Here is a 61591-nt window from a genome sequence, read left to right as displayed (position 1 = left end):
CATTTAAGTAGCTGAAAAATGTCACAAAGTAGACAATACTCACATTTAAGAATCTGAAAAATGTCACAAAGAAGAAAATATTCACATTTAAGAAGCTGAAAAATGTCACAAAGTAGAAAATATTCACATTTAAGAAGCTGAAAAATGTCATAAAGTAGAAAATATTCACATTTAAGAAGCTGAAAAATTAAACTAAACTTTATTCAAGTTTACTACAGAGATGAGACCACTAGGTGGTGCAGGCAGCGTCCCTAGATGAGGTCGATGGGTCAGTGTTCTTAAAAATTAAGTATCATGGTGCAGAACAGCAAAAATTTAATGTCCTCATATGAGTTCGCAGGGTCTCAGGAGGATAAAGTAGAAAATATTCACATTTAAGAAGCTGAAAATGACAGAAACTAGAAAATGTTCACATTTAAGAAGTTGAAAAATGACACAAAGTAGAAAATATTCACATTTAAGAAGCTGAAAAATGTCATAAAGTAGAAAATATTCACATTTAAGAAGCTGAAAAATGACAGAAAGTAGAAAATATTCACAGTTAAGTAGCTGAAAATGACAGAAAGTAGAAAATATTCACATTTAAGAAGCTGAAAAATGACACAAAGTAGAAAATATTCAGATTTAATAAGCTGTAAAATGACAGAAACTAGAAAATATTCACGTTTAAGAAGCTGGAAAATGTCAGAAAGTAGAAAATATTCACATTTAAGAAGCTGAAAAATGACACAAAGTAGAAAATATTCACATTTAAGAAGCTGAAAAGTGTCATAAAGTAGAAAATATTCACATATAGGAAGCTGAAAAATGTCATAAAGTAGAAAATATTCACATATAAGAAGCTGGAAAATGCCAGAAAGTAGAAAATATTCACATTTAAGAAGCTGGAAAATGCCAGAAAGTAGAAAATGTTCACATTTAAGAAGTTGAAAAATGACAGAAAGTAGAAAATATTCACATTTAAGAAGCTGAAAAATGTCATAAAGTAGAAAATATTCACATTTAAGAAGCTGAAAAATTTAACTAAACTTTATTCAAGTTTACTACAGAGATGAATTAAAAATGAACGAGGTTCTGTTTGTACACAGAGGTTCTGTTTGGTCCAGGTGACTTAGGTTACAGGAACAGCAGAGGCTTTATATGGACTCAATGATTTATTTATTAGGAACCGTGTCTCTCAGCTTACAAGGTTCAGAACGGTACAGAAGGACAGAATCACAGCAGGACTGTTTGAGACTGTAGCTTCCTGCAACTTGAGTTTTCTGATGTTTTCTTGGAGTTTGTGAAGCTTTTAGTTTCAACTCAATTCAACTACAACTGAAAGCTCTGCAAACCTAAAGCTTTTAGTTTAAATCAGTGCTGTGTCAGCATTCATTTGGCCAATAAAACCATAATAACCAACAGGGACACGAGAAAACAAACAGATTTTAACCACTTCGTAAAAGACTCACCGACTAAAGAACATGTTCACGTCTTTTATCTCACTGTGAGACAGACTTTTCCAACAGGAAACTGAAGCACAGTTGTTGATCCACTGCTGCCTCCATCACTAAATTCAAATGTCTTCTTTTGTAAAATTCTGCTTTTAAAATATTTAATTTAGACTTACTTCAGTGACACAAAGTGACCACACAAGGCAGCAGAGGACTACAACAACTACACCACCAACTAGACGTTTATTCACCTGCACTTTGATAAAACCACGACCATATACATTAGAAATGTGTGCGACTGTTGTGTAGCAGCAGTTGTGTGTTGGTTTTCACTGGTTTAATCAGTAACTGGTGCAGGTTTGAACAGATTAAAAGGTGTGAACCAGGACGTGTCACTAACTAATGAGTCAACGACATGCCGCAGCACGCAGTCACTGAGACAGAGTCTTCATGTCCTCTCATGCTCCACCATTAGTATTATTACTATTACTACTATTAGAATCATAATCCATAAATTTCATGTTTGTTTTCTCTGAATAATCTGATTGTGCCCACTGAAATAATCTGATTTGTACTAAAATAACTGAATTAGATGAACTCAAATAATCTGATTAAAACTAGGGATTAATATCGGTATCGGCCGATGTTCGTCCTTTTTTAACATATCGGTATCAATCCGATGAGTAAAACTGTGCTGATTTTACAACCGATGTTTATCCCCGTCTAGTTGCTGTTTGTGTGTTTGTGTCGGGAGGAGGCCATGCTGCATTTGTTTGGGCATGTGACAGTGTCAGTGACGCAAGCGCAGCACAGGACTGTGATGTGTTCAACTGAAGAGGAGAGAAAATGTCAGCGGTGTGGGCGTTTTTTCATCGTGTCGATAGTAGATAGCGGGAACGTCCCGATACAACTTTTTCACTTCTGCAGCCTTGAGTATTGGCCGATACCGATATCGATCCAATACGATATCAGCACAAATCATACATACATTAATGACTTATTTTGTAGTGTGGAATGTTAGAATAGGCTTGATCAAGTGATATTACTTAAACAGAGAACAATAGTATGAGAAAAACTGACCCATTTATTATTAACCAATGGTTACATCAATTTTAACCTTCAACATAAGAATATTGGATTTTTTGCCATGTTAATTTCATACAGTCTATGGTTCATTTCATCAGGAGGAAAGTACCAAGTGCTAATGGGGGTGTTTTCAGAGCAGCCGTGTTTCACAGGTAACAGCGTGTCTTCAGAGAACACTCCCCTTGTTTTCACTATTTTGGATTATCCCAACCCACACAGGGTAAACCCGGAACCCGAGGACCGGCCTGGCAGACGTACTTAGCTCCATGTGTGGAGCTTTGGCTGAGGCTGTTGAAAGTCGACAGGTGGCGCTGGTTTATGAAATAATGTTATAGCAGCTCGTCTCAGGATGAGCTAGCATGGTGCTAACAGCTAGCTCACTGTGCGGCTTCGTAGCCTCTGATTTCAGACGTTAAAGAAAAATGTTTAACCTCTGAAATAGCAGTAGCACACGCACACTGTTGTTCTGATCATGTGATCTACATGCATCAAACACACAGAGCCCACGTGATCACAACGGGCGCTGCTGGATAGAAGTGCTGGAGCGGAATGGACTGCTTCGAAGCACTTAAATCGGAGATTTTAGAGGCAGTGCGATATAATCCGATATGCTTTTTTGGCTGATATTGGACCTATATCAGATATCAATATCGGATTGAGACATCCCTAGAAAATACGCAAAAAGCAGGAGGCAACAAGGTCATGCGAGGGGGGATGCCACGTCAAGTCATTCAACACCACAAATTTGATTACCCAAAAGTACACAAACAATGGCAGGAAGCTAACGCTGCTAACGTTAGCCAGCACAAAAAAAAAGAAAGCAGCCTCAGTTGGGAGCCAAATACAGCAAGTACTCGACCAGACGGAGACATTTGCCAAGGACAGCGCTGATTGCACCCACTGAAATAATCTGATGAACTCTGATCACTAAACTGTTTTCACCTAGCAAGGTAATCTGAATATATTTCCCAGAATAATCTCATTGTGCCCACTGAAATGATCGGATTATGTCTACTAAAATAACTCAATTAGACATGCTCAAATAATCTGATTAAAGGGGACATATTATACCCTATTTCCCCCATTAAAATAGTTCCCTGGTGTCCTAATGAACAGGTCAGTGACATGCTTTGGTCAAAATACCATAAGGATGAAGAATCATAGTAGTTCAATAACCCTGCTAAACCCGCCCCTTTCAGAACGCTTGGTTTTCGTGCATGGTCCCTTTATATGCAAATGAGACACAGGCAAACACACACCCACTTCTTCCAGGGGGTTTCTGATTTGTCCTATTTACAGCGCTTTACAGCTCTATTCGTCTCCACTAGCTCTCTGACAATATCAACATGTCAGCGTGCGCAGAAAACAGCGAGAGTGCCGTCACAGGAAGAGACGTCCTACATAAGGATCGAGCCGAACACTGCCGAACTGTAAATCAGTTAAAAACACTTAGGAACAGAACTGCTGATCGCCAGCGGCGCGCGGCGAGCTGAATAAACATGTTGCTGTATCAGACCGGAGACTGTGCTCCGGAGACCTCCCCACCGCTGACCAGCTCCGGTGCTCCGGCGATCAGCAGTGCTGTCCCTATGCCCCTAACTGATTTTTACAGAGAGTGCAGCACCACTGATCGCCACCACTGACCAGCTCCGGTGCTCCGGGCAGTTTAGGCAGCTCGCCGCTGGCGATCAGCGGTGACACAGAGAGTGCAGCACCGCCGCACAGAGAGTGCAGCACCACTGATCAGCGGTGACACAGAGACTGCATAAACAGCTGCTTTATGTGATTGTATCAGACTGAGTCTGTGCTCTGGTCATGGAGGACGTACTGAACAAATATGTTTAATTAGGACGTGTCAGAATGGTCAGTTATGAGCTCTGTGTGATCTTTTCTTAACAATTTGTGTGTTTGTACGTCGGTGAAATACGTCCCCTGACTAAATACGGCGACCGCTGGCCGCAGTCTGATGTGAAGTGGTGCGAACACACAAACACACGTTTGCTGACTTTATCCGGCACATTAGCTTCATATATAAAATCCTCTGTAAAACACTGTGCTCCACTGTGCAGCCACCAACAGCACACTTGTCCCTCCGCGTTGACATAATACCGCTGTTCCTCCCTCGCCTGCACTCTCGCAGGGACAAGGTGGAGCTAAGGTGGAGCTCGCGAAGTAAACTTACTGGTGGGCGGTAACATTCGCGGTGAAATGCGCATGCTGCCGTCATAAGCGCAGGGAATTCAACATTGAGCGTTTTATCGCCTATACTTACACTAAGGGTGACCACGAAAACATGACTGACAAATATAAGTATTGAAATGGTTAAAAAGTTGATTTTGCATAATATGTCCCCTTTAAAACCACTTCATGGTAATCTGAATACATACAAAGTAATCAGATTACACCCAGTGAAGTGAATGATTGTATCGTTTATGTAAAGAAATAAATCAGATATTTTAAAATCACGTAATACAGATCATAAACAGTAGACGATATTTTATTTTACAATGTATTTACAGTATTTTAAAGTGTATTTATTAGGGCTGTAAACTCCCGGTTGACTGGTCCATTTATGAGTCCATACGTTCTGGTTCGACTCAGATTCTAATAAATCGACTTTCTTCCGTGTTAATTTCATACAGTCCATGTGCTCATGGGGGTGTTTTCAGAGCACCCCTGTTCCACAGGTAAAATCATGTCTTCAGCTGACCATGAATGTCTTTGGTTGATTACAGCCCTAGTATTTATAGTATATTTTATAGTATATTGTCACTCTCAAACTTTTGTAACTAGATCAAACCATTAATTTAGAAAATTATTAAGAAAATTATAGGCTGACAGCTAAACTACATGAGGAGCATTTAATCTGTTTACCTGCAAACACCTCAACAAGCTGCTCTTCTTTCTCTGTGTGCTAATCTGCTCCCATTTATACACAGAGACAGGCTGGATTATCATGTGCTGGGTGTTGGATGACACAGGAAGTTAACAGCACACATCCTGAGGGCAGAAGGTGGAGGAGGGACTGACCAAAACGAGCCCCGCCCCCTCATCAGCTCTGGCACAACAAGTTTCTCAAAAGAGGAAGAAGACGAGTTAAAAACAGCTGATCAGTTTCTTCATCCTCCTCTGACGCAAACCCACTTCACTCAGAATTCACCCTTTTACATGTTTTAAATTAGGGGCTGAAACGATGCATTAATCTGTGGGATTATTTACTTGATTCAGCGAGGAGTTGAAAATGTTGACTGTCTTCTTTTTCTTGTATGAGGAACTGACACTTTGTAATGAGCGCCCCCGTCTGTCGAGACACAGCTTGACACACGGAGACACAATCTCTGAAAATCTGAAAACAAGGCTGAACTTGTGTTGTAAAATCCCCGTCAGTTTAAGTCTACGATATATACGTCACATGTTCACGTCTTCATCTCACTGTTAGACTTTTCCAACAGGAAACTGAAATTTGTAAACCACTGATAGACTTTGGTGTGGGAGAGTGAGTGGTTTACAAACTTTAATTCCTGTAGTTAAAGTCTGTCTCACAGTGAGATAAAGACGTGGACGTGTTCTTAAGACATCGTAGACTTAAACTAAGGTGGAGTTTATTCCACAAATCTTTTGTTAAAAGTGGCTAAAATCTGTTTCTGGTTCCCTCATACACTGTGGCAGTACCTCATGTGACCACACTCGTGTGAAAAGCAACAACATAAACATGGCTGTTGTTCTTCGCACTGAGGGCTTGGCATTCCTTTCCTTCCCTTTCCTTTCCTTTCCTTTCCTTTCCTTACCTTACTAAGATGCATGGTGCTGGGTGTAAAGGGATAATCCGTTTAAACTCAGCAGCAGGAGCAGACGACACGTGAGGGTTTCGCTCAAACAGAGAAGTCAAGACGAAGCAAAAGAGGATTTAGTGCCGAGTAAATCCCAACAACTACAGAGACGAGACAGGACGAGAGCAGCACTTCCTCTTTCCTGTGGTGGACAGTTTCAACAGCAGCTACAGCTGACCACAGCTCACCTGTGTGTGTGTGTGTGTGTGTACCTCAAAACCTGTTACAGTTAAACATATACAGCCTAGAAGCACATCAGACCAAGAAAAGATCTAAATAATCTGTGTATATATCTGTGGATATAAAGGTCATTTCTCTGGACTCTGGAGTTTGAGAGTGACAATACACTGTAAATACACTCTAGAATACACTGTGGATACACTCTAGAATACACTGTGCATACACTGCAAATACGCTCTAGAATACACTGTAAATATGCTCTAGAATATGCTGTGCATACACTCTAGAATACACTGTGGATACACTCTAGAATACACTGTGGATACACTCTAGAATACACTGTGCATACACTGCAAATACGCTCTAGAATACACTGTAAATACGCTCTAGAATATGCTGTGCATACACTCTAGAATACACTGTAAATACACTCTGTACACTGTGCATACACTTAAACACAACTACACTGTGCATACACTCTAAAATACACATCTCTAGAATACACTGTGCATACACTCTAAAATACACTGTAATACTCTAGAATACACTGTAAATACACTCTAGACTACACCTCATACACTGTGCATACACTCTAGAATACACTATAAATACACTCTACACAAATACACTCTAGAATACACTGCATACACTGTAAAATAGACACTAAATACACTCTAGAATACACTATAAATACACTCTAGACTACACTGTGCATACACTGTAAATACACTCTAGAATACACTGTGTATACACTGTAAATACACTCTAGAATACACTGTAAATACGCTCTAGAATACACTCTAGAATACGCTGTGCATACGCTCTAGTATACACCGTAAATACACTGTGTATACACTGTAAATACACACTAGAATACACTGTAAATACGCTCTAGAATACACTGTAAATACACTCTAGAATACACTGTGAATACACTCTAGAATACACTGTACATAAACTGTAAAATTACCTTCCATTTCAGATAAAACCTGCATTGTTTCTTAAAAGTGTTACAAACAATCACATCGACTATAAATATGGTCAAATTCTGCTAGAACTGCAGACAACTGTAAAACATGATGAGGTAGCACAGATTTAGTAGTAAATTTAAGTCGCATGTTGTGTCAGAACACCGGCTCTCGTCCCAATCTTTGAAAAGAGGCGGATTTCCCGTTACTGCCGCGAACTCAACACGGATCAATGAAGTTTCCCTTGATGGTGCGTTCAAGTGCTGGCAACACGGACTGGTGGTGACACGGACTGGGCGGCGTTAGCCAACTAGCACCGAAGTTAGCTCAGACACACACACACGTCGTCAGTCGATACTAACACGGCTCTGCTGTTGCTGTCGCTACACAAAGTGAACATTCGCGTGCCTGTTCTCACCGTTACTGATGTAAAAACTACAGCTTTAGCTGTGACGGGACTTTTCGCAGCGCCAACTTGAAACGGGTTCACGACTGTTAGCACGAATTAGGGAAAAAGTAGCAGCAACTCACGGAGCGAGTCCACACACACACACGGAAAGAGAGGGGGAGTTTTAAATCGTATAAATAACACACTACATACCGGACAGGGAGTTTCACGGTGACTTGGAGCTGAGTTGTAATCCGGACTGAGTTGTTTAAACGGCGGGTCCCGCTCGGAAAGTGTCCGCAGACAGCAGCTGGAAGTTCGCTGCTGCTCCCGGAATAAACAACATGGCAGCGGAGCTCCGTGCCCCGTTCAAGGCGACGCGGCACAGTGGGAAAACACAACTCCGTCCACAACAGTGTGTTTATACTGTATTGTGTATTTTCTTGCCTATAATTGTTTTATTGCATTTTAATGCATGCAAAATGTATTCTGATCACCAGTGGATTTTTGTTTTTGTGACTCATTAAAACAACAATGATTCTTTGAGCTTGAGTCAATTTCACGAAAATATTACACTTCATAACTCATAACAAGGCAATCAGAGATGGCAGGCTACAACAAGCCTCTGTCAGCCTCTGTTGGCCTCTGTTGTTCAAGTGTGGAAAAACAAACAGACCGCTAAAAGCAATATTCTCAGACCATTTAGTGAAGTGATAAATGGTCTGTATTTATATAGCGCTTTCCTTTGGATGACCACTCAAAGCTGTTTTACATCACAGTTTTGCCATTCACACCCACTTTCATACAGCGCATATGTGCAACGTATTTTTGGGGGGTTAAGAGTCTTGCCCAAGGACATGTAGACTAGCAGAGCCAACCTTCGAGTTGAAAGAGGTTGAAAGATGTCACTTTACCACTGACCTACCCTCGCCCCTATGTTGTGTTTTCACCCCAATAAAAAAAACATAAAGTTAGTGTCACTCATGGGAACGACTCACTCCACCACAGTCCATAGAGAAAATCAGTGATTTTAGCTGGCGGGGACACAGGAGCTGCTGGTCCTCTGCTGCCTCATGTGGTCACTTTGTATCACTGCACTCAAGCTGAATGAAGGATTTCAAACACTGAAGTGACAAAATAAGACATTTGAACTTAGTGATGGAAGCAGCAGTGGATCAACAACTCCTGTGTGTGTGTGATGTTAAAATCACTGATTTTCTCTCTGGGCTTTGGTGTGGGAGAGTGAGTGTGTGTGAGTGTGTGTGTGGGAGAGAGTGGTTTACAAAAGTCTGTCTCACAGTGACATAAAGACGTGATCATGTGACATATACATCAGAGACATAGATTTTATTACACAAGTTTTTTTGTTCAGTGGTTAAAATCTGTTGGTTACTGATCAGAAGTCACAGCACAGACTAACTGACCTTTGACCTCTATGTTTGTGCCAGGTGATCATCAGCAACGTCATGTTGAACAGAAGTGAGTCTCCACTCTGCACCGTGTGTCCTCATGGTGTTCTTGGTGGTGCTGCTGATCGTCGCCATCTTGTTGGGAAACTGTGACTCTGGCCGTGGTCGTGGTGAACAAACACTTCCACAGGCCGCAGGGTCTCCTGAAGGCGTCGCTGGCCGTGGGGACATTGGTGGTACCGCTGTCCATCTACGCCGAGGTCCACCAACTCCGCACCAGACCAGACCTTGTACAACAACTGGCAGCTGCTGAGTTTCCACCCATGTGACGTCATCGTCTTCCGTCTTCACGGATTCACCCTGGTCTCCATCACCACCATCTTCCTGCTGACGATGGAGCATCGCGTCGCGTCGCTGTGTTGAAGCCGCTGCACAAAGACTCTGTGATCGCTCGCAGGAGAACCACCGTCCTCATCGTCCTCTCCTGGGTGGGGACCTTTGTCTTGGCCATGGTGCCGAGTACAACTCCTGCAGCCGCATGTGTAACTGCGCCCTGGGCCAGTTCTCAGGTCAGATGTGGAACATCATGCTCCTGTTCCCAGCCTTCGACTTCACGCTGCTCAGCATCACCGTGGTCATAAACCTCATCTCTCTGTCCAGCATCAGGCAGCACTCGAGGCGCAAAGACGGCGTTTGCTGCGTCGTTCTCTTCCGTCACCGTCTTTGTGGTGGGGATCGTTTTGGGGAATAAATGGTGTAACTTCTTCTTCTTTGCCTTCTGGATTCTGGCCACCAACAGCTGCTGGAACGTCTTCATCTACAGCGCTGCGATCACAAGTTCAGACTTTACGCTCACAAGCTCCTCCGCCCTACCTGCGGGAAGAACGCGACCCAGACAGGAAGCTGAGACAGGAAGTGTGAGCAGGACAACTTCCTGTTAGATCCAGTGTTTCACTGTGATGATCAATGAGAACATTCTGTGATGGATGAGTGGGTGAACGTCAGGAGGCTTTCTGCTGTCAGGATGTCGATGGGGACAGTCTTGAGTTCTGTGAACGCCTCTGCGATCCTCTCAGTGAGGGGGCAGCAAGCCAGTTTGCCGATGCAGAGCGGAGTGGGCGGGCTGGGGTGTAGGTTTTGATCATGTCCTGGATGTAGGCTGGACCGGATCCTGTGCCGCCTTCTGGGTTAGAAGAGGCCATATCCTTCGGATGTTGTGCAACATGTATCTGCAAGATCGAGCTGTTGCAGCAATGTTGGCAGTGAGGGAGAGATGGTCATCAAGTGTCACACCCAGGTTCCTTGCGGTGTGAGAAGGAGTTACCGCAGAGTTGTCGAGGGTGATGGTTAGGTCTGTGCACGGTCAGGCCAGATGTTACGCTGGCTCGCTCCAGGACACGGCCTGACGTTTTCATCTGCCTCAGCTCCTTTGTGTACCATGGGGCAGACCGGGAGAAGGAGACTGTCCGTTTTTTCAATGGTGCATGAGAGTCCAGGATGGGGGATAGACTGTTGTTGTAGAAATCCACGAGGTTGGAAACTGAAGAAGCTGGAGATGATGTGATATGTTTTGGTTTTGTGTAGGTGGTTTTGTGTAGATGGTAGTTTCATGTTGACTGCCATCAGGCACTCCCCCTATGAAACTCCCCCTACCTCCAACTCCATGTATATGAAACTGGTGTGTCTGACCATCAGGTCAAATAAGAGCTAAGAGCTATTGTTACATTAAGAGGGTTACATTAAGAGCTATTGTTACATTAAGAGGGTGTGTCACGATCCCACTCTCCCCACCACTATTATCCTTATTGTTTGTTATCTTCCTCTGTGCTGCTCTCTCCCCTCTCTGCAGGAGGCGTGGCTGACCTACTTCCACTGACGACGCTGGTGATCAGCAACACCTGCGGCAGCTCATCCTCACCTGCTCCTGATGAGCAATCAGGAGCCTTCTTAAGCCTTTGCCGTCTCAGTCACCAGCGTCAGATTGTTTTGCTCTTCCAGTGGTAACGTCCATGACTTCTGCTGTAACTTTTGAAACTCTAACTCCTGGAATACTCACAACCGCTGTTGTTCTGCTTTAGGTCACCACGTCTCCTGCTTCCCCGAGAGCTCCGGGGACGACACATCTCGGCCGTGGAAACTTCCCCTGTCTCGATCCTCCCTCGTGAGTCTGCTCCTGCCAGTATCCCCCCACTCACTGTTTCTCACCCTGGACTCTCGCCATTTCCCGGCACAGCTGCATCGGCAATAAAAACCCTGTTAAAACTGTAATCTGTCTCCAATGCATTTTCGGATCCTCTACATAGTCAAACCGCTCTCATTCGAGAGCTTAACAGGGTGTTTGCATTTGAGTAGATTTTAGAGATTTTAATTTCTTTACAGAGTCTTTGTTCAATGTCTAGCCACAGACTGTCCAGTGGTTTGGGTTGAAACCATTTTTGGACATAGTGAAGCTTATTTGCAAGAACGTAGTTGTGGAAGTTTGGAAGTTCCAGACCACCATAGGCGTTTGCTTTTTGGAGTGTTTTTAAACTGATGCGTGCTGGTTTGGTTTTCCAGAGGAATTTTGTGGTGGCAGAGTCTAATGATTTAAACCAGATTGGTGAGGGTTTAGTTGGGATCATTGAGAAGAGGTAATTGATTTTTGGTAAGATCATCATTTTTATGGTGGTAACTCTTCCCATAAGTGATATAGGTAAGGTAGATCTGACAGCCTGGAGGAAAAATGTACACCCAAATATCTAATGTTTCCAGGTTTTAGAGGACAGGATGGTGATGATTTGAAGTCATGGTTGATTGGTAGGCTGATCGATTTTGCCCACTTGATCGAGTAATCTGATGTGGCTGAAAATGTATTAAGAAGTGCAACAGTCTCGGAAAGAGAGCTTTGTGAGTGTTGGAGGAAAAGTAATACATCATCAGCATAGAGGCTTATTTTGTGATGGAGTTTTGTTGTTTGAATACCTTTGATATTTGTGTTTGCGCGAATAGCCGCTGCGAGTGGTTCAATAAAGATGGCAAATAGTGATGGAGAGAGTGGACTGCCTCTCTGGAGGGTGAAGCTTGGAGAAGTTTGATCATTTGTTCTGACAGAGGCACTGGGTGAATTGTGTAAAGTTTTGATCCAGGAGATGACGTTTTTTCCAAATCCAAATTTTTTTCCAGAATTTTTTTGATAGAATGTTGGTGCCAGTATAGACCAGAATATTTTGTAGATCCGTCTGGTCCTGGGGCTTTCCTGTTTGACATATGGTGTAGGGCCTCATTTAGTTCAGCTATTGTGATATCGGACTCCATAGACTTAACCTGTTCATTATTAAGTTTTGGTAGATCTATGGAGTTTTTTGTTTATGTCTGTACTCGAGTTATTGTTTGATGAGTATAAGTTTTTATAGAAATCTCTAAAAATGTTATTTATCTCTTCCAGTGCATGGGTTAGTTTACCGTCTGAGTCTTTTATGGAGTGGAAAGTTGTTTTTTCTTTGTTTAATTTAAGTTGGTTAGGTAGGTATTTACTGGATTTATTGTTATGTTCAAAGTTTTCCAAGCGTAATCTCTCCCCTGGTTGGAACAGATTATTAGCTCTTCTTAGTAATTTGTGCTGGAATTAGAGACTTAAATTTGTTGTATTGTCAGAGATGTTTTACTTTGCCTTTCAGTCATGAACAGGAAACAAACAAAATCACAACAAAGAAAAACAACATGGCAGGACATGAAAGAGGAATTACATGTGTATTCAACACTGTTGTGCTCTGGACAGTTACTGTCTGTATGTTTAACATATGAGGCTCCATAGGTAGACATTTAAAATGGTCCTGTATGTGCATCAAACAGGTATTATTTTGTTGAATGCTGAACTTCTTTCTTAATAACAATTGCATAAAACATGCACATGATAATATGAAAGAGGTCGAAGGAGGAGAGGAGGAAGTTGGGTTCCAAAACAGAGAGAAAAGAGGAAAGGCAAGAGTCTGGGACTGAGAGTAGGGACTTTGAATATTGGGACAATGACGGGAAAAGCTAGAGAGTTGGTTGACATGATGCAGAGAAGGAAGGTGGATATACTGTGTGTCCAGGAGACCAGGTGGAAAGGTAGCAAGGTGAGAAGCTTAGGTGCAGGTTTGAAGTTGTACTACTATGGTATTGATAGGAAGAGAAATGGAGTAGGGGTTAGATAGAGAGTGTCAGATAGACTGATGAGTCTGAAGCTTGAAATTGAAGGTGTTACGTTAAATGTTATTAGTGGCTATGCCCCACAGGTGGGATGTGAATTAGAGGAGAAGGAAACATTCTGGAGTGAGTTAGATGAAGTGATGCAGAATATCCCCAGAGGTGAGAGAGTGGTAATTGGTGCAGACGTCAATGGACATGTTGGTGCAGGAAATAGAGGTGATGAAGAAGTGATGGGCAGGTTTGGTATCCAAGACAGGAACACAGAGGGACAGATGGTGGTAGACTTTGCCACAAGGATGGAAATGGCTGGAGTGAATCCTTTTTTCCAGAAGAGGCACGAGCATAGGGTGACTTATAAGAGTGGAGGTAGGAGCACACAGGTAGACTACATCTTGTATAGACCATGTAATCTGAAGGAGATCAGTGACTGCAAAGTAGTGGTGGGTGAGAGTGTAGCAAGTCAGCATAGGATGGTGGTTTGTAGGATGAATCAAAGACAAAGACGTCCAGCAGGTTCGGGTGATTAAGGATAGAGAGGGACATGTGTTGACAGGTGCCACAGAAGTAATGGGAAGATGGAAAGAGCTAATGAATGAGGAAAATGAAAGAGAGCAAAGGGTAGAAGAGGTGACTACTGTGAACCATGAAGTAGCAGAGATTAGTAAAGATGAAGTGAGGGGGGCATTGAAGAGGATGAAGAATGGAAAGGCAGTTGGTCCTGATGATATACCTGTGGAGGTATGGAAGTGTCTAGGAGAGGAGGCAGTAGAGTTTCTGGTTAGACTATTCAACAGGATCTTAGAGAGTGAGGGGATGCCTGAGGAATGGAGAAGACGTGTGATGGTGCCCATTTTTAAGAATAAGGGAGATGTTCAGAATTGCAGTAACTATAGAGGAATAAAGTTGATGAGCCATACAATGAAGTTATGAGAAAGAGTAGTGGAAACTAGACTGAGAGCAGAAGTCAGCATTTGTGAGCAACAGTATGGTTTCATGCCTAGAAAGAGTACTACAGATGCAGTATTTGCTTTAAGAATGCTGCTAGACAAATACAGAGAAGGTCAGAGGGAGCTGCATTGTGTCTTTGTAGATCTGGAAAAAGAGAGAGGAACTATGGTACTGTATGAGGAAGTCATAGTGGCAGAGAAGTATGTGAGACTGGTGCAGGACATGTATGACAACTGTGAGACAGCAGTGAGGTCTGCTGTAGGTGTGACAGAGAAGTTCAAGGTGGAGATGGGACTACATCAGGGTTCGTCTCTGAGTCCCTTCTTGTTTGCGGTGGTGATGGACAGACTGACAGATGAGGTTAGACAGGAATCTCCATGGACTATGGAGGACTAACACCATGGACTGATGTTTGCAGATGACATTGTGATCTGTGGTGAGAGCAGAGACCAGGTGGAGGAAAAGCTCGAGAGGTGGAGATATGCTCTAGAAAGGAGAGGAATGAAGGTTAGTCGCAGCAAGACAGAATATATGTGTGTGAATGAGAGGAACCCAAGTGGAACCATGAGGCTACAGGGAGTGGAGATAAAGAAGATGGAGGACTTGAAGTATTTAGGGTCAACAGTCCAGAGCAGTGGAGATTGTGGAAAAGAGGTGAAGAAACGTGTTCAAGCTGGTTGGAATGGGTGGAGAAAAGTGTCAGGGGTAATGTGTGATAAAAGAGTATCAGCCAGAATGAAAGGAAAGATATACAAGACAGTGGTGAGACTAGCAATGCTGTATGGTCTAGAGACAGTGGCACTGAGGAAAAGACAGGAAGCAGAGCTGGAGGTAGCAGAGATGAAGATGTTGAGGTTCTCTTTGGGAGTGACGAAGATGGATAGGACCAGGAATTAGTCAATCAGAGGAACAGCACATGTTAGATGTTTTGGAGATAAGGTCAGAGAGGCCAGAATGAGATGGTTTGGTCATGTACAGAGGAGGGATAGTGAGTATATTGGTAGAAGGATGCTGGGGTTGGAACTGCCAGGCAGGAGGTCTAGAGGAAGACCAAAGAGAAGGTTTATGGATCGAGTGAAAGAGGACATGAAGTTAGTTGGTGTGAGAGAGGGGGATACAGAGAACAGGGTGAGATGGAGGAGGTTGATTCACTGTGGCGACCCCTGAAGGGAGCAGCCCAAAGGAAAAGAAGAAGAATAAGCTGCACATGATAATATGAAAATGAAAAGGGATGTTCACCTATGAGAGCAGACTTTTCTGACATGAAAATGATTCAGCTTAAGTCTTCTGGACTAAAACAACATGTAAAACTCAGTGTGCTGACAAATATTACAGAAAAATCATTAACAATAATAAAATAACAAAAGCAAAGCAAAAAAATGTAAAGTTTTAAGTGTAATAAAGCAGTGTCATCAGATTATGCATCTGATTTTATCTCCTCTCCTTGTGGAACAATTTTTTCTTAGTTGTAAAACATGAATGAACAAACAAAGTTAAACAGTTTGTTTCAGACAAATGTCAGTAGAAGAGGAACATGTGTAAGATCCCTTACATTCACTACACAATATCCATTGTAAAGCAGTCGCTAGACAGGACATTGTCAAACTCTTGACAAAACTCAAGGTATGAGCTGTAGGTGCATGGTAACTCAAGAACTGCTCCACATGAATGTGCTACAGGCCTTTAACCACTCAATCTATTAAAAGTGACTTGGATTGTGTCTGTGCACAGCACAGTGGACGCTGTGCAGAAGCGTAAGAAGATCTCCAGTTTTCTTCGGTTGATGCTTCTCACATACCGTAGCAGGTGCTTAAGAGCTGTCTGCTCTTGTGGATATAGACTTTCAATTGATGGCTTTATCATCTGGGCCACTTTGTTGTTAGTTAGCCGCTTAGATTCGTAAAGCTCCATAATGCTTTCTTTGGTTATGAGTGTTGGCACAGCCTTGTGAATGCTGGAGTGGAAACTGAACTTTGGCTCTTGAAGAAGAGCTTTGTGTTGTTAAAATTGCAGCCTGTACGTTGTCTTTAGAGGGCAGGCAGTGTGAGGAAGTCCTCTTCAACAGTTTCATCAATGTTGTGCTTTTTCAAGTGAAAGAAATCTGGCAAATGACATCATCAAGATTCTTCATCCACTGAACCAAGTCCTTGACAACAGGCAAGAACAAAAGCTGGTGCAACAATTCTATTAGTGCCTACTAAAATCAGTAGATCATTATATAACAACAATCCTATTATCCATAACATGATTTGTATCTGGAAACAAATCAAATCCAGTTATAATCTTAAAGCCATATCCTCTCTATTACCCATAGATAGAAACCCCACTTTTGTCCCATCTGGTTTGGGTGGAGCCTTCTCTAGGTGGAATCAGAAAGGTATTACATGTGTTAGAGATCTGTATATACAAGGTGTATTTGCCTCGTTTTCTCAATTACAGCAGACATTTGGACTGGAAAGTAATCAATTCTTTTATTATCTGCAAATCAGGGATTATATACGTAGACATTTGGAGGATTTTCAGACCGAAACAAAAACACTAATAGATGACTGTCTGAAATTGCCGATATATGAACCTAAGTTGATAACACGTATCTATAATAATCTCCTGTCATTTAGTCCCCCCCCCTGCCTATATACATAGATGCAAATGGGAGAAACAATTTGGCGAACCGATCACAGATGATCTATGGGACAAAGCCCTTGAGAAGATCAACACTTGCTCACATTGTGCAAGACACTGTCTTATTCAATTTAAAATTATACACATGCTCCATTTCTCAAAGGAAAAATGACATAATATATATCCAGAAGTATCACCTGTGTGTGATAAATGCAAATCTTCCATTGCAACCCATCTTCATAGTTATGCACTATGCCCCAAAATGTACTCTTTCTGGTCTGGTGTTTTTGATATAATGTCCGAGGTTATGAGGTTTGTGATAAAGCCAGAACCCTTATTTATTATTCTCAGGGTGTCTGAAACCTTTAAGAATTTAAACAAAGCACAACAATATTTTATTTCATATGGTCTTATAATAGCGAAAAAAATATTCTTACGTTATGGAAGAGTGTAAACGCACCAACATCTAAGATGTGGCTGGGTGAATTGACTAATCCACTCCGTCTGGAAAGAATAAGATATGTTCTGAAAGACAGTCTCCAACATTTTGACCCGACTTGGCAACCTTTGATACAGTACCTTGCTGATACAAACCCAACTTAATATTCGGTCTCTTATTCATAGCAGGGTTCTTATGTTATTTTCCGTATGGGTCTTCTCCAGGGGGTGAGGGGTGGGTTTTGTTTTAATTTTGTCAACCTGTTATGTTCTGTTTCTGTTGTCTGTTTACTTGTTCTGTAATTATGTTTGTTTGTTTGTCTGTATTATAAATGCCCAATAAAAATACATGAAAAAAAAAAGAACAAAAGCTGGTGACAGTCTGATTGGTATGATTCTGTGGTCCAGGTATGATTTTGTGGTCCAGGTATGATTTTGTGGTCCAGGTATGATTCTGTCCAGGTAGGTATGATTTGTGGTCCAGGTATGATTTTGTGGTCCAGGTATGATTCTGTGGTCCAGGTATGATTCTGTGGTCCAGGTATGATTCTGTGGTCCAGGTATTATTCTGTGGTCCAGGTATGATTCTGTGGTCCAGGTGATTTTGTGGTCCAGGTTTCCTTTCAACCACACTCTTCCAAGAGCTTGCCATGCTGTCATAGTCAGGTACTCGTATATCGTCCCCCTCACACTGTAAGTATACCTCTCTTGACACACACACCATCACTGTCCACAGCTTTCTAATTTGTAAATTCCATTTTTAATGCAATTCAATTCAATTCAATTCAATTCAATTCAATTCAATTCAATTTTATTTGTATATTATATATAATCATAACATACATGATCTCAGGTCTGTACATAGACAACATCAAGGAGAGCAGAGAAACACAACAGTTCACACAATGAGCAAACACTAGGCATCAGTGGAGAGAAAAAACTCCCTCTTAACAGAAGAAGAAATCTCTGACAGAACCAGACTCAGAGATGTGCGGTCATCTGCCTCGACCTGTTGGGGTGAAAGGAAAAATGGGGGACAGTGGAGAGGTGGGGGACAGAAAGGGGGGAGAGGAAGGACAAGAGGGAGATGAGGTAGAGACAGAAGAGAGAGAGAGACCAAGAGCAGATACACAACAACTGTATCAGGTTACAAGTTTATACAGTCAATGATATCGACTTTTAATTATAGCACAATAATAGTGGTGATGATATGTATGATATGGATAGCCTCGAAAACTGGATGTGGATCCTGCAACCTGCAAGATGAGAATACAGAGAGGGAGAGAGGGATGGAAGGAAAGACACAAACTAGGGAGAGAAAGAGACAAGGTTAATGACATATAAAAAGTCATAATCAAATCCTGAGTGTGAGAGAGTGAATGTGCGTGCACCACAGGAAAATCCCCCAGCAGTTTAGTTCTATAGCAGCATAACTAAGAGATGGTCCAGGTTTCCCTGAACCAGCTCTAACTATAAGCTTTATCAAAAAGGAAAGCTTTAACTGTAGTTAAAGTTAGACTTAAGCGACAGACTTAACATTAACTTTAGTGACCTCCGAGTGGCGTAATCGGGTGTCATTACTGCCGACGTGAATAATAACTTTACTGAATTTACGATTATCTGTAGCCAGCAGTTTCAGATAAGACTCTATGTCGCCACTCTGGCCCAGAGAAAACACCTGACTGTGGTCGCTGGCGTCGCTATTTTCACGTTCCTCAGGATGGAGTCACCAATTACCAGAGTTGGTTTCTCAGTCTGTGTGTGTGTGTGTGTGGTGCTGAGAGGGGAAAACTTGTTTGAGGTGTGAACAGGTTGGTGGTGGACAGGACTCAGGCTTAACACTACAGTCACCCAGCTGCCCTGTTTGTCTCCCGGTTGCATGGGAGATGCTGAGGAGGCTAACTGATTTAGCTTCATAGTCATCATTAGTCATAGTCATCATCAGTCATAGATTAGATAGATTAGATTAATGGATAAAGTATTTCCATTTAATTAAAGAGATGTGCTTCATAAAACTTAATTCCAATGATCTGTGTTCCAGGTAACAGTAAAGGACAGGTTCTTCACTGGCAGCTTGAAGTCATTTTAAGATCATTTTAAATGAGTGGGCGGGTTCAGACAATAATATTTATCCTTTTATATTTTACAGAATTATTTTCATAATTCCAATTTACGATCAAGATCTACTAAACAAATAAAAAACACACACATCTATAGAGGCTTAACACACACACACACACATACACACCACAAACATGTGTGTCTGTGGTAATAATAATAATGTCAGTAATTTACAGTGAAGTGACGTGAGAGTGCTTACACATGTCATTACAGCGCAGTGACATGAGAGTGCTTACAAATGTCATTACAGCGCAGTGACTTACACATGTCATTACAGTGCATTGACATGTGCTTACACATGTCAGAGTGCGCAGTGAAGTGCTTACAACAGTGGCGTGAAGTGCTTACACATTACAGTGCATTGACATGAGAGTGCTTACATGTCATTACAGCGCAGTGGCGGAGAGTGCACAGTTCAGTGACATGAGTGCTTACATGTCATTACAGTGCAGCAGGTGCTTACAAATGTCATTATAGTGCCGTGGCGTGAGTGCTTACAGTGTGCTTACATGTCATTACAGCGTGACAGTGCTTACATGTATAGTGCAGTGAGAGTGCTTACATGTCATTACAGCGCAGTGACACGAGTGCTTACACATGTCATTATAGCGCAGTGACGTGAGAGTGCTTACATGTCATTACATGTCATTACAGTGCGTGAGTGCTTACATGTCATTACAGTGCAGTGAGAGTGCTTACACATGTCATTATAGTGCGTGAGTGCTTACACATGTCATTATAGTGCAGTGCGTGAGTGCTTACACATGTCATTAGTGACAGTGTGCAGTGAGAGTGCTTACACATGTCATTACAGTGCAGTGACTTGAGTGCTTACACATGTCATTATAGTGCAGTGGCGTGAGAGTGCTTACATGTCATTATAGTGCAGTGGCGTGAGAGTGCTTACACATGTCATTATAGTGCAGTGACGGAGTGCTTACACATGTCATTACAGTGCAGTGCAGTGACATGAGAGTGCTTACACATGTCATTACAGTGCAGTCACAAATGTCATTACACGCGGTGACACGAGAGTGCTTACATGTCATTACAGTAATGACAGTGTCATGCAGAGTGCTTACACATGTCATTATAGTGCAGTGGCGAGTGCTTACATGTCATTATAGTGCCGTGGCGTGAGAGTGCTTACATGTCATGACAGCGCGGTGACGAGTGCTTACATGTCATTACAGCGCGGTGACGAGAGTGCTTACATGTCATTATAGTGCAGTGACGTGAGAGTGCTTACACATGTCATTACAGCGCAGGACACGAGTGCTTACAGAGAGTGCTTACACATGTCATTACAGCGCAGTGACACGAGAGTGCTTACACATGTCACAGTGCAGTGACCTACATGTCATTATGACGCGAGAGTGCTTACACATGTCATTACAGTGACACCACGGAGTGCTTACATGTCATTACAGTGCAGTGACTTGAGAGTGCTTACATGTCATTATAGTGCAGTGGCGTGAGAGTGCTTACACATGTCATTACACAGTGACAGTGACTGCAGTGAGAGTGCTTACACATGTCACAGTGTCATTACAGTGCAGTGATGTGAGAGTGCTTACACATGTCATTACAGTGCAGTGACTTGAGAGTGCTTACACATGTCATTACAGTGCAGTGACTTGAGAGTGCTTACACATGTCATTACAGTGCAGTGACGTGAGAGTGCTTACACATGTCATTATAGTGCAGTGACGTGAGAGTGCTTACACATGTCACTGCACTGTAATGACATTTGTCTTCACATCTGGTCACTCTCCTTTAAGCAGCAGCTCTATATAAGCTTTCACGGTCGGATACAGTTATGTTTTCAAGCCAGCGGAGGCTGCAGAACTTCAGCACTGCAGTACTGCGTCCAGCTGCAGAGGTGAAATGTTCCAGGTGAGCAGGGCAGTCATGAAACAGGTACAGGCTTCATCTCCCAGCCTCTCTGAATGCGTTATGCACAATGTGTAAACCATGAAGCCACATTTAGAAGCACCAAAGTCTGCATTAACACGCCCGTGTTGAGCGTCGTTCAGTAACCAAAGTTTAAACATTTTCTTAAAAAGCCACTCGTTGTTCAAACTACACTTTCCTGCCATTTTCTTAAAATCCCCGTGTGGACTGGAGGGTCGCTAAGCGTGGCGCCAGTGATCCACTTGTTTCCGCTTGAACTTCTTGAACACTTCCGTGTCCATTTAAATTTTAATCGCACATTACATCTTTTTATTTATGTTCATCCTAAATATTATCCACGCAATATTTCCATGACTTTACAGGAAATGTTATTTTTCATTAACTTTTCAAGGACCTAGAAAATGCATTTTCAATTTCCAAAACTTTTCCCGTTTTTTCATGACCGTACGAACCCTGTGTGTGTGTGTGTGTGTGTGTTATAGTCTTAAGCGCATCTCTTATACTATCTTTAAGGTGTTTATCATTGCTGCTAATCTCAATGTCATGATGGTGCACTCATAAAGTCACTGAGTGCCGCTGTACTAGATCACTTTCCTAAATCTAAACAAACACAACTATCAAAACTAAAGATCAGTTGCCTTTACAGAAGGTTTCCAGTTAAACCAGTATGTTTATTGTCACAAACGGTCTCCACTCAATGGTTCCAGAAACCATGAAATCCCCCAAAGTAGCACAAAATATTAGCCGGACAAATCCATGACCAACATGGAACCTGCTGGACAACACAAGCTCAGGGAGAACTCGTCAGTAAAGTCATGTTACACCACACTACCTGACAAGTGGAGTCGGCGGCAGAAGATGTGGAGGCTTTCAGCTGTCCGGATGTCGATGGGGAGATCGTTCCACCATTTGGGAGCGAGGACAGTGAACAGTCTCGAGTTCTGCGAGTGCCTCTGCGATCCTCTCAGTGAGGGGGCTTTAAAGCAAAACCTCAGTAAACCTCAGTCACACGACCAAGGCCCTGAAACGCTCGCCCCCACCAGAGAAACACATCTCCACCCAGGACTGCCTCCAAAATAAAAAAGGCAAAATAAGAAATAGTTCACCGATGGCAGGACAGACTGCTCTGCTGACACACTCCCTCACTGACCAGGGAACCTGGTTCACTTCTGGTTCACTTCATTTATTAGTTTATTTTTATTAAAATATACAGTACCATGTGGAAAATAGATATATTACAGCATTGTAGAGTAGTGTGTGTGTATGTACATATTATATTAAAAACAGGCAGCGTTACCTCGGCCTGTCCTGATGAAATGATGACGTACGAGCTTGGTGTGATCCATAGATTTGTTGTTGACGTGTTATTTTGTTTTTAATGGAAACAGTTTGAAAGTTTGTATATTATTAATGTTTTATTTATTTTAACTATGTATTTTAACTGTATATTTTAATAAAAATAAACTAATAAATGAAGTTAAATATTAATGAATATATTAAATATTAATTAAAATAATAACTACATATATTAATTTATATAATTTAATTTATCATCACTGTAGGTGGCGGTAATGAGGCTTAAGCACTTGGTGCCACCCGTCATTCAAACAGCAGAACAATACATACATACTTGCTTACTTGAGTATTGAGAAACTGTGTGTGTGCGGTTATGAGTACTACAGTACTTTTTTTATCATCCTATACTCAGCAGCATGTAATCGTCACGTTAAACATAACCAACAGCAATATAACAGGTATAGCAACAACCAGTGTGTCATTTGTAAATCATAAGGTGCTGGAACATAAAGTTAACATGTGACAGCCCAGGGATGACGAGCACAGGTCACAGGTCAGAGGTCACAGGTCAGAGGTCCCGGAACGCACACAGAAAACGGTGCTGAACAACACGCACATACACACTTACAAATGTGAACAAGTGAGAAAATGTGTTTATTGATGAACAGAAATTGAATCTGCTCTTGAAATTAAAGATAAAAGCCCTTTTATTTGTTTTTCATCTATAACTTTATACATTATTTCTTTAAAGTTAAAACTGTTTAATTAACATATGTATATAAAATCATTTCACTTCTCTCTTGCTGCTCCTGTCGGGGCTCACGCTCCACGACGTGTCGGGCTTTTGATCATGTGGACAGAACGCAGTTCAGTTGCGAGGCGCACGTCGAGGATGTTACACAAACACACAAAACACTGTCACATGTGTTTGTCCTGTAGACAGTGAGTGATGCGTCACCTTTCAGCACCTGTGTGGTGGACAGCGGCATGTGCGTCTTTATACACGGGGAAGCTCTCTTCTGACAACCAGGCTCATATTTGTAATGTTTTAATGACAGAGAATGCAACATTAGTATTTGTAAATAAGGTAAATCATTATTTGTACATTGAGACGAGCATGTGCACAGGCGTCCACTGTGTTCACACGTGGCACGGCACAAATGACCCCTCGCTGTTTGATTTCCACAAACACTACACAGTGTGTGTCTGTGCGCTCATTAACAGTCACGCGTTGTCTTCATGTCACGTGTTTGAGGCGTAGTTCACCCGTCACGCACTCGTCACGTAGGCGTATGTGCAACAGCGCGTGTGCAGCGTCTGCGTGACGCTTTTACTATAGTGTGCTGGTATTAAATGCCCCCGACATGTGCGTGCGTGTGTGTAACAAGAGCCTCGTTGGTGCGTTGGAGATACTCATGTTTTTAGCAGGAGTTCTCAGAGGTAACACCTGCACCAGAGAACCTTCCACTCCACTCTCTACCAGTTCATGAAACAATGATGACAGCTCTGTTCATCCTGGAGTAACCCACGACTGCACCACAGCGAGGAGGACGCGGTCTGATGGCATGTCGGCGAGTCAGCTCCTCCAACCCGGAGACGCCAAACACACAAAACTCTAAAGTCTAATCAAAGCAAAAAATCTAAACTATTAACCAAAAACTGCCAAGCAGCAAAAAACAAGGGTAGAAAGAGTTTAGAGAAGTTTGAAATCACTCACCCTGAGCACGCTCTCAGCCACGCCCACTCCCAACATTCACTCCTGCAGACCTGTGTTTTTGTGTCAGGTGATTGATCATCATGTCTCAGCAGAATGGCTGCATCGTCTTTTTCTCCGATGACGTAACAGAACACAGGAAAAACAAAACCATGGTCTGAACACGTTTAATTTCTCATATGAACAAACTGGAACGTGTGGGAGTCTGTGAGAGACAGGCAGGGGGCGCTCACAGTACAGTCAGATTCTCAGAGTTCCTGATGAAATAAATGACTTTCACTCCTGTCCAGGTATCATGTGACTATGTCTTTTTGTCTGCGTCACAGATTAAAGATTAAGATTATCTGGAGGAGAAGCTTCTCGTCAGTAGGTCGTCTTCCAGGAGCGTAGGTACAGCTGCACGGGCAGCAGAGGGTTTCTGTTCTGAAGACTGGGATGGAAAACATCGAAATCCACCCTCCGCACTCTCTGCAGGTAATCCTCCAACACCACCTGCAGCGCGCCACACCACAGAAGAAGAAGAAGAATAAACTAAGTGGTGACATCAGGAAATTCAATGAATTTGTGACGACTCACTGTTTGAAGGAAAGCTGGAGTCGCTGCTGCTGGAACTCTGAGACTGAACGACCGAGCCTGAAACACAGAGGCAACATTGTCACTCACTCACTCACACACACACGTTGTCGTTGTTGTCGTGGTCATTGTCGTTGTTGTTGTTGTGTGGCCGTTGTTGTTGTGGTTGTTATGCGTCATTATTGTAGTTGTAGTCGTTATGCTTTGTTGTTGTTGTTGTTGTTATGTCGTTGTCGCATTGTTGTTGTTATGTTGTTAAGTGTCGTGTTGTCGCGTGGTTATTGTTGTTGTCGTGTCGATCGTATTGTTGTCGTTGTCATTGTTGTCGTGCGTTGTTGTCGTCATTGTTGTTGTTGTTGTACATACGTGCTGTAAATGGACGTGAGCTTGGCTGGCGATGTCATAAACAACATCTCGAACATTCTGCTCCCGGCTGCGGCGGATGAAGCTTTCCTGAGATGCTCCGTGCTGCAGGAAGACACAATCAGCACTTTCACAAGATGTAAAGAGATGGTTCATGTTTTTATTGAAGGTGTGTCGAACAGTTTGATACACGGATGTTCACGAAAAACACCATTTTATTTGAATACAATCCAAATCAGTGGACGTCTATGACGAGTGTGAGACAGGCTTCTCCAACAGCGCACCTGCAGCGTTCACTCACCAGTATGCAGACGTCCATGGGCAGGTAGACTTTTCGCCGGCTGCTGTGATAAGGAGTTGCTCTCAGACACGTCGCGATTCCCTGAGCTTTACCGATGTGACTCGCCGCGTGATCGGCGTGGACGTTCTTTACCCCTGCACAACACAAACACACACAAACACAAACAAACCAAATCAAACACACACAAACAAACCAAACAAACACACACACACAAACACAAACACAAACAGAGTTTAGGTTCTGTCACACACGAGCACACATTCTGCAAGTAAACCGCTCACTCTCCCACACCATCAGTGATTTTACACAGGAGCTGTTGATCCACTGCTGCCTCCATCACTTCGTTCAATAGCTTATTTAAGTGAATTTGGCTTTTAAAACATTTCATTTAAACTCTTCAGCAGTGGCGGCTGGTGGCGTTTTATTTTGAGGGGACGCAATCGCCAAGTCAGTTTTTCAGATGGACTGTGGTAACTGTGGTGATATGCAGTTACCGCATATCACCACTAAAACACACCAAAGCACCATTCTCATGCCTGATACCGTCATTTTAAAAGATTCACTTAAATGAAACTAAAAATACACAATTTTGCCTTCTCTATCACTCCTTTGTTAGCATAGCATTTTCCATATGTATCCTTGTCTGTTTGTGTTTATTATTATTATTATTATTATTGTTCAGAGAAATGTCCAAGCCTGGATTCAGACAGGTAATACAGACTGTATTACCTGTCTGAATCCAGGCTTGTTCAGTGTCCAGGGGCCTGTTTCAGAAAGCAGGTTCAACAAACTCTGAATTAAAACCTTAACTCTAGGTTGACCAACTCTGAGTTTTGGGTTTCAGAACAGCTGATCAGCATTAGTTCAATCAACTCTGACTATGTTCACTCTGAGTGAAGTGTGTGTGCGTTGGGAATGAAAAAAAGTCATCATCAATGGAGCTCTGATACTACGATTCACCATGGCAAAGTTAGAAGTTAAAGTGTTTCCAGCTGCATCAGAAATATTCACATCATCATGATCAGTGATCTACGACAGGAACATTTCACAACCTGACAACGTGGCGTCTACAGTGATGATGAGCCTACAGTAACACACAGTCTTAATGTGCACAGAGTCACAGTGTTGGTGTCGGGGGGGCTCAGGCCCCTCAATGCCACATGAGCTCCCCTGGAAACATGATTTGTAACATTTTGGGGGCGTTTTTGATTGATTTGATTCAGATGTGATGTGTGTGTGGAGGTTGGATATGTGCTGACTATATAATGTGTGTTGAGTTGAGTATGTACCGAAACCACGTCATGCCGAGGCGAGTAGAGCCGGTGGAAATACGCCTCAAGTCCTCGCTCTGAGGCACCCGCAAGCCTCCGTCCCACAACCTCCCCCACATATACGTGAGCCCCCCCAAACCTGCGATAAAGTTTGCATACTGGAAGTAACATCTGATTGAGATTTCGATGTTTTGAAAGACAGTAATTTCATTAATTTGGCAGGTGAATGATACGATATCGACTGTATGAATGAGGACATGAGACAAGTGTGAGACAGTTGCTTCAGGCTCAGCAAGAGGACGAGACACAGAGAAACTCAGGGTTTGGCTTTGTGAAACCGAAAAACCAGAGTTTCCCTCATGTCAGGGTTAACTAACTCAGAGTTTTCACTAAACCTGCTTTCTGAAACGGCCCCAGCATCTGAAAGAGGAGGCAGGGAAAACTAAACATAGCACTGGTCTGAGTGCAACCAGTTAGCCAGTCCTTCTTCTCATACCAGCTCCTGTCTTTCGTTTGCTGTTTTATGGCGACGTTCGGCTGCTCAGGTCCGAGTTATATAAGCCGAAGCTTTTCTTCTATGAAACGTTTTTTTTTTGCAGTGAGTGAAACTTGTTTGTACTTTTTTTCCATGATGAAATCGGCAATTAAGCGTAGGTAAAGTTAGCACAACTTACAGAGAAGCGAACGGAGGCATTTCCGTTTCCGCTCGGCCGTGGGAGGTCTCAAAGATGCATCAGTGCGTATGACGAAATCACGTTGGGGCGGGGCCTCCCGGAGCCCATTGAAATGAATTGTAGGGTCCAAAATGAGAAAAAAAGAATCTCAACATGTAAGTCTATGAGAGCGTCCGGGGCCATTTTCAATCTGACTGAAATCGTGCGAAGGGGGCGCGGCTACGTTTGGGTGGGGGGGTTGTGAAACTCAGGATGCTGAACGTCACAGCGATATTCAGGGTGCTGATTGGACAATATTATTAAGACTTAGACCAGCAAAATAAACTGTTTTTTCTCTCTGTTTTTCATGTGGCTTAAGGAGGGCGGTGCACTGTCGCCCACTATGGGCCAGTCACCCCTGCACTTCAGTGTCATAAAGTGACCACACGAGGCAGCAGAGGACCAGCAGCTCCTGTGGCCCTGTGAGCTAAAATCACTGGTTTTCTCTGTGGACTTTGGTGTGGGAGAGTGAGCGTTCTAAACTCTAGTTTTACTCGGTGGAGAGAAACAGTGGATCTCCATCCACTTCACTTCTTTACCGCACAAAATTCAAGCACTTTCAATGACCCCATGTCTATTTAGGACGACGTTCTAAAACCTTCAAGGGCCTTGAAAAAAAGTTCAAATTCAAAAACCTTCAAGGATTTCAAGGACCCATGGGAGCCCAGCAGAATAAGTGAAGCGAGCACAGGTGACATGTTGGTACCTAAACACTCCAGCTGCAGGTAAAGTAAGGACGACTGTGTGTTCTCTGAGTACGTCTCCAGATCCTGAAGGTTCTTGTAGGCTCTGTCGTCCAGATCTCTCTCCTGCACAAACACAACACGGCCATGAACACAACACAACAAACACACACACAAAATCATGAACACAACAACCATAAGCAACACCAACGAAACACGACACACACACACACAACGACCATGATGAACACGAACACATCGACCATGAACACAACCGACGAATGAACACAACACAACAAACAAACACACACACAACCATGAACACAACACAACAAACACACACCGACCATGAACACAACGACAAACACTAACCATTGACCATGAACGACCATGAGCTGAACATGAAGGCATCACAACACAACACAACCATGATGATCGGACCATGAGCACACAACCATGAACACAACACAACCATGAACACAACACAACATGAACACAACATGACCATGAACATAACACAAACACACACACACAAACCAGCAACACACCATGAACACAACACAACAACAAACATACACACACAACAAACACAAACCGACCATGAACACAACGACAAACACACACAGCGACCATGAACACAACACGACCATGAACACAACACAACAAACACACACAAACACACAACCATGAACACAATACGACCATGAACATGACAAACACACAACCATAAACACAACACCGACCATGAACACAACACCACGACCATGAACACAACACCGACCATGAACACAACACCACCATGACATAACACCACGACCATGAACACCATGAACACAACCACGAACAACGACCATGAACACAACACCATGAAACGACGACCACAGGAACCGACCATGAAAACAACACATGACCATGAACACAACCATGAACACAACCATGAACACAACGAAAAACACACACACAAAACCATGAACACAACACGACAAACACAGACAGGCGACCATGACACAACACGAAAAACACACACAAAACCATGAACACACACGACAAACACACCACGACCATAACACAACACCGACCATGAACACAACACAACAAACAAACACACACACCATGAACACAATAACCATGAACACAATACGACCATGAACATAGCAAACACACCATGAACACACAACCATGAACACAACCACGACCATGAACGCAACACCACGACCATGAACACAACCACGAACTGAACACAACCATGAACACAACCGACCATGAGCAAACCGACCATGAATACAACGACTATGAACACGACCATGAAAGCAACACATGACCATGAACACAACCATGAACACAACCATGAACACAACAAAAACACACACACAAAACCATGAACACAACACGACAAACACAGACAGGCGACCATGAACACAACACGAAAAACACACACAAAACCATGAACACACACGACAAACACAGGCGACGAACACAACACACGACCATGAACACAACACAACAAACACACACACACCGCGACCATGAACACAATACAACCATGAACACAATACGACCATGAACATAACAAACACACAACCACACATGAACACAACACGACCATGAGCATGCGACCATGAACACAACACAACATTGAACACAACACCATAACATACCGACTATGAACCACCATGAAAGCAACACATGACCATGAACACAACCATGAACACAGCACGACCATGAACACAACACAAAAACACACACAAAACACAACACAAACACACACGACCATGAACACAACAAAACACACACACAAAACCATGAACACAACACAAACACAGACAAACACACACAGGCGACCATGAACACAACACGACAAACACATACGACCATGAACACAGCACACCATGAACACAACACAACAAACACACACACACACACACGACCATGAACACAACATGAACACACACAAACACACACACCGACCATGAATACAACACCGACCATGAATACAAGACACAACACAACAAACACACACGACCATGAACACAACACAATAAACACACACACCGACCATGAACACAACACAACAAACACACACACATGACCATGAACACAACACGACCATGAACGCAACACATAACCATGAACACAACCATAAACACAACCGACCATGAGCATAACACGACCATGAACACAACATGACCATGAACATGACCATGAGCGCAAAAAAAACACACACAAAACCATAAACACAACACCATGAACACAACACAAAAACACACACACAAAACCATAAACACAACGACCATGAACACAACACGACAAACACACACACACAAACCATGAGCGCAACACGACCCCACGCCACAACACACAACCATGAACACAACACGACCATGAACACAACGACCATTAACACCGCGAACGCAACACGACCATGAACACAACCACGAACGACGACCATGAACACAACCATGAACACACGACCATGAGCACAACCATGAACGACCATGAAAGCAACACATGACCATGAACACAACCATGACACAGCACCATGAACACAACACGAAAAACACACATACAAAACCATGAACACAACCACAAACACACACACTACAAACACACACAGGCGACCAGAACTCAACACCAACACACACACATGACAAACACACAGACGACCATGAACACAACGACAAACACACACACGACCATGAACACAACCATGAACACAACATGACCATGAGCACAACCCGACCATAAGCAACACATGACCATGAACACAACCATGAACACGACCATGAACACAACACGACCAACACACACATGACAAACACACATGACACAACACGACAAACACACACACCACACACAACCATGAACACAACATGACCATGACAAACACACACCACCATGAATACAACACACACCAAACACACATGACCATGAACACAACCATGAACACCCATGAACACAACCATGAACAACACACACACCAAACAACACAAACACATGAACACAACACAAAACACACACACATGAAACACAACAAACACACACACATGACCATGAACACAACGACCATGAAGCATAACACATAACCATGAACACAACCATGAACACAACACCACAAACACCGACCATGAACACAACATGACCATGACATGACCATGAACACAACACAAAAAACACACACACAAAACCATAAACACACACGACCATGAACACAACACAAAAACACACACAAACCATAAACACGACCATGAACACAACGACAAACAACACACACACACAACACCACGAACACCACGACCATGAGCACAACCATGAACAACCGACCATGAACGCCACAACACACAACCATGAACACAACACATGACACAACACCACAAACACACACAGAGCAAACCGACCATGAACACAACCACGAACATACCGACCATGAACACAACCATAACACAACCCGACCATGAGCACACCATAACACAACACGACCATGAAAGCAACACATGACCATGACCACAACATGACCGAACACAACACGAAAAACACACACACAAAACCATGAACACAACGACAAACACACACACCACGACACACAATGACAAACACACACAGGCGACCATGAACACAACGACAAACACACGACCATGAACACAACGACCATACGACCATGAATACAACACATGACCATGAACACAACACAACAAACACACCACGACCATGAACACAACACAATAAACACGACCATGAACACAACACAACAAACACACATGACCGCGAGCGCAACACACAACCATGAACACAACCGACCATGAACACAACCATGAACACAACGACCATGAACATGACCATGAGCATAACACAAAAACACACACACAAACCATAAACACAACGACCATGAACACAACACAAAAACACACACACAAAACCATAAACACAACGACCATGAACACAACACGACAAACACACACACACAACCATGAGCATAACCCGACCATGAGCATAACCATGAATACAACCGACCATAAAGCAAACCCGACCATGAACACAACCATGGCGCAACACCGACCATGAACACAACCATGAGCATAACCTGCGACCATGAACCACTGCACGACAACATGAATGAACACAACACGTGAACTGAACGCACATGAGCACCACGACCATGAACACAACGACCGACACGACCATGAGCATAACAACACACACACACACCATGAACACAACACGACCATGAACGACAAACACGAGACACAACACAATAAACACACACGACCATGAACACAACACAACAAACACACACACGACCATGAACACAACACCGACCATGAACACACACAACCACGACAAACACACACACGACCATGAACACAACACGACGACACATGACACACACACATGAGCATAACAAACCATGAGCGCAACCATGAATACAACGACCATAAGCATAACACGACCATGAACACAACCATGGCGCAACACTGCGACCATGAACACAACCATGAGGCATACGACCATGAACACAACGACCATGAACACAACATGACCGTGAACACAACACAACACACACACACACAACCATGAGCATAACACCGACCATGAACACAACCACACCATGAACGACCATGAGCATAACCGGCGAACACACACACACACACAACCATGAACACCATGAACCGACAAACACACGACCATGAACACAACACAATAATCACACGCGACCATGAACACAACACAACAAACACACACACACACCAACACCGACCATGAACACAACACAACCATGAAAGCGACAAACACACACACCGAACACAACACATGACCATGAACACAACACGACCATGCGACAAACACACACACACACGACCATGAACACAACACAACAACCACACACACACCATGAACACAACACAACAAACACACCACACACACACACACACACACACAAAACAACTTCCATTACAAATGCATTTCCTCTCCAATCTTTAAGCCGTGACCTCACAAATGTCAGAGGATTTAGCTTCATCTGGGATTTCTGAAGCCTGGTCAATCAAACTGACTTTATTTATACTGTAGACAGACAAGCCCCTCCCCCTCCCTGTTTCCCCCTCCCCCTTTCCAACACCCGTTTCTAACTGTGCTAAACGGTGAAAACCAGAGAAATCAGTGTGTTTTAAAGTGGTCGTATTTCAAGAGAGTGAATGTTTGGTGTGTGTGAGTGTCAGGAGGTTTTAAGCCACTCCCACATTTACATCTGTGACAAAGCACAGTTTTAACATCACCCTCGTCTTCATTTTTAAAAGGTTTAACATCTCTGTGCTTTTTTTAGACGACAACCACAGTGACGTGTTTGTTAAGGAACTGTCTGAGAAGAGTTTAGTCATTATTCTCATAACGGCGCAACACACACTCATTATAAAATCTGAACACGTGCAAAACTTAAACTGTGATTGTTTAAAAACCGTAATATTTATCACATCTTTGATTTAGGTGAAAGAAGCGGTTTAAAGTTATGCTCCACAGTGGGCGGGGTTCTGATCGTTTCTCCATTCGTGTGTATGTGGAAATGATTTGTGCATGTTTTCAAAAGCGCAGGAGTTTTGCAGCAATGTTTTGGCGGAAGAGGAAAAATAACGCAAGAAACTGCACAGCAGACACTTTTATGACTTACTCTCTCTGTGATGATCCTCAGCAGCCACTGCTTCGTCAGGTCGTGCTTCCTCACTGCCTACAACAGAAAAGCTTTTTAACTGATCGTGTTTTAATGTATATTTAGTGAGGAGTGACAACTACAAACATGTTCTATTAAATATGCTTTATACTGTTTCAAATTGAACATTCTTAAAATAAAACTACACAATATACTTTAAATAACTGCCAGATACTAAAAGATATTCTAGAAAAATGGGCAAAAACACTGAGTCACAGTGGGCTGAGGTGTTCAAGGGTTAAATAAGATTTCTGGGGGTAATTGTTATGGGAAAGAAACTACGCTGAGAACAGATTAAACGGAACACATGTGCAAATCTACTGCTGTTCTTAATAAAATAAGAGAAAATCTGTCCCCCTTGACGTTTACCCTCCACAGCTCGGCGGTGACCGGCTGCTTCGGAGGCTCGTCTCTGTAGATGTCTGCGATGGCCGTCTTCCAGAACTGCATCCTCATCAGACCAATGGTCTTCTGGGAAACCGAGTCCTTCACCTTTGTGGACAAACACACAAAGAGACAGAGAGCGTGAGTGGTTTACACAACAAAGAAACAATCTGGTTTTTTATTATTGCTACCACAGCTTTCATCTCATGGAGCGGCAGCTGAGACAGGAGAGTGACAGGAGAGTGACGGGAGAGTGACGGCAGAGCGACAGGAGAGTGACGGGAGAGGGAGAGATTGACGCGACAGGAGAGTGATGGAGAGCAGCGACAGGAGAGTGATGGGGAGGACGGCAGAGTGATGGGAGAGGACGGCAAGTGATGGGAGAGTGGCGGCAGAGTGATGGGACAGAGCAGCGACAGCACGGGAGAGTGACAGGAGAGTGACAGCAGAGTGATGGCAGAGTGACAGCAGAGTGACTACAGATGGCAGGTGGGGAGTGGCGGCAGAGTGACAGAGTGGAGAGTGACAGGAGAGTGGCGGCAGGGACAAAGAGTGACAGCAGAGTGACTACAGACAACAGCAGAGTGACAGGAGAGTGGCAGAGTGACAAGAGAGTGACGGCAGGGTGACAGCAGAGTGACAGCAGAGTGACTACAGACGACAGCAGACAGGAGAGTGACGGCAGAGTGACAGGAGAGTGATGGCAGATGACCGCACATCTCTGAGTCTGGTTCTGTCAGAGATTTCTTCTTCTGTTAAGAGGGAGTTTTTTCTCTCCACTGATGCCTAGTGTTTGCTCATTGTGTGAACTGTTGTGTTTCTCTGCTCTCTTTGATGTTGTCTATGTACAGACCTGAGATCATGTATGTTATGATTTGGCGCTATACAAATAAAATTGAATTGAATTGAATTGACGGCAGAGTGACTACAGACGACAGCAGAGTGACAAGAGAGTGACAGCAGAGTGACAGCAGAGTGACAGTGACAGAGTGACTGAGATCATTTGACAGGCAGAGTGGACGACAGCAGAGTGACAGTGACAGCAGAGTGACAGGAGAGTGACGGCAGAGTGACAGCAGAGTGACAGGAGAGTGACAGGAGAGTGACTGGCAGAGTGACAGGAGAGTGACGGCAGAGTGACAGGAGAGTGACGGCAGAGTGACAGGAGAGCGACTACAGACGATGGCAGAGTGACAGCAGAGTGACAGGAGAGTGTTTATCAGCCGTAACACTGAGATTAAACACCGTCATCTACACTGAGGAGGAGGAGGAGAAGGAGAAGGAATACCTGCCTGTGCCACCTCCACATTAAAGGCTCTCAGAGCCAGCGAGGAGCGTCGTGCCTCTTCCGGCAGGAGGAGGGAGGACACAAAGCCGTCATAGTCTCTGGACCTGAGGAGGAAGAACGTGATTCATGAACAACAACACAAACACAAGACTGTGTGTGACAGAGGGATTTAAGCCACTTTACAAAAGTCTCACAACAGCAACTTACTATCACCATCACAGGTTACTTTTTCAACACTCACTCTCCCACACCAAAGTCCAGACTAAAATACCACTGGACTTTGGTGTGGGAAAAGAAATGCATCAAAGTTTGAGAACATGTTCATGTCTTCATCTCAGGGCTGGGCGATATGGCCAAAAAATACAATCCCTGATTTTATTATACCAGATCCGATTTTTGATTTTGATTGATTTTTTTTTTTATAACTACTAAATACAAAATAATTATTATATTTATTAGAATTATAATTATTATGGAAATGAATGACATTCTTCACACACACACACACACACACACACACACACACAAATGAGTGTCTTGTGACTTGAAAGGCAGTTGTTTTCAGTGTCAGTTAACTAAAAATATTCTGTATCCAGTCTGTCCTCCATGACCAGAGCACAGACTCTGGACTGAAATACAGCGGCGGTGTGATGCTTAAATATTGAGATTTTAGACATTTCCCTGGTAATTGTCGGAGATTAACCCACGTTTTTAGGATTGTTAAGTCTTTTTTTACAGTTGGACAGTGTTCAGCTTGTTCCTTGTGTCGGACGTCTCCGGAGCACAGACTCAGTCTGATACAGTCACATGCAGCACGGTGCTGTCCCTAAGTGTTTTTAACTAATTTACAGTTGGACAGTGTTCGGCTCCATCCTTATGTAGGACGTCTCTTCCTGTGACGGCACTCTCGCTGTTTTCTGCTCACGCTGCAATGTTGATATTGTCAGAGAACTAGTGGAGGGAGGGGGAGAGGAATGAGGGGAGGGAACAGGAGCTGAGCGAGTGAGCGCTGTAAAGAGGACAAATCAGAAAAATCGATTTTCATTTTTCTAACATCGTCCAAACAAATAAATCCGATTTCAATTTAAAATCGATTAATAGCCCAGCCTTAATCTCACTGTTAGACTTCTCCAGGAAAACCAACGGTTCTGATTCTGGTGCAGTTCTGTGGAGCCTCAGAACCAGCCCACATTCACACTGGAGCTGCAAATAACCATTCTTTTTATAATCTATTAATCTGTGGATTATTTTCTCGATTAATCGAGTAATTGTTTGGTTCATAAAATTTTTGTCTGACCTGGAAATAATGATATTCGTAATCGATGATTCATGTTTTTTTTATCCTAACCCAGAATATGCCACGCCCACTGATGATGACGGTTGATCTAGTACTAGATTATTAATCAATCCCAAACCCAAACCAGGATATTCATCGTTTGAAAGCCTTATTCTTAATCTCATCCTAGTTGTAAATCACAGAAACCAATTATAATAGTCACAGTTTATCGTCCACCTGCACCTTATTCAGAGTTTCTATCAGAGTTCTCTGAGTTCTTATCTGAGTTGGTGCTTAAAACAGATCAAATCATAATTGTAGGGGATTTCAACATCCATGTAGATGTTGACCGTGATAGTCTTAGCTGTGCATTTAACTCGCTGTTGGAATCAATAGGTTTTATTCAACACGTTAATAAACCAACTCATTGCCTTAATCACACCCTCGACCTTGTTTTAACTTATGGTATTGATATTGATAATTTAAACATAGTTCCTCAAAACCCTCTCCTTACTGATCATTATTTACTCACATTTAATTGTACAATAATGAACTACAATAACATAAATAAGAAATTAGAGATGTTCCGATACCATTTAGTTTATGCTTTTGTTAATCTAGATTAGATTACTGTAACTCCTTATTAGCAGGATGTTCCAACAAGTCTGTTAGAACCCTTCAGTTCATTCAAAATGCTGTAGCACGAGTTCTGACAGGAACTAGAAAGAGAGACCATATAACTCCAGTGTTAGCTTCTCTACACTGGCTCCACCCACAGTTTAGAATTCAATTTAAAATCCTCCTCCTCACATACAAAGCACTTAATGGTCAGGCTCCTTCATACCTGAAAGACCTAGTCTTACCCTATCACCCTAACATACCACTTGGGTCACAAAATGCTGGGGGATTTTCCTGTGGTGCACGCACATTCACTCTCTCACACTCAGGGTATAAATATGAATTTTTATATGTCATTAACCTTGTCTCTTTCTCTCCCTAGTTTGTGTCCTTCCTTCCTTCTCTCTCTCTCTCTGTATTCTCATCTTGCAGGTTGCAGTATCCAGATCCAGTTTTCGAGGCTATCCATATCATACATATCATCACCATTATTATTGTGCTATAATTAAAAGTCGATCTCATTGACTGTATAAACTTGTAACTTGATACAGTTGTATGCCCCCTAGCGTTTGCACATTGTGTGAACTGTTGTGTTTCTCTGCTCTCCTTCTTGTGGTCTATGTACAGACCTGAGATCATGTATGTTATGATTTAGCGCTATACAACTAACATTGAACTGAATTGAATGACGGTTTCACCGGAACCAGCACAGAGAGGTGCCGGTGTGGTCGGTCCAGTCTCACCTGACCAGCTCCAGACAGAACTTCTCGTTGTGCAGCGGCTCCTGGCTCCTCGCGCTGCTGCTCGCCGTCCTCGCGCTGCTCTGTTTACCCGCCGCTTGTGACGTGTTCCTGAAAATGTCCCGGTACACGGAGCTTCTCCTGCTAACTAACCCGTGTTTAACACCGACACTGGCTGCCATGGTCCCGTTCCGTCCTGTGACGTCACGTCCGCTGTCCTTCCCCTCTCTATTGGCTGGAGGAGGGAGATCCTTCCTGCTCTTGATGACATTCAAATGTTATTACTAGCATAGACCATGGATGTATTAGAAGACCTGGATAAAAAATGTTGTCATGGTGGTCACTTCCGTATACTGCAACAACAGGAAGCAATTTTCCCATTGAGCACAATAGTAAAAGAGACGCCTATAAAACTGTTCACGGGACATCTGGAGACATGTTTAGATTTGCATATTCTATATTTTTAATTCATGGAGTTTCATATTTGAAAAACCTTCCTAAAGACCATAAAAAGCCCAGAAACATCTTATTTCATAAACATCTGTGACGTCACAGCTGTGTACGAGCACAGCAAAGCGCGGTCATGTGGCGTATGACGTGAACGCTTTATGAGAAATGTGAATAACGACTACTGCGCATGCGCATGCTCTACACAATCCGGAAATAAACGCAGAAGTCCAAGTAGGTCCAGCTGCAGACCCGCAGACCACTCAACGACACACCCCTCCACTCAACGACACACCCCTTTACTCAACGAAACACCCCCTCACACTACACGACACTCTGATTGGGTCTCAAGAGACTGCGTCTGAAACGTGATGACGTTTACTAACGTGATGACGTTTACTAACGTGATAACGTCTTCTTTTATTGAAACTTTATTTACACACGCGTATCTCATGGACACTTGTTGACAAGAGACTTTTATCCCGGTGTGCGACAGGAATAGAGGAGAATAAATACTCGTGTTGACTTCTATCAATACAGAAATGTTCTTTCTGTGAAATTTGTGAATAATTAATGTCATTTTGTAAACTATGAAATGTTATAGCCAAACTGCTAAAATATATAAATGCTGATTGGAAAAGTTCTTTGAACATCACGTTTACACAATATAGTATCACGTTTATGTGATATAATATCACGTTTATGTGATATAATTATCATGTTTATACAATATAATATCATGTTTATGTGACATAATTATCACGTTTATGTGATATAATTATCACGTTAAGACAATATAATATCACGTTTATGTGACATAATTATCATGTTTATACAATATAATATCACGTTTATGTGACATAATTATCATGTTTATAAAATATAGTATCACGTTTATGTGATATAATTATCACGTTTATACAATATAATATCACGTTTATGTGATATAATTATCACGTTTATACGATATAATATCACGTTTATACGATATTTCCTCAGTCTCAACTTAAGCTGAGTCTGTGGTACAGATTAATATTGTGCTCTTTGGAAATAAAAAATAACTATAATTGTTTTTTACAGTAGATAAGTAACTTAAATAAATTAATGTTTCCATTTGTGACTAAAATAAAACTTGTTAAACTTTCTATAAACCGTGCCTGTATTCATTTGTGTACCGACCTGTGCTCTGAGAAAGTAAAGTTTGAAAAAGAGTAAATTCTTTAGGTGCAAGTCCTAAGGTGGCGTTGTTGGTGTAACTCCCTAGATCATCCTTTTGTTTATCGCCCCCACCACATTTTGGCGTTGTCGGCAGGATAATCACAATCAGGCACAGTGTAGTTTTATTGTCGTAACTTTATTTTAAGCAAAGCAGAGCAAGTTTTAGTGGTTTAGCAGGCAAAGTTTGTTTTTTTTCTTTTGTTTGGAGGCAAGGCAGTGGCTCGGGCTGCGGACCGCCCTCCAGGCCGACAGCCGAGGTTCTCCAGGATGTCGCAGGAACCGCTGGACCTCCAGGCCCTCCAGGGTCGGATGGAGCAGCTCCAGGCCGAAAATGACCGCCTACGACGGGATCGGGATGCGGCCCAGGTGTGCTCCAGTTCAAGTGGACTGTTGGTGGACTCTGCCGCACCTGAGCGTGTGGTGTATCTCCCACGTGAGAGACGATGTCCTGTCTTCAGAGGCAGCCACGGTATTGGTATCGATGAGTGGATCGAAGAAGTTAAAGTCAGCATGAGGGCTAGACATTTGAAACACAATGACCAAGCATGTTTCATATATGATCATTTAGAGGGTGAAGCTCGAGATGAAATAAAATACAGGCCCCGTGCTGAGCGAGAAGATCCTGACCGTGTGTTTGAGATTCTGAAAGAAATGTATGGGTGCCCTAAGTCATATATTACATTACAGCAAGACTATTTCTCTAGGAAACAGTTGGAAGGCGAATCACTCCAAGAATTTTCTCATGTATTGTACTGTTTAATGGAAAAAGTGGTTGCAAGCTCTCCAGTTAGAGTTTCAAATTCAGACCTGTTGTTACGTGACCATTTTGTAGAACATGTAAATAACTCTGACCTTCGTAGGGAGTTAAAGAGACTGGTTCGTCGTAATACTGACCTGACCTTGCTTGATGTTCGGGCAGAAGCTATTAGGTGGGAACGGGAGGGAGGACCAGCTGGTAGGGGTAATACTATGTCTGCTTTTTGTACTACACAGACCACCAGCCTGCAGCCTCGACTTGACGGTTCGCCAGATAGCTCCACTTCTTCACAACTGGCAGCTTTAACAGCCTTAGTACACAAGCAGCAGGAACAGTTAAACCAGATTACCCAGACGTTAGCAGCTATGCAGAAACCCCCAGCTTCCCAGCATAGCCGGCCAAACATTATCTGCCGACGATGTCAGCGTCTGGGCCATTATGCTAGCGACTGTGAGAACGAACGCTCCCGCCCTCGCCCCTCCTCCACTGTCAGCGCCCCCCAGGTAGCATTCTCCAGCCCCCCACAGATGGAAAACTAGCTCCCCCTAATATAAGACATAAGGTGGGGACACGCAAGGCTCAGACAGTGGTGTAGTTGATGCAGCGCTAAAGGAACGCCTGATTGCCCCCTCTCCTCAGGTAGTCATTAAGTTGGCCGGTGTGAATGTTAAATGTATTCTCGATACAGGGTCCATGGTTTCCACCATCTCAGAGAGCTTCTTCAAACAGAACTTTCAGGGTAAGTTAAAGTCCTGTCACTGGTTAGAGCTCAGAGCTGCCAATGGGTTGGAAATCCCCTATCTGGGTTATTTGGAGCCAGATGTTGAGGTGCTTGGCTGCATAATCCCCAGACGTGGTGTGTTGGTCGTTAAAGACCCACCTGAGCGAGTAACCCCCCCTGAAGTTCCAGGCATCCTAGGCATGAACATTATAAAAGCATGCTACCAGGGGCTCATCCGCCAGTGTGGCCCTCAGTCGTTTGACCTCTCTGCGGTGGTGGAGCCTGGCTGCCCGCCTTTCAGTTTTGTCAGCAGGCAGAGGTCCAGCCTTCTCCTTCGGGCCCCTGTTTAGCTACGTTGAGGAGTAGAAGGCGTGTTCGTATACCTGGAGGCTCCACTAAGATTGTAGCTGCCACTTGTTCAGCGTTTGATACCTCTAGTTCCATTTTGGTAGAACCTTTGAGCTCGGGGTATGATCTGCCAGCTGGCTTGTTGGTGTCTTCTGCCTTGGTACAGGTTGTCCGAGGCACCGCCTACATACCAGTAGTTAATGTAGGAGTATCTGCAGTTAATCTTAGGCCCCGCTGTCCCATAGGCCTGTTGTCTTCAGCAGAGGTGGTGAGTCTTCCTCCAGGGCTCTGTGAGGTACCAGAAAAGGAAGAGCATGTTACTGCAACCATAATGTCTCAGACTGCAGGGGTCAGCTCAGTGCAGAAGGTGATTAGGGACCTTGATCTATCCATACTCCGTGAAGCAGAGCAGTGCAAGGTTAGAGCATTGTTATTGAAACACGAGTCAGTGTTTTCTGCGTTTGAGGGTGACCTTGGTTGTACCACACTGATATCACATAACATCCCCCTTTTAGACGATACACCTGTGCGGCAGCGGTACAGACGTATCCCTCCTTCTGAGTATGAGGCAGTAAAGTCACACATACACCAGCTGCTAGATACCCAGGTAATTAGAGAGAGTAGTAGTCCCTATGCCTCACCCATCGTCTTGGTGAAGAAGAAAGATGGCAGCCTGCGGCTCTGTGTTGATTATCGCCAGCTTAATAAGAAGACAAGAAAAGATGCCTTTTCCCTAACCCGCATCGAGGAGTCCCTTGATGCGCTGTCTGGAGCTCGGTGGTTTTCTACAATGGATCTCGCAAGTGGGTACAATCAGGTACCTGTGACAGAAAAAAACAAGTTAAAGACTGCATTTTGCACACCATTTGGTTTATTTGAATTTAATCGGATGCCATTTGGATTGTGTAATGCCCCTGGGACATTCCAACGCCTCATGGAGCGAATGTTTGGTGCGCAGCACTGCCAGACTCTTCTGTTGTATCTGGATGATATAATTGTCTTTTCTTCCTCTGTAGAGGAGCATCTGAGCCGAATAGACGTGGTGTTGAGCCGCCTCGAGCAGGAAGGACTCAAAGTGAAACTGGAGAAGTGCATGTTCTTCCAGAAGGAGGTGCAGTACCTGGGCCACATCATCTCTCAAGAGGGTGTGTCTACAGATCCCAGTAAGGTCTCTGCGGTGGCTGATTGGCCACGCCCCACCACTGTCACAGAGCTGAGGTCGTTCCTTGGGTTTGCAAGCTACTATCGACGGTTCGTTGAAGGCTTCGCCAAGCTGGCTGCTCCACTGTACAGGCAGGTCGCTGAGTGGGCTGGGAGTAGGACACAAAGAGGACGGAGCACGCTGGTTGTGAATGCATGGCCGGCAGACTGCGAGAGGAGCTTCACGGCATTAAAGGCTCGCCTAGTAAGTGCACCAACCTTGGCTTTTGCTAACTTCTCCCTGCCTTTCATTTTAGAAGTTGACGCCAGCCACAGTGGGTTGGGAGCTGTTCTGTCCCAGGAGCAGGAAGGGATAGTGAGGCCAGTTGCCTACGCCAGCCGTAGCCTGCACCCAGCGGAGAAGAACTATAGTTCCATGAAACTGGAGTTCCTCGCCATGAAATGGGCGATGGTTGAGAAGTTCAAGGAGTATTTGTGGGGTCACCCGTGTGTTGTGTGGACTGATAATAACCCCCTGAGTCACCTGGAGACAGCCAAGCTGGGCGCCACGGAGCAGCGTTGGGTGGCGGAGCTATCAGCATTTGAATACAGTGTCCGGTATCGGCCCGGCCGCATCAATAAGAATGCGGACGCCCTCTCCAGACAGACAGCTACTGGGGCCCAGATTCTGGAGCAGAGCCTGCCGGGCACCGCTGTACCACTGGGTGTTCAGGGGGCTGCTGGAGAGCATCAGCACATGGCTGTTCAGGCAGCTGTCCTTGCCCTTCCATCACGGTCTCCAGCTGATCTCCAGGCACTCCAAGAAGGCGACGCAGCTATTGGAGCCTTCCGCCACTTCTGGCTTGACAGACGGATGCCTGGCCTGGCAGAAAAGGAGCATCTGAGCCTTCAGGTGCGTGGTCTGATACGGCAGTGGGACCGTATTCTGCAGAGGAATGGCTTGCTGTATCGTCGACTCCTCCGCTCTGATGGTGGGGAAGAAGTCGTCCAACTCCTCCTGCCTGAGTGTCTGAAAGAGGAGGTTCTTCAACAGCTTCATCAGAACCATGGGCACCAGGGCATCGAGCGGACTTCAGAACTGGTGAGGCAGCGGTGTTACTGGCCACAGATGGATCGAGACATCAGGGACTGGTGACATCAGGGACTGGTGTAAACTGTGTGAGCGCTGTAACCTGGCAAAGTGCACACAGCCCCAGGCCCGGGCTCCCATGGGTCATTTACTAGCCGCAGAGCCTAACCAGGTCCTCGCCATTGACTTCACTCTGCTGGAACCAGCCCAGGATGGGAAGGAATTCGTCATGGTGATGACAGATGTGTTTTCAAAGTTCACCCAGGCGGTGCCAACCCGAGACCAGAAGGCTTCTACTGTGGCTGAGGTATTGGTGAGAGAGTGGTTTTATCGCTATGGTGTCCCGGCGCGCCTCCACTCTGACCAGGGAAGAAGCTTTGAAGGGGCCTTGGTTCAGCAACTGTGTGCGCTGTATGGGGTGCAGAAGACCCGGACCACGCCTTACCGTCCACAAGGCAACGGGCAATGTGAAAGATTTAATCGAACGCTGCATAACCTGCTGCGCACCCTTCCGTCTGACCAGAAACGCCATTGGCCCAAACACCTTCCCCAGTTGGTGTTTAATTATAACACCACCCCACATCAGTCAACGGGTGAGTCCCCACATTTTCTTATGTTTGGACAAGAGCCTCACTTACCTGTTGATTTCCTGTTGGGTCATCTCCCTGAGCTGTCAGCAGGGAAGGTGTGTGACTGGGTGGTCGAGCATCAACAGCGGCTCCACCTGGCCTTTGACTGTGCCAGGGGCCTGTGATAGAAATTCTTGAGTCATCAGTGTTGAGTAAATCATGTCTTTACTGCATGCATGGATTTTTGCATGGAGGAGAGACACTGTCACCAAGGACGGTCTAAAATGGTCTCTCCCCTTCCTCCAAAAAGCTTCACCACTTATACACAAACATCAAAGTAAAACAAGAACAGACACCAAACTTAATGTTTATGACCCTAGTAGATGTTATCTAATGTTAACCCTAACAGATGCCATTATGTGCAACCCTTATGTTGACCTTTCCTGGTGACCTTTCCCTATCATATAATCACCCCAGCATTCATTCACAGCTTGACTGTTAATTGTTGTCTTAGAACATTACAGGAAACAAGAAGAAAACCAGTTATTTCCCACATTCCTCCCTTTTGACACAAAGTGTCAACATATTTTTGGGAAATCACATGGTCTCATCAACTACCTCTTTCTATGACTACACACAGCAAACATATTAGTATAGGTTAAACAATTAGAATATCAGAATATAACAAGAGAAAAATAGAACAACACCAAACAAAAACAAAACACAAAACAAAACATCAAAACAAAACAATTCTATTCATACTATCTCTTCATCTGAATTATCTCACTATATGGGTTCCCTGAGGCCTATTCTGAAATGTGACACACATTCAATTCACAATCTTTACTTTGTTCACAAGGTACTTTCACATACAATGGTGTTCTGTCACCTCCAAGTACTCCCCCTATACACCTATACACAGAAGCTTGCATACAAGTGAGTGCGCACAAAAAAGTACAACAACAACAAAAAGTTATACAAAACACAATTAGCACAGGGATACACACATGAACAATCATTTCATCCCAGGGACCAAATTGTTTATTTAACGATCTGTTGAAAGTAAAACCTTATTTCGTTCAGCGTGCAGAACGTGTGTCCAGATATTCGCTATTGTCCAGTTTCCCATCCACCACATGTAGCCATGACACGATCCTTGAGGCTAAGGTGATCGTATGCCTCATTGTCTGCGTCGATGCCGGAGTGAGCTGCAAAAACAGTTTCCATGCGAGTGTGGTAGTCAGCTGCTAACTCACCCTCCTTTTGTTTTTATGTTGTGGATCTCTGACCAACACACTCTTAAGGGGAAAGCAGCACGCACAGCTTCAGCCAAGTTGACCATCATGTCGTTGAACCGCACTGATTCAATGGCTGGGGATGTCGACCAGTTGGCCGATCAGATGTTGGCCCATCTGAGTTTAAAACACCTCCGACACACAGCTTCTACCTCCTCTTCATCCGTTGGCCGTGGCTGTGGATTTGGGAATGTCAACATAGGCATCTGGTGCACGTTTCCTTTGTCCCCTTGACTCCTGAGCCAGTAGTCAAAAGAAGCTGCTAATGGAGAGGAAACATGTCTGGGAAAAGCAATGTTAGCTGGTTGAGTCGTTATATCAGTCCCTTTGTTTTTTCTCATAGATGTTGGAAGGGTTTACAGATCAGGGTACAGCTGTGGCTTCTCCTCCTTCTCCTCTTCAGAGCCCTTTTGGGATTCAGCTGTAGGTGATTGTCCTGCTGCTTGTGTCTCTGGGGGAGGAGGGGGTGCAGACACGGGGAGAACATATGGAGGAGGCAGATTCACTTCTCTGGCCCTACGTCTCTGTCTTGCCCTCTTTTTATCACCTTCTTCTCCTATCTCCTGTGTTAATATTAATCCTGCAACAGATTTTTCTTCCCTCAGAGCTGCTTCTCTTTCCCATTTCTCAAAACTTGCCAATCTACCTTCTTCTTTACTTTCTTTTCCTTTCTCTCCTCTAACAATACCCTACACCTTTTCAAACAATGAGTACTTAATGTGCCTATTATAGGAAACACTTCCTCGGTCAGATGGTGCCAGAGTGGAACATCTTCAACAACACTTTTACCCCATTTCTCTATTTAATTTACTTAATATGTTAATAGCTTAAGGCTCATGCTATAATAACTTCAACTAAAAAATAAAAAACTCAAACAAACTTCACAGCCTGCAATGACCCCATATCAAAAATAGCTTTTCCTCTTCAACACAAGCTCTAAAGACTGAACTTATGTCAATACATACATAGAACAACACACAACACATAAACCAAATTTCAAAATTTTACTCAGTTCCAATTTTAAATTTATATGTCGACTTTAAAATAAATCTTAATCTTAACACCTTTTTTCTTAAAAAACTCTTTTTGCTCTTCTTCTCACAGAATAACACAAAACAATACAAGACAACACATAGTCCAAATTAAAATTTTACTCCCAATTGTTAAGTCCCAATTGTATAAATATATGTCGACTTTAAAAGAAATCTTAATTTTAAAACTTTTTTCTTTTCTTTTTTTTTTTGTTAACGTTTGCTCTTCTTCTAATTTCTATGCTCAATTTTCACTTAGTAGAAGAATACCATGTCTTACAGTTTCTTTCGAAATCTGGCACCGTATATTCAACTTACTGTTGTTACTTATTGGCTGAATTTTTTTTTTATTTATTTATTTTAATTTTAATTCAGAGCTTCAATACCACACAGGAATTAAATGAAGCTAGTCTCCAAACCACACAGGAATTATATGGAGACGATCTCGGTTACCACAAAGGAATTACACCGGACCTCGATATTCAACCACACAGGAATTATAGAATATCTCGATAGCCTACCACACAGGAATTACGACTATCTACCTAGGTGTCTAGTCTTCAAAACCACACAGGAATTATATGAAGACGGTCTCGGTTACCACAAAGGAATTACACCGGACCTCGATATTCAACCACACAGGAATTATAGAATATCTCGACAGTCTACCACAAAGGAATTACAACTGTCTACCTGAACATGTTTTAAAAAACACTGTACTCACTTTTTTAAAAGATGGAGCGTCCGCTGGTCAGCACCCGTTTCTGACATCAGGCGGATTCCTGTCCTCCTTTGTGGAGCGGAATTTTTCCTTACCAGTAATAACCTTCAGTCAGAACCCAGGCCCTGAGCATTGGAGCGTCCATCCCATCCTCGTCGCCAAAATGTGATAGAAATTCTTGAGTCATCAGTGTTGAGTAAATCATGTCTTTACTGCATGCATGGATTTTTGCATGGAGGAGAGACACTGTCACCAAGGACGGTCTAAAATGGTCTCTCCCCTTCCTCCAAAAAGCTTCACCACTTATACACAAACATCAAAGTAAAACAATAACAGACACCATACCTAATGTTTATGACCCTAGTAGATGTTATCTAATGTTAACCCTAACAGATGCCATTATGTGCAACCCTTACGTTGACCTTTCCTGGTGACCTTTCCCTATCATATAATCACCCCAGCATTCATTCACAGCTTGACTGTTAATTGTTGTCTTAGAACATTACAGGAAACAAGAAGAAAACCAGTTATTTCCCACAGGCCGGCTGGAGAATGCAGCAAGACGGAGGAAGGAGAAACATGATCAGAGGGCACTGAGCAAGCCACTGGAAATTGGTCAAAGAGTCTACCTGCAGGACCGTGGCGTTAGAGGGCGCAACAAGATCCAGGATGTATGGAGCTCAACAACCTATCAAGTGGTAAGAGCGCCAGCGCCAGGTGGTGTGGTCTACTCCATTGCTCCAGTGCATGATTTGTCCCGGGTGCGGAATGTGCACCGGACGATGTTGAAGCCAGCCTTGACCCTGCCTCCTGAATGTCCTGAAGAGGAGCCACAGGATTCCTCGGAAAGTGTGTCTGAGGTTAGCGAGGACGAAGAAGGACTGTGGGTGGTTCTGAGGGGGCCAGTCCAGCATCCACCCACTGCAGTGCAGCCAAGCTCCCAACCCAGAGAGCATGTAGTTCCACCTCAGGTGGAGAGAGAGGCATCTGTCCCTTCCCCTGTGCCAGAGAGGGCATCCAGTAGCGGCTCAGCTACTCTCAGAAAGTCTTCCCGGACCACAGCAGGTCAACACTCGAACCCCCACCGCCTTCCAGGGCAGGTAGTGGGTGAGGCAAACAGGGCTACTTCCTCTCAGGTATTGGGTTCTAGTAGTATAGCTGCAGCTATTTTTAGACCTTGGTTTTGATATTGTGTCTGTGTATAGTCTATCGGTGGGGCACCGATAAAACAAAGGGGGGGAGGAATGTAACCGGGTGGTTATTGGCTGTATAAATGTATATATTGTATTTCCCTTCTGTGTCTTTTAGTTATGTTGCAGCAGGTCTGGCGATTGCAGCAGGTGTGTGTCACGCCCCTTACATGGGCTGCTAATGCAGACCTGTTCATATAGTCCCGTGGTTGTTCAGTCTCTCTCTCTCCTCTGCCAAGTATGTGCCATGTGTTCGCTCTCCAGGTATGTAGTGCAGCCTCAGAATCGCTGAAAATGTGATAAGGTGTAGTGCTGACAATGTTTTGCCGTAGGTTGGCGTGTATGCCGTGATGGTGTGTGTCCCCTTCCGGTTAGCCACCGCTGCCGCCGCTAGCTTCTGACGGCTTCATTATTTATTGGTGCAGGCTACAGCCCGCCATGCAGGTAAACAGTGCCACAAGCCTTACATTATTGTGTCTGCTAATGTAGCTTATATGTATTTGTTTACATCTGGCTGTGTCTCTTTGTTTCAAGCCTGGCGTTAGGTTGCTGTTGTTGCCCTGCCTTGCCTCTTGCCTTTATCTCCACGTTTTGTTTCTTTTTGTTGCCTTGTTTTAAAGTAGTGTATTGTAGTTCAAGACTGACTGACTGCGACTCCTTAGTGGGGGGGTGGGAAGTAGCACAGCTTTGAGGACCTGCAAAAGTTATGCATGCAGCATTATGGTTTTGTTTTCTTTTGTGTTGATTTGAGTTTGGTTTCTTTTCTCTTTGTTTGCTGTGCAGGACCTCAGCTTAGTTATTTCCTCAGTCTCAACTTAAGCTGAGTCTGTGGTACAGATTAATATTGTGCTCTTTGGAAATAAAAAATAACTATAATTGTTTTTTACAGTAGATAAGTAACTTAAATAAATTAATGTTTCCATTTGTGACTAAAATAAAACTTGTTAAACTTTCTATAAACCGTGCCTGTATTCATTTGTGTACCGACCTGTGCTCTGAGAAAGTAAAGTTTGAAAAAGAGTAAATTCTTTAGGTGCAAGTCCTAAGGTGGCGTTGTTGGTGTAACTCCCTAGATCATCCTTTTGTTTATCGCCCCCACCACATATATATATATATATATATATACACACACATACAGTGGGGCAAAAAAGTATTTAGTCAGTCACAAATTCTCCCACTTAAAATGATGACAGATGTCTGTAATTTTCAGCATAGGTACATTTCAACTGTGAGAGACAGAATGTGAAAAAAAATCCTGGAAATCACATTGTAGGATTTTTAAAGACTTTATTTGAAAATTATGGTGGAAAATAAGTATTTGGTCAATAACTAAAGATCAACTCAGTACTTTGTAATATAACCTTTGTTGGCAATGACAGAGGTCAAACGTTTAATGCAGTTCTTCACCAGGTTTGCACACACTGTAGCTGGTATTTTGGCCCATTCCTCCATGCAGATCTCTTCTAGAACAGTGATGTTTTGGGGCTGTTGCCTGGCAACACAGACTTTCAACTCCCTCCAGATTTTCTATGGGGTTGAGGTCTGGAGACTGGCGAGGCCACTCCAGGACTTTGAAATGCTTCTTACGGAGCCACTCCTTTGTTGCCCGGGCGGTGTGTTTGGGGTCATTGTCCTGCTGGAAGACCCAGCCACGTTTCATCTTCAATGCTCTCACTGATGGAAGGAGGTTTTGGCTCAAAATCTCACGATACATGGCCCCATTCATTCTTTCCTTAACACGGATCAGTCGTCCTGTCCCCTTTGCAGAAAAACAGCCCCAAAGCATGATGTTTCCACCCCCATGCTTCACAGTAGGTATGGTGTTCTTGGGATGCAACTCAGCATTCTTCTTCCTCCAAACACGACGAGTTGAGTTTGTACCAAAAAGTTCTGTTTTGGTTTCATTTGACCACATGACATTCTCCCAGTCCTCTTCTGGGTCATCCATATGGTCTCTGGCAACATCAACTTCAGATGGGCCTGGACATTAACTGGCTTAAGCAGGGGGACACGTCTGGCACTGCAGGATTTGATTCCCTGTCGGTGTAGTGTGTTACTGATGGTAACCTTTGTTACTTTAGTCCCAGCTCTCCTGGACCCAGCAGGTCCTTCACCAGGTCCACCCGTGTAGTTCTGGGATTTTTGCTTTTTGTTTGTAGGTGACCAAATACTTATTTTCCACCATCATTTACAAATACATTCTTTAAAAATCCTACAATGTGATTTCCAGGATTTTTTTCACATTCTGTCTCTCACAGTTGAAGTGTATTTATGATGAAAATTACATACAGATTACCTCTGTCATCATTTTAAGTGGGAGAACTTGCACAGTCGGTGGCTGACTAAATACTTTTTTGCCCCAGTGTATATGTATATATATATACACACATTATGTATACATATATACACATGTATATATATATATATATATATATATATATATATATACATATATATATACATATACATATATATATATATATATATATATATATATATATATATATATATATATATATATATATATATATATATATATATATATATATATATATATACATATATATACATATATATACATATATGTACACATATACATATTTATTTATATGTAAAATTACTATCCCATTAATCCAGACAAACACACACAAATAAATAAATAAATAAAATCAGGAAGATTATCTCATTATTTAAAAAAAAACAAAATCATCTGAAACATTCTGGAAAAAGTATTGAATTATTCATACAAACTTGTGTAAATGATAAATCACAACAGCAGCAGTGGAAACATTTCAGAAACTTACAGAATTTTTCTCAGAATTCTGAGATTAGCATCAGAATTGTTTGTTTGTTGTGGTTTAAATAATGTCCCATGTGTCATTGGAGGAGGCGGAGCTTCACGTTGCTCCGTCAGAGTGGTCGACCCAGTCCCACACGTGCACGGATCCGTCCGAGGCGGCAGAGAGCAGCGTCCTCGCACGGTCAGGATGCCAGACGTGGGAGGTGACGAGGGCGTCGGACCGCGCGGACGACGAGACCGTGTGACCGCGATGCTCGAACAGCGGCCGGGCTTCCTGAAGCTCCGCCCCCCAGAGCGAAGAGTTAAAGACGAGAACATTTCCACTGAAACCTGACGACAGAGAGAAGATCGACCTGAACTTTGACCTCTGGTTCTTCACAGAAAAACTCATATCAACATCTTTATAGGTTAAAATACAACCCTGCTATTTTCAAAATTAAAGTCTCGGTTTTTGTTTGCCTATATTAAAATACAACCCCAGTTTTCAAAATAAAAGTGTGTGAGTGTTCCTGCTTAAACTGACCTGATACTGCCAGACAGTCCTTCAGCACTGGAGACCAGGACAGCGTGACATCGTCCAGGCTGCAGCCACGCGTCGCCACGTCCAGCTGAGCTCGACCCACGGCGACTCCCGGGTTCCTCATGTCCGTCACCACCACTTCTGCGGACGAGGAAAGTCTGACGACCCTGCTGCTGTACGGGTCTGGACCTGCAGAGGCGTCCGCCGTCCACCAGAGGGCAGATTCACCCAAAGACGCGGGTGGAGGTGAAAGCTGAGGGGCAGCAGACGTCCGAGTGTCGGCAAAGTAAATGTTTCCGTTACTGCAGCCGGCGAGGAAAACGTCACCACTGAGGAACAGTAATGAACTCAGAGGATCTGCTGAGTCACACTCTGAAGGATGACAGATTCAGATTCTAAAATGACTGATTTTCTCTATAGACTTTGGTGTGTGAGAGTGAGTGGTTTACAAACTTCAGTTTCATGCTTCATGCTGGCTGTCAGCAGCAGGGGGCGCACACAACACAGCCATCATGTCATACCACACTTTAAAAAGCTGAACTATCCCTTTAAAGCTAATTCAAATGTAACGTGTGGCAGTCTCACCCAGGTCGTACAGCGTCTGTCCCGAGGTCAGCTGACTCAGCCGGACGTCGCAGCTTTGGGCTCCGTGAAGGATTTGTGGCAGTGATGTGGGAGGAGCTGCGATCCTGGTCCCTCCCTCTGTGTGGCTCCTCCTCCTCCGACTGACGCTCCCCGTCCTCCGGATCACGTCTGACATGAGGAAGAGATACACCCGACGAGCACATGACAGGAAACAGCTTCACGTTAGTGATGAAGAGTAATGATGACCTATCATAATCAATGCTTCATGTTTGGTTCCCATAGTTACAGAAAATGTCTTACAGACAACACTTTAGTGGAGCTTTGATTGTCGAGAACCAGTCAGAGTTTCACAACCCCACAGGTTTCAAAATAAAAGTCTCAGCTTCTGTTTACCCACATTCAAACACAACCCTGCTGTTTTCAAAATAAACGTCTCATTTTCTGTTCATCAACATTAAAACACATCTCCACGGTTTTCAAAGTAAAAGTGTGTTTTTATTTGCCCACGTTCAAACACAACAAAACAAAAAAGGCCCAGTTTCTGTTCATCTAGATTCAAGATTTCTTTATTGTCATACCAACACACATGAGAGACATGAGGTCAGAACGAAAATCAGTCTCTCCAGAACCCAGTCGGCCCAGCAAATAAGAAGAATAATAAAGAAGAACCAACAGTTTAACTTAACAAAATATAAATTAAAAAAGTTTAAAGTTTAAACCTCTGGAGGTAAGGTGCTGTGCAAAAGAATTTTGTGCAAGGGTGTTCATCTACACAAAAAGACAACCCCACAGTTTTGATGGTAAAAGCTTCAGTTCCTGTTCTTTCACGCTCAAACACACACATGTAAATGTTGCACCACTGTCAGATTTCAAACGTCTTATTGTTGAAAGAGGAAGTCAGAGCCAGTGACAGAAGCAGGTTTGAGCTGCAGTGTAACTCAACTCACCGCTGTCGTCTCCTCCGAGGTCCCACACCTGCAGGTGAGCGCTCACACCGTCACTGGTCACGAGACACCTTCAAAGACCATCAAACATGCAAATGAGATGAAAGGTGTTGATGAATGATGAAAACGGAGTCATTTCCAGTTGACCAGCAGCAGTGTGGCCACAGGGTGGCGCTGTGCAGTTAGTGTTTCACCTCATGTCAAAACTGGGGGGGTATTCCATCAAGCAGGCTAAAGGCAAAGCCAAGCTTAAATGGCCAAGTCTGGCTAATATGAGTGAGAGTTCGGTTCCATCAAAGAGGCTGAGATTAGCCCCAACTCAGTAACCATGGAATCTATGACTCTGGCTAAACCTCAACCATGGCTAAGCCATAACTGTGGCTCAGGTTTCCGTTCCATCAATCTGAGCCTCAACCCTGTTCCACCAAGGTGGCTAATGTGAATGCCAGCCATGTAACCATGGTAACTTATGCTGCCGGGCAAACCTGGTTTGTAGCAGGCTAATAGTGAAGCTTAGCACCATCTATGATCAAAGAATGTCCAATAGACAGAAACAGAGACACACACAACTGTCATGGAATGATAAACTAATATGATAAATATAAACTATATAATAAAATGTATTAAAGAAATTATTTATACTAATAATTATATATTATATATTATATACTATATCATATTAAGTACATTAAAGACCATTATCACCAAAATAAAATATAATAAAAAATAAGACACAAATAAATACAAAATTGAACTAATTAGCAAAAAAATATAGTAAAAGGAAATTTAAAGAGATCATCATTGTTTTGATGTAACAAGGGTTAGGGCCTCTGATTGATAGGAGATAGATGATTGATTTGCTGTCACCTGCATTCACTTACTGTAATAGGGGTCCTCGTCTCCATTGAATTGCTTGATTTGCTAAAATGATTCTAGATAAATAATCAATAGATCTGTCATATGATTATTTCCTATAGAATGATAACCAACATTGCATTTCTTCATGTAATAATCTACCATCAATTGTATGATAAATGTGATGAGTCATGTAAAATACTTTGATTAAATGTAGCCTATTATTATCAAAAATGTAGGCAAGGCAACTTTATATAGTACATTTTAGCACAAGGTGATTCAAAGTGCTTTACATAAAATAAAATGAAAATACAACAATTCAACATACAGCATCTGGGACAAAATACAGCATGTAAAAATGACAGGCTTAAATGAAAATGATATCAATTATATACAATTGGCCATGCAGGAAATAAATGAAAGCTATCCCATCGATTTGCATAACAATCAGTTGATGAATGTGATGAATATCACTTTCTAACATTACTACTAGGACTGCCAAATGATCAAATATGGAGAATTTCACATAAATTGCAGTGAAACAATAATGTTATTTTAATTATGTTCATATGAATGTTACTTGTTAGTGCTGTCTTTTTGTTCTTTGGGGATTTTCCTTTTAATTTTAGGGTTTGGTTGCATTAATAGATCCACATAATTGATTAGTTTAAAACAAAAACCATCAAGAAATCAATTGGTAGATTATTGTCTCCATATATTTTGTCCCTTTGATGGAGGATTTATAAAACATGATGACGCTGAAATACTTCATTTTCTTTGTCACTTACGCATTCAGCCTGTCGGCAATATTCTGCCACGTCACATCCCTCGCTTTATTGATTGCCGCGGTATTGCCCTTCTTTCGGATTATGTGGCTGTAATCCTCATATACCTCCATGAGGAGGGTTTGCTCCGCTGCAGAGAACATCTCTGCACGCTCTTTTCTCTTGCTTTTTGGCATTTTTCACAGTTTCCGTGCTCGACTAGAATGGGCTTTTTATTTTCCCTGTGGGTGTGCACAAGTTGAGGCTTAACAGTTGAGGCTTGACTAAGCGTCAGGTGGAGCCAGCTGATTTCACTTGATTGGAGCTAGATTGGGAGGTGGAGCTTAGTCAAGCTTCAAGCTTACACCTAAGTCTGGCAATTCTTAGTTACGTTGATGGAATACCCCCCAGGACTCAGTGATGTTTGTCACAAAAACCTTGTCTACAAGTTTGTTCCAACAGCTGTTTTCAAAATAAAAGTCTAAATTTCTGTTTGTCCTCACCCGAGATGTTGAGATTGTTCACAGCTTCACTGTCTGTAGCCACAGAGCTAAATATGCTAGTGAACATTAGTTGAGGTCGCCCTCCCATCCCATAATACAGAGTAGATCTAACACTGTCAACGTAACAGTAAACACAGTACATTTTGTATTGTGCAACAACAGACACTGTTGGCATGTATAAGCAGATTTAGAAAGTTAATAATATCCATTCATCCATTTTCTGCTGCTTTATCTCAGCTCACACATTCATTTAAAACTGTATTAAACAAACAAACAGCTCTGGTTCACTCACCTTGTTCCCGGGATGTGTCGCAGGCAGTGAACGGGTACATCTGTGAAACCACCATGGACAACTTTAAAGTCCCGCTCTGCGCAGAGACCCTGAACACATCACAGAATCAACAATTTATACTAAAAATGAATAAATACATAATAAATAAAAGAGTTCATATCTCTGTGGTGTTGTCACCTTATTCTCATCAGCAAAGAGTTTCAGAGGCAAACGAAGCTCCAAGATTTCATTTTTAGACGGACGACATCCGGCAACACAGACGGCTGCAAAACACCACAAATGACCATGAAAACCATTTCACTGCCAATATTTAAGTTTATCACTTATAGCAAAGTTTTGACTGAGAGTGAGACGGTATGTTGTCACACAGAGAGCCAGCAGGGGGCGCTCACAGATCAGACAGTGCAGTTCAAACACAGCACGGCTGGACTGGCTTTACTCTCGTGTTCTCCAATGTTGTTTGTTGTTGTTGTTTCAGGTCGATCACTACATTTGTGTACTTGCATAAATCTTAACAAACGCTATCAAACACCAAAGTCACATAGTAATAGGGCTGAACGATATGGACAAAATTTCATATCTCGATATTCATGCCAGATATCTCGATATCGATATGATACGATATGACTACGGGTTCGGTGAAAAGCAAGCATTTTTCAGAAAAATAAAAACATCATAATACAAAAGACTGTGGAAACTTTCCACATGGAAAGTGTTTTATTGATGAGAACTCACTGTGAGACTGTGTACACGGGTACCATGTCTTTTGCAATGTGGCATGTTATAGCGTCTGTAACGCCTTTATGTCTGGTGGACGTCGACTCATATGGTGTAACACTACTGAACGCATCAGTAAACACACTTAACTTGGGCTTCTTTTGGGATACCTGAGAAGTCCCCGGTGTTTCTCTCATTGTAATACACTCTTCGTGCAGCACGCGATGGTGTTGTTTCAGGTGGTGAAACATGTTTGTTGTGCTACCTTGGTTCGTTGCAATTTTCGCCAAGCACGACCTGCACAACACCTCACTCGGGTTGACATCCTTTTTAAAATCCAAAATACCTCCAAATAATGGAGGATGATTTATGTTTTGGCACAAAATCGCCACCGGCCGCATTATCTTCTGTCACTTTTCTTTCCCGCTGTGTATGTCGTGTGTGTGTGTGTATGTGTGTGTGTATGTGCGTGTCTCAGTCTCCGTCTCCCTCCCGCCCTCCTATGTTTGTCATTGGTTGGCTTCAGCTGTCGTTCCACAGCAAGCATGAAATAAGGTTTGTGGTTGGCTGGCCGTAGTGGTGCATTCAAGGGCAATCGTAAAAATGAAGTTTATTGTGACTGCCAGAGCTGTACATGCAGGGCGAGCGCGGGGGAAAATCTATTTAGTTTATATCGTTGCTTTTTCGATATGAATATCTTGAATGTTCATATCTAGATATCGATACGATAACGATATATCGTTCAGCCCTACATAGTAATGCATTAATATCACTTCTATAATTAAATAACTTCACCCACTCTTCCCTGACGTCCACTCGATGACTTGTGTGGGATGTTCCAGCTGATACACGTGAAGATCTTTGTACCTGGAGATCAGTGTCTTCAATTACCATGACAACCAAAATAAGCAAATGTTTTCTTTTATCCCCCGCAAAAATCCGAAACTTGTTTAATTGGAAAAAAAGTAGTGATTATAAATATTAACTTGGTTTAAGTTTATCTTGACATTCATGACACTCATTTCCAAATCACATTTCATTTTTTAACATTTAAGACTTGACGTCTTTGGAACTATGCACATAAACCTTAAATCTGAAATATGACTTGATTTATTCGGTCAACATAGTTCGCTGTACACTTCGGCATGAATACAATCCGCCTACAACTGTACTGAACAGACTTTATACAAATAAAAAATATTCACCTGTAGGTAACACAGCCCCGGAAGTAGCGCTTTAGCTAGTAGCTTTGTCGAATGAATGACTAAACACGTGAATGTAGTTTCAAGCCAAGTAGCTAACATGAAGTTCACCATTTAAACATGGAGGAAAGAATTCTCACGTTTTCAGGGACTCGATGAACCAGTCATCTAAAATGTCTTCAAACTCCGACTCCTCCATTGTTCTAACAGTAGTCACTCTGCGCGTGTGGCGTTCTTTCCCTCCTTGTCTCTGATTGGCTAACGCGGATATTCTTCTCAAATCCCAGCCAATCAGTGTTCTACATGTCTAAATCTAATCCAATCAGACACACGGTAGGGGCGGGTCTTCAGCGAACCAATTTTAAATCAACTTTATTAACATCACAAAGGCGACGACACAAGAAAACTAAAGTACAAAATATAAACTGAAGTACACTAAAATAAAGTACATATATGTATAAACTAAAGTACACTAAAATAAAGTACATATATAAACGAAAGTACAAAATATAAACTGAAGTACACTAAAATAAAGTACATATATGTATAAACTAAAGTACAAAATATAAACTGAAGTACACTAAAATAAAGTACATATATTTAAACTAAAGTACAAAATATAAACTGAAGTACACTAAAATAAAGTACATATATATAAACTAAAGTACAAAATATAAACTGAAGTACAAAATATAAACTGAAGTACACTAAAATAAAGTACATACATATAAACGAAAGTACACTAAAATAAAGTACATAAACTAAAGTACAAAATATAAACTGAAGTACACTAAAATAAAAGTACATATAAACGAAAGTACAAAATATAAACTGAAGTACACTAAAATAAAGTACATATATGTATAAACTAAAGTACACTAAAATAAAGTACATATATATAAACTAAAGTACAAAATATAAACTGAAGTACACTAAAATAAAGTACATATATAAACTAAGTACAAAATATAAACTGAAGTACACTAAAATAAAGTACATATATTTAAACTAAAGTACAAAATATAAACTGAAGTACACTAAAATAAAGTACATACATATATAAACTAAAGTACACTAAAATAAAGTACATATATATGAACGAAAGTACAATAATATAAACTAAAGTACAAAATATAAACTGAAGTACACTAAAATAAAATACATATATATAAACTTAAGTACAATAATATAAACTAAAGTACAAAATATAAATTGAAGTACACGCAAATAAACTAAAGTACATATATAAAATAAAGTACACTAAAATAAACTGAAGTACACTAAAATAAACTAAAGTACAATAATATAAACTAAAGTACACTAAAATAAACTTAAGTACACTGAAATAAACTAAAGTACAATAATATAAACTAAAGTACAAAATATAAATTGAAGTACACTCAAATAAACTAAAGTACATATTCAATTCAATTGAATATGTACCACAAGTAAACGTGTATTTTGTGACCTAAGTGGTCTATTAGGGTGATAGGGTAAGACTAGGTCTTTCAGGTATGAAGGGGCGTGACCATTAAGTGCTTTGTACGTGAGGAGGAGGATTTTAAATTGAATTCTAAACTGTGGGTGGAGCCAGTGTAGAGAAGCTAACACTGGAGTTATATGGTCTCTCTTTCTAGTTCCTGTCAGAACTCGTGCTGCAGCATTTTGAATGAACTGAAGGATTCTATCAGACTTGTTAGAACATCCTGATAATAAGGAGTTACAGTAATCTAATCTAGATTAACAAAAGCATGAACTAGTTTTTCAGCATCCTGTAAAGACAGAATGTTTCTAATTTTCATAATGTTCCGCAGGTGGAAGAAGGCTGTTCTGGAAATGAGTTTTATGTGTGAATCAAATGACATTTCCTGGTCAAAAGTAACTCCAAGGTTCCTCACAGTGGAACTGGAAGCCATGGTGATGTCATCTAAAGTGACAATGTGATCAGAAAGTTTTTCTCTGAGGTGTTTAGGGCCGAGTATAAAAGTTTAAAAGTAGAAAGTTACAGGTCATCCAGGACTTAATGTCTCTGAGACATTCCTGGAGTTGAACAACCTGATTTATTTCATATATAAACTGAAGTGTGTGCGTGGGTTCTCTCCGGGTTCTCCGGCTTCCTCCCACAGTCCAAAAACATGCAACGTGGGGATTAGGTAAATTGGACACTCTAAACTGACCGTGACCGTGAGTGTGAGAGTGAATGGGTGTTTGTCTCTATCCGTGTGTGGCCCTGCGATGTGATGTTGTGATGTCCAGGGTGTACCCCGCCTATCGCCCGATGTAGCTGAGCTAGCTGGCACAGCACCCCCCGATGACTGACTGACTACTTTTACTGTCTTTGCTGCTGTGACATAATAAATGTTCCTGTTGTTGGACTTACTGTTTCTTTCTTTTTTAAACTTGCCTAACATTACTGTGTCTTATCTTGTTGTGTTTTACAAATAAAGCTGGACCAGACTGGGCTGATATGGACATCTGAGTGGAGAGTGGAAACACATGAGTCTCAGTTGTGAGTGAGGACAGTCTGTGATATAGACTCTTATTGTGTCATCTGATGACTCCTGCAGCCCACGCCTCCTCCTCCTCCTCCTCCTCCTCGTCTGGACATTTATGTACAGTTTATGTCCTGGATGTGTCCATCTGTGGACACATCATGATTCATGTTCATGGAGACACATGACAGAGAGTGTGTGTGTGTACACACATACACGTTTGGTTCTTATTTTTAAAAGTAAACATCGATCATCGTGTTTTTCCACCACAAAGACAATCTCACTTTAATTTAAAGAAATAATATTTAACTTTTATCACAATCAGATATTACATTATTATTACTTTCAGCTAAAACAACACTTTGTGTTAAATACAGAAGTAAAACTGTGTGTAGATTTTTAAAGCCAGCTGTATCATGTATCATGTGTCACAAACACATGGACACAGCAGAGTTTCCTGTGGAAGTTGGAGGTTCTGGTTTTGGGAGTGGCTACAGCGCCACCCTCAGGTCGTGCCCCTTTTCCTAACGTCCTATTATGGTTTATCAGTGACTTTCCCTCAGCTGTCTCGTCTGTGACATCACTGGTTCAACATGCCGTTCCAGAAGGAGTGAACGTCAGTCCTGGTGTTTTCCACAGACCCATCTGAGCTGAGGCTGGAGCCTGAGCTCTGTCAGCTCAGAGGAGGAGGAGGAGGAGGAGGAGGAGGAGGAGGGAGGAGGGAGGGAGGAGGAGGAGGGAGGACGAAAGGGAGGAGGACGAGGAGGAGAACCAGCTGCACTGGCAGGCGTATGCCCGGAAACCTCTCTTCCTCTTTAGTTTGGTTTGGAGCTTCTGACGGTCCGGAATGTTGTTTCTGCGAAGACAGGGATGCGGTGAGAGCTGGATTATGTAACTAACATACAGTAACTATGTTAACTAACCAGCGAACTAACTAACACTATCAGTGCTGCTATGATCACATT

The 61591-nt window shown here is 42.7% G+C and overlaps 2 protein-coding genes and 1 pseudogene across 4 annotated transcripts; 1 reads left to right on the top strand and 2 right to left on the bottom strand.

Annotated features, from left to right (window-relative positions):
• Positions 1–9358: 9358 nt before the first annotated feature.
• Positions 9359–10320, top strand: LOC122762428 (annotated as a pseudogene).
• Positions 10321–24668: 14348 nt separating this feature from the next.
• Positions 24669–38769, bottom strand: ndufaf6 (NADH:ubiquinone oxidoreductase complex assembly factor 6). Of its 3 annotated transcripts, none has more exons than XM_044017611.1 (9): positions 38429–38769; positions 35792–35895; positions 34489–34611; positions 34081–34133; positions 28445–28547; positions 25755–25888; positions 25457–25558; positions 25094–25150; positions 24669–25009 (listed from the first exon to the last, which is right to left on the bottom strand). In XM_044017611.1, exons 1-9 carry the CDS (start codon positions 38605–38607, stop codon positions 24881–24883), a joined length of 984 nt encoding a protein of 327 aa, XP_043873546.1. In that variant the 5' UTR covers positions 38608–38769; the 3' UTR covers positions 24669–24880. The 3 variants fall into 3 exon arrangements, with proteins under 3 accessions (XP_043873546.1, XP_043873545.1, XP_043873547.1); XM_044017610.1 differs by having other exon boundaries at positions 34081–34137; positions 35796–35895; positions 38429–38768; XM_044017612.1 differs by having other exon boundaries at positions 34081–34137; positions 38429–38567.
• Positions 38770–51670: 12901 nt separating this feature from the next.
• LOC122762426 (WD repeat-containing protein 73-like) lies at positions 51671–58389 on the bottom strand. The gene is made up of 8 exons (XM_044017608.1): positions 58275–58389; positions 57732–57799; positions 56393–56478; positions 56216–56304; positions 53805–53872; positions 52858–53025; positions 52276–52644; positions 51671–52082 (listed from the first exon to the last, which is right to left on the bottom strand). The coding sequence occupies exons 1-8, from the start codon at positions 58331–58333 to the stop codon at positions 51850–51852; spliced, it is 1140 nt and encodes a 379-aa protein (XP_043873543.1). The 5' UTR covers positions 58334–58389; the 3' UTR covers positions 51671–51849.
• Between the last annotated feature and the right edge of the window lie 3202 nt (positions 58390–61591).

The sequence above is a fragment of the Solea senegalensis genome, unplaced genomic scaffold (assembly GCF_019176455.1).
Source record: "Solea senegalensis isolate Sse05_10M unplaced genomic scaffold, IFAPA_SoseM_1 scf7180000015656, whole genome shotgun sequence".
In the NCBI taxonomy this organism is placed as follows: domain Eukaryota; kingdom Metazoa; phylum Chordata; class Actinopteri; order Pleuronectiformes; family Soleidae; genus Solea; species Solea senegalensis.
The sequence above is the reverse complement of the archived record's forward strand: the minus strand, read 5'-3'. Positions and strand labels throughout refer to the sequence as shown.

What these genes read in the sequence shown, in the direction of transcription:
- LOC122762426 (XM_044017608.1), bottom strand. Translation starts at nt 58,333, where the DNA reads ATGGAGGAGTCGGAGTTTGAAGACATTTTAGATGACTGGTTCATCGAG. An exon ending in TCTTTGCTGATGAGAATAAG is followed by an intron (nt 56,305 to 56,392) that starts GTGACAACACCA and finishes TGATGTGTTCAG; the next exon opens with GGTCTCTGCGCAGAGCGGGA. An exon ending in CGACACATCCCGGGAACAAG is followed by an intron (nt 53,873 to 56,215) that starts GTGAGTGAACCA and finishes TGGTCTTTGAAG; the next exon opens with GTGTCTCGTGACCAGTGACG.
- ndufaf6 (XM_044017611.1), bottom strand. Translation starts at nt 38,607, where the DNA reads ATGGCAGCCAGTGTCGGTGTTAAACACGGGTTAGTTAGCAGGAGAAGC. An exon ending in TGTGGAGGTGGCACAGGCAG is followed by an intron (nt 34,612 to 35,791) that starts GTATTCCTTCTC and finishes TTGTCCACAAAG; the next exon opens with GTGAAGGACTCGGTTTCCCA. An exon ending in CCATGGACGTCTGCATACTG is followed by an intron (nt 25,559 to 25,754) that starts GTGAGTGAACGC and finishes GTCTTCCTGCAG; the next exon opens with CACGGAGCATCTCAGGAAAG.